Source organism: Mycetomoellerius zeteki, unplaced genomic scaffold (assembly GCF_001594055.1).
Source record: "Mycetomoellerius zeteki isolate Tzet28-1 unplaced genomic scaffold, Tzet1.0 scaffold164, whole genome shotgun sequence".
NCBI classification, from domain to species: Eukaryota; Metazoa; Arthropoda; class Insecta; order Hymenoptera; family Formicidae; genus Mycetomoellerius; species Mycetomoellerius zeteki.
This window is the reverse complement of record NW_017256594.1, coordinates 1,369,442-1,441,530: the sequence shown is the minus strand read 5'-3', so window position 1 is coordinate 1,441,530 and position 72,089 is coordinate 1,369,442. Positions and strand designations below refer to the sequence as shown.

At 39.5% G+C, this 72,089-nt stretch overlaps 2 protein-coding genes across 3 annotated transcripts in view; both read left to right on the top strand.

The window, feature by feature from the left end:
* The window catches only part of LOC108721188 (homeobox protein MOX-2), a 57,646-nt gene extending 53,293 nt beyond the window's left edge, over positions 1-4,353 (top strand). The window contains exon 5 of the mRNA XM_018445595.1: positions 4,146-4,353. Within this exon, the coding sequence (XP_018301097.1) occupies positions 4,146-4,353 (208 nt within the window). The remainder of the gene's footprint in view (positions 1-4,145) is intronic.
* Positions 4,354-34,426: 30,073 nt separating this feature from the next.
* grh (grainy head) lies at positions 34,427-68,247 on the top strand. Of its 2 annotated transcripts, XM_018445739.1 has the most exons (12): positions 34,427-34,704; positions 50,627-50,984; positions 51,604-51,996; positions 56,698-56,954; positions 59,792-59,960; positions 61,536-61,647; positions 61,979-62,073; positions 62,334-62,504; positions 62,644-62,829; positions 64,129-64,353; positions 65,885-65,949; positions 67,254-68,247. In XM_018445739.1, exons 1-12 carry the CDS (start codon positions 34,505-34,507, stop codon positions 67,525-67,527), a joined length of 2,505 nt encoding a protein of 834 aa, XP_018301241.1. In that variant the 5' UTR covers positions 34,427-34,504; the 3' UTR covers positions 67,528-68,247. The 2 variants fall into 2 exon arrangements, with proteins under 2 accessions (XP_018301241.1, XP_018301242.1); XM_018445740.1 differs by lacking the exon at positions 65,885-65,949 and having other exon boundaries at positions 63,895-64,353; positions 67,254-67,352.
* Positions 68,248-72,089: the final 3,842 nt, after the last annotated feature.

The following is a 72,089-nucleotide window of genomic DNA, read 5'->3' as shown; positions in this document are numbered from 1 at the left end:
TATTTTGGACGGAGAAAGATATGTTAATTCATTAAGCTAAAATATCGATGTATAAGAACATGTTTAAGAAGGAACATTGTACGCCAATTTTCTCTCCACCGCCTAGATAGGCGATGAATTCAAGGAAAGGTTCTAAATGAATACATTTTGAAGATAGATCGCGAGTGGTTTCAGTTTTTAGATTTTCGTTTTTTTCTTCGAGACTGTTCAATGTGTAGACTTTGTAAATGATGAGTACATTTAATTAAATGTAAATATATGTACTATGTATTCAATTTATATTTTATAATTACGCAGAATATATTTTTATGAGAAGTATTTCTTTTTTCTTAAGATATGATATCGGCGTATTTTCCAATGTGTTTTTCCTCGTGCGATTTTGAATTATAAACGATGTTTATGAACGATGTTTATAAACGATGAGAAATCATATTTACGCACAATAAATAATAAAAAATTCATTATCGACAGATGTTCTTCATTATTATGTAAGCGCTGGCTGGCCAGCGTCTGCTTTTACTACTTCAAATTGTGCTTGTACTTGTTTGCACGTGACATTTTGCGCATTTAAAGTACAATCTGTTTTACATGATAGTGATTTAATTAATAATTAAATATTAATTTGTTTATCATTTTTGCAAAAATTATAAGAAATAAAGTTACTCCTAATATAACAATCTGTATGAAAGCAGAATTTATATACGTAATATTTTCTATGTTTTGCAAAATAATTAACGTTTTTTAAAAGACTTATATTTCTACAATGAATTGTTCTTATTACGGAAAAAATGAAAAATAGTTTGATTTCACGTTGCGAAGTATTAATACCGATTTATTTCTATGATAGGATTGCAAAATGAGAGAGAGAGAGAGAGAGAGAGAGAGAGAGACATTACATATTTTTAATTTATTTTATCATTAATTATCATTATTTTTATCATTAAATTATTATTTATTTTTAAATATTATCACTTTATATTTTAACTTCTGTGTATTTTTTCTCTCTTATTATTGATACCAGTAAATTAATAAATTTATCAAAAAAACCAGCATTAATAAAAATAACTCAAGTGACCGCGTTTCATAGAATGAAATGGCAGAACGTTCGCGACTTCCAGTTCGATTTTCCAATCGATTATCGGTTTGGATCGTTTTTTCCCCGCGATAGCGCGTCTCGCTATCGGCACGAATCGAGTGCCGCGAATTCGCGCAGGCATAAAATTTCTCGCCTTAATAGATATCATGTCACCGCTTCATTAACGAAACTGGTTCGAACACCGGGATTTCGCTTGATTAACAGAGTAACTATTTACGGCCCTCTCAATCTCTCTCCCTCTGTCGTCGTCTCGTCTTTTCTTATCGAGCATGCGAGCGCGATCGCGCGAATCTCTCGAATCGGGGCGGCGCACTCGATCAGTCTCGTTATAGGTATGAGATCGACACTCGGGATCACTTATGGGCGTAACGCGGACGACCGAAGATGGAAAAATGGACAGCCGACGACGAGCCGGTCGTGAAACTATCCTCTTATTTGCACCTCCATGAACTTCGGGGCGCTCTCTTCGGCATCGTTAAAATAGCCGATGGAGACGCCCGAGGTGAAACTCTCGACGACCGGTTTCGTTACCCCCGTCGTCGATTGAGAGAGTCCGTGAAAAAAAAAGGAAGACGAGGAAAGGCGAGAAAAAGAGAGATAACGAGAAACGGGAACCTGCGTTTTCCTCGCCGGAGGTTCTCTGCTGTAAAATCGGCGATTTAATTAACGTTAAAAATTCACGCTAATACTGACATGAAATTTGCATCCGCTTGCAAAATGCCCGCAGGCCTTTACGTCAATCTCGGTTATTTTTATATGTTAACGCAGACGCGATTAATGATACAATCAGTCGAGACGCGTCGTCAGGAGAGACATACACGATGAAATTTCGATTCGACGATAAATTAAAATTTTTATGAGGCGGACGTATCATATATATTCGGAAGAATAACCTTCTCAGGAAGGACACGCCGGAATCGTTCGTTCCACTCGAAAAGATAGTGATTAAAGATCATAATTTTCAACACGTCCTGCACGTTCATAAAACATCGAGTAAGTAGATGCAGAAAATGTTGAGAATCCATATACTGTCGGAGATCTTTCAATCGGAATACTGGAGCGACATAATGAAGAGTAACCACTGTTGACATCTCGGTGAAACTTTCAACGAGTTTCCACTCGGAGAAAAAAAAAGTCGGGGATCTGTTTTCCACGCCTGCGGTCGTTCTCGGACGAGCGATTTATTCGTGCCAGGGGGGGACAATATTAAAACGTCAAGGGGATTTCTCTTTCTTCATCGCCGGACGTTTATAATGTCCATGCGGGATGCCCCAGAAGGCGTCAGCGGTTTTTGCGTTATAAGCGTTCAAGGATGAAGAGGTTCTGGCAAATTAAGACAACCTTGTTCTCAAGTCACTTTCAAATGAACTTCAACTGGATTTTAATTTTGAATATAGTTACCAAGATAATTAACGTCGAAATTGAAATGTTGTGAAAGAAGATTGCATCTACGTGAAAAAAAAAGATATCAAACTTGAGTCAGTTAATCAAAGGTAATACATGAATGAAAAAGTGACCGTATTGTTCGTGCGTTTCACATATTCTGATACACTCTGATGTATATACAGGTGCACTGTTCTCTTTTAATGATGCAATGTACACATCCAACATGTTACGGAGGATTCAGGTGGTCAATATAAAAATTTTTATTCTGGAAAGTCACAAAACATAAACACGAACTTTCTCTCTTTCATAGGTAACGTACATCTATTTAAGAAAAAAATCGAGAATTTTTTAATTTTCTTAAGATAACTAAAATTTGTTATTTTCTTACGCTATTTTATGAATATGCAAATCCTCGAATGTGACGCTTTCAACGATAGATTTATATTCTCTTATCGCTGTCATCGAAAATATGCTAAACATATTCGGCGAGGAGACAAGTTTATTTAATCCGCAACTTCTCGTTTAACGCGATGCGCAACATGAGATTCAACAGTGATATAACATCATCAAGGGTTCTAAGTCTCGATTTGTACTCAAGCAAATTATCGTCTCTCAAGCTTCACACATTATGTCTCTTAAATTTCTTACACGTTTTAATTAATATGACATAAACATAAAATACTCATAAATCGAGCGAGTATTAAAGATGATATCGTGCGAAACAATACTTTGCTGATCGAAGACCAGAACTACCCCCGAAAGAGATTATTACATGAGCAACTACCCTCGCCTCGGCAACCCTTACGGCGTATCTGATCCTAGGAAGTCCTCATTCGGTCTCTCCTTTTCTCTTTTTCTGTTTCTCTCTCGGAACGTAACTGGTAGGGATAAAACACGATCGCGATACGTTAAATGTCCTCTACGCGCATCGGCAGAGTCACGCACGCACTCACGCGGGAGAACTAAGCGGGAGGAGTAAGAGAGAAGAAAAGAGACAACGCGCGATGGAAAAAAAAACCAATATCAAGGGGGGATGTCTAGAGAGGGAGGAGGACAAGGAGAAGGCGAGAAACGTGAACGGGAGAGAGAAAAAGAAGAACGTCTCTACGCTGGTCTACCTGGAAGCTACCAGTGGTCGTCGTCGTCTACGGGCGACACACGGGGGTAACCCGTACACTCGCGTGCGTCCGCGGCGCGGCAGCCAACACGCACACGCAACAACGTACGCTCTATACGCACATTCGACGAGGGAGCGCATTGCTATCACACTCTCGTATGGCGGCGATCGAGAGCACGCGCGCGCGAGAGAGAGAGAGGCCAGATAGAACCGCGGTATAGAGTGGGGAAAGAGGCGGGTCTGCGGCGCGACACGCATACACGTGTACACGCACACGCAACACGCACGCGAGGCGTACATATGTACACGCGACGCATACACGCGCCACCGCCCCGGGACCGCGCGGGCAAAGCTCACACTTACCTGACAAGATGTAAGTTCAGAAACTGGAAGGTGCCACTTCTGCACAGTCCAATACAAGACACCGAACCGGAAAGTTCGTCCGAAAATTAGTCGACGCGTACAACGGCACCTCCGCTTGCGGCACCGCAGCGGGACCAAGTGGTTATTGGTTGCATTGGTGGTTGTTTGATCGTGCGGGATCAGAGGAAGAAGCGTAGGAAGGAAGAGGAAGAGGAAAGAGGACGGCAGCACGAGTCATCTCCGCTGGTGGAAGGTGGAGAAGCTGGAGGTGGAAAAGGAAGAAACGGAGGCGGAGGAGGAAGGAGGAGGAGGCGGGGGCGGAGGAGGAGAAGAAGGAGAGGACGAGGAAGGACGGAGAATGAGGTGGAAGGCGAAGGCGGAGGCGCGATAACGAAATGACCGGAGATACGTGAAAACGTGTTGAGACACGGAGAGTGACGGTGTCGAGGTAGAGAAAAGTGCAGACACGAGTCAACGTAAAGCGGAACGTAAAGAAGAAGAAGGGACAAGGATTTTTTTTTTATTCACTCATAAAATCAGAAGTGCGCGAAAATTAATTTTCTGCTGTGACAATTTTGCGAATTGAAAAAATAATCGAGCCGAGTTTTCCATTCGCGAGTGATTCCGACGTGCGCGGCGCATTTGTCGCTGTACATTTCATTTCTCGTTTTTCTATTTCGTCTCGTCGATTGCAAACGAAATTGTACGCGAACGCGATCTCGTTCAGATTTATGATGGTGTTTTGCGCGGCGCCGCCGTCGTCGACCACCACGACGACGACGAAGAAGAAGACGATGAAGATGACGGAGACGAGGGCGATCATCGAGAGGCATCGTATACGTATTGGATGATTATCATATTAATGAATACGCGCCACGACTCGACGAGCCAGTCCACAGAATCGCCGACGAGAAGGAGCTTCGAGTCTACTCGCGAGCTCGAAAATCCGTCGCCGATCATCTTGCCGATTCTGCATGAAAGACTTTTCGATTGTGCGAATGCCACGTGAAACACGACTGTGATCCGAAAACGATTAAAAAGAGAGAAAGAAAAGTGAGGGAGGGTAAAAGAGAACACGCGGGTGAATGAAAAACCTTTACGGAGTGCTCCTTTACGAAAGAAACAGGAAAGTGTGTGAGTGCGCGTATCCGAGCTCTGTTTTTTTTATCGGAGTTCTATCAGACTCGTGCTATTCACGCATATATCTCGAGGTATCGTCCACTTGGATATCCACAGCGGGATACATCTCATGATCTCCTTGCTTGCGGCCGGACGTGTCACTTGGACCCGTTGACAGCACTCGCCCGATAAAGCGCACCCGTGAGTCTTTTGCCTTCGATTGAATTGGGATTTCGATGGGCGCGCGCGCGTAGGCGCACCGGATTTGTCTCTCTCGATAGGACCGCGCCGGTATCGGTATCGGGAATAAATTAACAGCTCGCACGAACGAGGGTCTGGAGGAGGGATCGAGAAACCGGTACAATTTCGGTGAGTTTATATATAGACTCCGGGATACTGTAGACACGCGAAAATAATCGCTGCGCGTATCTGCGACGACGGCAACGCGTCAATTGAATTAATTCTGACGTCAGAACAAAAACGCGATAAGTAATATGCTCTTCAGTGGAGAATCAAATAATTGTTACGAACCATTAAGAGTGATGACTTATTTAATGAGATGAAATCATTTGCATTTCTCTCAATTACCCTGACTCACCGTAAGTTCTTCCATATATATAAAAATGGATATCGAACTCATACCGGCGTTATACTTTCAACGCCTAAGACTCGACGTCTGGTGATTTCAACGCGAGTAGGAGGTGTGCGTTTCAATCGGCCTTGAGCTCGCATATATTCTTTTCGGACGGCATTATCAGGACAGCATTCCTTTCGATGTTTTGCGATATGGTCTATAACGTACGGTTGATAATTCATTGATTATTCATGCTGGGAAATGCCCAGCAAACTCGCTAGTAAATTTTGATAAGTTGATAATAACATTCAAAGGCACAAAATGTTGATATTTATAAAATGTCGATTTCACTTGAACATTCAACAAATATTTCAGCGATAAACTTATTTATCAATTTCTTAATTATATAGAAACTACTTAAGAGAATATACCGTCTAATAATAATTATATATAAAATATTCTATTATGATTAGAACGAATTAAGAATTTTGCTACACTAAAAAGAATAGGAAAAGTTTTGATGAAAATATCGTTAAAATCATATTCAATATTATTGTAATACGCAATTGAATCATTAGACTTTGCTATATTAAATTTTAATTTAAACTTTGGGGACATGCATCATAAATCAGTTTTAATCGGAATTGATGTTTCGATAAGATTTTCATCATAAAACATCTTTCATCATAGAGCATCTGACAGATATGCAAATCGCATTCTTACACGTGGACTGACTATTAATGATAATTCTGTGTCATCTTTAACCTTGCAATGCGAAACATCGTTTAGATGATATTTTCTTCAAACAAATCCTGTAATATCGAAGTTAGTGTTTCCCAGGAAAAGTTTTCCATAGATATTCTTTTATTGCTACTATCTGGAATGTAGCCGTGTCTAGCATATTGTTGTGTCCTTAATTTTCTTGTTACATGATCAGCGTTTTTTTTTTCCATAATGTATAATCGTCTTAAAGCGAGTAGTTATCAAGCTATTAAGCAAACAGATCGGCGTGTAACGAGGAACGGTACGTTTCCCAACGACAGTTGATAATGTTCAATTATTAATCCTGCATTCTCTTTGGTATGTCTACATCGCTGTCAGTCTTCTGTGTTCCTCACCGCAATAACGCAGCGTGAGACGTGTTTCATAAAAAACACAACGTAAATGAACGAACGAGGAAACATCGATGAAAGGATTAAGCGTTGTTTTACGTCATCAGACAGACGAGATAGAGTATCTGCGATTTTATTGGCGCCTCTCCATCGTGGCTTAAGCCTTTATTTCGCGCGTGTCATATTTCCCGGTGTTTGACAACTGCTCGTCGACACTCCGCGATTTTTTCTGCTCGCGCGGAGGATGACCCTATCTTTTAATAATGCTTATGCGAAAACGTTCAGACCGACTGGCTAAAACGTCGGAATGGGGTCCGAATTTCCCATGGACTGCGCGCCTAATTATATGTCCATGGGACACTCGTTCCATTATGGCAACGGGCATTGCTAGTTACCCCTTTTATGCTAAGTGAGAGCGAGCCAATGGATGACCCTTCGGAACAGGGTGACCATCCGCTCTCGGACGGCCGCTCCCGGACACACCGGACACTTCCCGCGACCATTCTCGTACCCACAAAGCTTCCTTCGCGCCTCTCACATAGGGTAACCCTCGAAATCGCGTTGGGCAACACGTCGGGCTGTACGGTCGGCTTTGCCGCGTTCTTGGTCGATGATTGTAGAAGAAGTGCAACATATCATTTAATACGCTATTTTATTCATATGATTCGAGATCAGCATTTTTATTACAATTGTTACGAATGTGATTATTATATATAATATTTATAATAATGCTATCGTTATACCTGTTACTTCATCGTCATAATATTCGTAAAAAGACGAAATAATAACGTGTTACCAATTCAAATAAGACTGTTGTTATATCAGTTATAATTAAATGGAATAAAACTGTCGATCTCGAATCATATGAATAAAATAACGCTATTAAATGATATATTACACTTCTGCCGATACGCCGATACTGTCTCATGCATATGAAATCGCATGATATTTGATTTTGCGTTTCTTAATGATGTTTACTTTGCTCGCGAAATACGTGTTATTAGTATTATCTGCTCGCATTATCGGCTTTATCTAGTCGCCGCAATGCAAATGTCGCTAATAATCGAAACGTTGAAATCAACAATGCATCGCAATAGGGAAAATCATGTTTTAAATTATTAATGTGCGATATCCGCGCGCGACGCTCGCAAAAACGTAAATCTTCGGTATATACGCGGCGCGGCTCGCTGAGTTTCAGATTTCATAATTGGCAACCTGCCACACGCGTACATCGATAGGTACGATCCAATTTTCTAAGGATAGAGCGCACGGCGAGCGCCGGCCTCTCGCAAGGCCGACGAACACCGGCGTTGCAAGACCCCGAAAGCCGGGCAGGTCAGTCATGCGGGAAAGTTTAATGACTACTAATGGGGCACCCTGTATGCAGGTAAACGCACAAGGTTCTGCAAGTCGGTGAGCGTCCGTTGAAGCCTCGAGCGATCAACGCCGGTAATTCGTGATTCCATTGCGGCGACACACACGCGGAGATACGACGTTGCGAGAAAAAATCAGATACACAATAAGGAGACGACGAGATATCGGTGAATCGATATATTATCTATAGTGCTTCTTGAAGCTATCTTACCGAGGCTATTTATCGGTTATGCTAGAAAGACGACATTACGTCGCGAGCTCTCTTAATAAAGTTGTAAAATTATCCCGAGATTAACTCCTAACATGGGGTGACGTAATAGTTATAATGCGCAAGATAACTGATCAGCATTAGTGTCGCTAGCTTATAGATATGATACCTAAATGGTATATAAGCTAGAGAAGGGAGAGAGAGAGAGAGAGGGAGGATAAACGAGTCAACCCTGTCCTTCGTTGCGACAATTCGATCGATCGCTTTGATAATCGCTAAGTTCCGTGCCATGAGACACGCGGCAATCTACGTTGATTATTGCGCCGGCCACTGTCAGTGTCCATCGACGGCGACAAGGCGCGCAAATGACACCTGGGATTGGACACGCGTACACCTTATCGCGCCATCAGATCCGTATTTTGTGAAAGCGGTCGCACGAGGGAAAAAAAAGGATTCATAATTAGCGCCTGGCGCGCGTGGATAAGCGTCGCAGCGAGGCCACCGCCGGGTATCGTGTCGTTTATCGCGAATAAGAGTGATAAATAATCGGTCGTGACGTTTGCTCTGTAGCGTGTTAATTTACCGTTCTCGGCGACGGGGATCGAGGCGAGAAAGAAATCCGGCGCCACGACTGTTCGCGAGAGAGTACCGTAAAGCACGAACGTCGAGAGTCCAAAGAGAAGCCGTATTTCACGCCGTAATTAGTGCTAAGCGAGAAGATGGACGCAATTAAAAACAGTCGCGACGCTTTAAGCAGATTTAAAGAGTAAATTCAGCTTAAGCTGATTGTTATTGGGGGTGCATAATAAATAATTTCTGTCACAGCAGCAAATATTTTTCGAAAAACATCAGATGGATTACCTTGGATCAGTGACTTTCGTTTTCCATTATCAAATAAGCATTTCTTATTTTCAAATCAACAAATCAAAACATAATTTTAAAGAAAGTAAAACAAAAAACTTTGACAATTTTTTTAAATAACATTAGTTGAACGAAATTCATGACAAACAACGAAATAATTAACAGAGATGTCAAATATTTGATATAAGAAAGGAAGAGTTAATTATGACTTGACTTAATAGATATTATTGAAAAAGATTTTCTCCGCTGTTAAACAACCGTGACAAACTCCATAAGTTTCATGATAAAACATTAATATATACTCACCCACAAAAAAAGAACCACTGTAACGTTATAGTGTTTTTTTTTATGAGCGAATATATAATTGAAAAATAGAGACTTATAATTAATAATCAATAATAATAGACAGTTGATATATTAGTTGCAATTATAATCAGAAATAAGAAAAAAAAGTGGAGTATAACTGATAGGTGTGCATAATTAATGGTTATTATGTTACTAGTAACACCTATAATAAGAAATAGTGCAGAATTAAATTACATAAAAGTATATTTCTTCTCTCGCACAGAAGCAATAATAATCTAGAGACATTTCTTATTGAGAGTAAGAAGTTCTGTATTGGAGACAGTGTAAACGATCGAAGTGTTACGAAGTGAGTAAGTACCAGTGAGGCTGGAAATCGGGACGATTCCGACTGCGCGTGCGTTCGATTTCGATATGCAAATTAACGCTCGCCGCGAGAGTAAATTGGTCCTTGGTGCGTCTCCTTCCGCCTCTTGGCGGTCTCGCCGTTGTTCCGGCGTGAGACAGTCGCCAATTTGATTTGCGCTAATAACACGATCGTTAGCCCACGGCGAGAGTCAAGCGGCGACGGGAGGGGTTACCGTTCTTCGCGCCTTCGCTTTTCTCGTCGCCACAATGCCAATAATGGCAGGCCATTTTCGTTGAATGGCCAGGAAGGGGAAGGTAAAGAGCCTAGAGGTAAAAGCACACCCGTCGCGCATTGTCGAGAGCGCTCGCTACTTACTGCGAAGCTTACATTCTCCTCTCCTCTCCTTTTCTCTCTCTCTCTCTCTCTCTTCTATTTCCTTGTGTTACGTCAAAGTAATACACTCCGGAGTCCTCCTTGTCAACTCAAGTGTCCCGACAGCGCAAATAATAAATATAATCGCGACGAGTTCGAGCGAATGAGGATCGGTCAATGATCTCGGCGATCTTAACTGAACGATAGAAAGCACATCGAACCGAGGCGAGGGTAAGCTACGAAAGTTCATGCAACACTTTCGCAGGCGATATCCAAGTATCAAATCATAATTTATATTAGTATTAAACAGTAATATCCTATGAAATCGCCAGTAACATCCGCGGATGATCTTAAGTGACGTCTACAGGATTTTCTACTGTATCGTACGTTGCATGATTGGACAAGGGAAATAGACACGTCCGATTCGACGCGTCGAGCATCGGACGCCTCTCGACACGCCGGTTTTACGAGCGAGTTACATCGGCCGTAATTTCTAACGTTGGTCGAACAAAATCGAGCGTGGCCAGAATCAACGGACGCATCAGTCGTTCCATATGCGCGACGCGTTATACTGACGCTGTCACGGTAATTACTTCTTGTCTCTTCTTGCTGCGCGTACGCGGTTACCTAGGAAATTGCGTTAACACCATCGCTCATTCCTTCCCCTATCTTACGCCATTCGTATATTACGTGTTCGCGTCTTTTCCCGCTCGACTCCCTCCGCGTGCGCTTCTTACGCGTCTTTCATGCACAACGAGTAATCGCGCTACCTTTAGTTACACCTTGTCTTACGACGCGGAGTTTCTCTCGCGGTTATCACATCCCGGCGTGGAAAAAGATGGGCGCGGAAGGTGTAGAAGAGACGGGATGAAGGATAAACGCGCGGTGGAGAAAGGGACCGTTAGATGGACGAAGAAATATGGGCGGGAAACGGCAGAAATTGATATTTTTCCCCCTTGTATGAGGGGAAAAAACCGTCTTTAACGAGGAATGATTTGTCGGGACGTTTTGAATGATCACAGGCGCTACGCGTAGCTGATAGCCATGATGTATAACTATCGTCGTGTTTTATGTACGCACCAATCGTCAGGATAAACGGTCGTTTAGAAAATTTTGCGTGTCTTCCTAACAGCAAAAGATATAGCGGGAAAAAGTACCGCTTCGCTCTGCCGCAATAATTGAAGATGAAAAATTAATAAGAATTATGCGCAAACGAAAAGAATAAATTTCTATTTCTTGGAAAGCTTGCGATAAGAATAAATTCCCTGGATGTCGCATCTTATTTTAAAATTTACTTGAGGAAAATCGAGTCGCCGTTCAGCATCAATTGAAAGATTTCGCTTCTCGATTCGTTGCAAAAATTCGTGATTAGATATGTCGTAAAAAATCTGATTACTCCTTCGAACATCTAAGAATTTCCCTCGACGGTATCCCGCTATAAAACTCCCTCTTGCGCGTCTCGGGATTTCCTCGCGGCATTCCGCGTTTCCGCCGGTGGATCGCTCGACAAAGCGATATCATCGCGTAGATATCGAGGAAATGATAATAGGGAAGACTAGGAAAGCCGAGGGAGAAATTCCGCGGGCACGCATAGATCGACGCGGCGGTAAGCTAAGGGACCGTTAGCCTGACGGCCGCATACGGCGAAGGAACGGCACAAATTGATATTTTTTCCCATGATAAAAAGTCCGCGTTAACGAGGAATGATTTGTCGAGTGGCCGGCGTGGTAGTGACGTAGCCGGCGGCTAGACACGAGAGTTATGACTGCGTAACGTATGCGAGCCTGGTGAACGCATCCTTCCCTGCTTCCCGTGGAAGTTCCCGAGCATGTCCTCGCCGCACATTTTTCACGTCAACCCATTGGGCTAGATTGCCGAGAGTCTGGCTGTGTGGAATAAGTTAACCAGTTCACCGATTTATTATTCCTATATACGTTTCGACGTATAATCGAACAGTCTAAAAGATAGCTGTATCTATATAGTTCTTACTGTGTTGGTGTTAATATGAACACCAATATGATGTGGATTTAACATCATGGGTTTTAAAATCCACACTATGATGGTGTTGGGATGAAAAAATGCCAGGATTTAAAATCCACACCCTGCCAGGGTTTAATATTAACACTACAGTGAAAATTACATAGACACCGTATGGATGTTAAATCCACATTGATATTTTTTAGAGTGAGCGATAAGATTCGTATACTCTTACACTCTTAAATTTATAATGTCATATTATACCTAATTTGAGTTATTTTTAACTTTTAGAAAAGGCGGAGGTTTATTTTTACAGAGTTTTTCCTCGAATAAGATTTGTCATAATTCATTATTTCATTGTATTCTTTGGTTCAAAATGTGACACTTTCAGCGTCACTAAATAGTTTCTTTTCCAACTTGTAAAGGTGTTAATCATTTCTATATAGGTCGCCACTGCTCCTATTCACATCAGGATGCTTTCCATTTAGTAACACAAATTGACACAAACGTTTTATTTTTCTTGTCATTCCATAAGTAACAAAGGCAGAGTCACATTTGTGTCGACTTGTGTCACCAAATGAAAAGCATCCAATATGTCATTAATAAAACAATGGAGTTAAACAATTTAACCCAAGAAAATGTATTAAATTTTACTCAAATCTAGCTTATTACTTACAAAATGCGTACGTTAATATGGACGTTGTTTACTTCGAAATTAATCACAGAAATGGATTGATTTACATTTTGATACATTTGGAAATTAAAAATAACAAAGTTTTATTTTCGAAGAGCTGGAAAGTATTTTTCGTTTCTTTGATATCTATCGATGTAAGTAGTTATTCCAGTATCATTTTATTTCAATGATAATAATTTGGATGAGATCGTTCTTTAACTTTTTCTCAGATATCGAATATTTGGAAAACGAGACACCAGTTGAACGCGTTTGAACGTTAAGATAAGAATACAATCTTTTTCAAAAAAACAAGGCTTTGCCATCTACTTACATTCTCGATCTTTAAAGAAACGAGTGCGAGAGATGGACGGCACCGTCGCGCAATGATGTATCGGCCGTGGAATCGGGCTAATGGAAGGTCGCTACAGGGAGATTAGTTAACGGACCGCGGTTGTGTATATATTCGGCATTATAATGCTTCGCTGAACTGGTTTCCGAGGGCCGCAGCCGGTCCAGGTTCCGATCAAGAGGTAGGAATATCCTGACTGGAATCCGGAGCATGTGCGACGTCTTGAAGGATCGGATTCGATCCTCCGAAGCGGATAATGTTACGCACCGTGGAAATCGACCGATAAGAGAATTCGTTTAAATTACGTCACTGTGAACTGACTTGTGAAATTTTAATCCCTGATCTTCAACCATAGAGACACAAAATCCATCAAATTAAAATGTAAAACAAATACAAGACGCGTATCATGTTTGTAAAGATAATCTTAATACTGAAATTTATGTAAAAAAAAAAAACATCTTTACTTTATAATTTTTATTATAATTTTCCAATAAAATGTTGCAAAAAAATGAATTTAATAAATCATTTCAGTCTTAGTATATTCTAATAAATATTTTCTTGTTTAATAAATTTGTTAATTTCATATATTTTAAATTCATTCTGTTTGTTATTCGAGAACTGGCTGCTATTTTCCAGCGAATAAACCTTGAAATAATTTATAAACCACTCGCATTTATATTTCATATTACGGGAGAGACATAATGAGTATAACTGGCGAATCGCGAGTTTCTCCCGCAGTGCACGTGGGCGGTCGCGGATAATAATACCGCCGAAAAATGAAAACGACCGTCACGAGCGGAATAAATCTATCTTAAGAGAGACGAGCGAAAATTACAGACCGTCGCGAGGCATTACGACTGTGGCCCCGATATGAGGCGGATAATTTTCGGGCATCTGAAGTTACGTTTTTCGATGCAGGGCGTATCGCGAAACAAATTGACTGACACTGGCCCATTAAGAGTACCGCGCGAAAACGTTTCAATCTGACAGGCTGACTTTCGATAACGATAGCCTATCGGCCGAGGTGCAGACCCACGAATTACGAGAGAGTGCCTCCCCTCGATCTCTTGCACTGTCTGGTCAGTCTGGTGCGCATCATCGTATGATACGGTACCAATAATTGTTTCGCTCCGTGCGTTACCGTTTCCGACGAAAGTTAACGAGCTTAACGACCTTCGCTCTGAGGCGCGCGAGATTGTGCTCTCCCGATGTATTTACGATGCCCTCGTACGCAGCTCTCGGTACGCACGATTAAAGGTACATACGTAATGCGCGACGTGATAAGTGGCGAGTACCTTCCGTTAACGATCGAGCAATTTTGCAACATCCTGCCGGGCGACGGGCGACGAGATGGTCGCGCCCTCGCAAGCCATAAATCGGGAGAACTCTCCCATTCGCCCCGTACGGGGCGAAAAAGGCGCGGATTCGCGTCATCGTAATGGCCTGGTAATCGCGCTGCACGCTCGAGAAATCGACGCACGTAATTCGGTAATAAGTCGCACGGAACTAAGTATACTGACGTTTCTCGTACGAGAACATTTGCAGCTGCGACCCATTACGCAAAACGCGACGCGACTAACACGGTCGGAATAAATCTACGGGGCGAAAACGAATAACACCCACAAACTTTCAAGAAAGGTAGAGCGCGGATAATGATTCCGAGACAGAGAAACACTTTGTGTCCGTTCTATAAATCCTTTTCATACACTGAGAAAAAAGTTGTTAACTTGAGTAAGTGCGTTTAATTCGTAGTGTGATTATTTAATTCAATTATTTAAGTTAAATTTACGTGAGTTATGTCAACATGCTATTTGTCTAAATTAACAAACATTTGCTTTTGACAATCTATGATCGCTTCATTTAGTTGAATCAACAAATATTTTTTTTAAACAGCAACCTTTTTTCTCAGTGTAGTACATAATAAATGTAGCGTAGCAGTTTTGCAAGCTCGAATCAAACTTAACTTTTTCGAGTTTCTGAATTATTTGACGTTCTCAACTTGTATATCGCGGTATTGAAGCATTCACCTGAGGTGTTATTCAGGAAATGTGCCATCGAAGATTACGGTAACTGCAATTGTGCAGTCCGCCGATTCTACTTGAACTTTCCTTCGGTGGTGAGGATGGGATATAGTCATGTTACGTAATAATCTCAAGTATACTTAAACGATTGACTTTTGCCACGGTGACGACAACGACGACAGAGATGATCTTGCGCGTGTCGGTCGTGTCTGCTATTTCTATCGCGCGAATGAAACCATTAAGCTTTCGCCGATGTGTATTCGAAGACGCGTAAAGCGTAATATATTGGCCAGTAAATTTCATCATGGTGCTAAACAGGCTAATAATTATCGATACATTGCGCAATTAACGAACTGCTTTCCCAAAGCGATTGCAATATCGCACTCTGAGAAATATGCCGAATGTAGATCAAATTGCGAAAAAATGAGAGGCAGGTTTAAATATATGGAAAGTAATTGCTATAAATTGTCTAGTCTAAGATTTACGTGAAACTCAAGTTTATGAAAACTTGCACTGTGCACAAAATAATTTCATTTAGGAAACTATTATCTTATTTAAAACAAAAAACATGTTTATATTTGAAATATTTTGCAATAAATATATTACATGTTAAAGTAAATGTAAATTAACAAGTAAAAAATAAGATAAAGATATTATACTCCATCATAAATTGTATCGTTAAAATATGATGATTTGATTACACAGCTCAATGCAAATCAATGAGCCACATAAAAGAAGCACTTTTCTATTTCTACGATCGTTTTACCATACTTAAATGTTATCGAGGATGTTATAGGTTAATACATATTATATATTTCAATTATATAAATGTTTTTATCCATGAGAATCTCGTGAAAAGTAATCTGCAGGCCGAAGCAAACAAAAGTTGTTTATAAGCAATAATCGATAGAAGAGCGAAGCTGTCACACATTTTATTCTAGACACATCTTAATATATGCAAATTTCGTCGTGGCCTCGGAAATTCGACTCGGTGATATATAAATGTCGCAAGGCGATCATTAAATTTCCGCGACGCGAGATATAAAACGGCCGTAAAACAGGCAATCGTAAAAAGCTCGACGCAGTTTTAGGCCTCTACCTGCCGCTATTAATTGGCTAGACAGATTTTAGCGCGACGCAAATGCTGGAATAATATTCATCACGATTCAATACTGAATTCATAATTGTGAATTCGTAATGCACGCCAGGCGTTAAAAACGCTATCACGAGAAACCATCGTGACAATTGTTATTTAAATAAGACAAAAAAGAGATCGAGTCAATACGAATCCGTATTTCGATTGCCGATCGTTTGTCGAATGTTGCAATGATTATCGCCACCGAATTTACACTTAGATACTATTCGAATTACTTGGTATCCGCAAATTAAAAATATTTATTATCTGATTCTTTTTTAGAAAAACTTTGCTGATCTCTATTATAAATTTCAAAATTGAGAAATTTAACACATTCACTTCTACGACAATGAGATTTCCATTAACGTTATCAATTATCAGTAATTGAAACAGACGTGTATAACATGTAAATGTTTACATTTGTAAGACTACCATTTCAATTAGTGATAGTAAAATATGAAGTGCATTGTTGAACAATAAAATGAATTTATTTATTTATTATATATTATAATTTCATATTTCTTTAACTTTCTCATTAAAAAATAATATGATTATTCCATTTATCCTCTAGAAGATCGACTGTTGCTTTCAAAATTGTCACTGTATTGTAATGCTGTATTGTAATTTTTTCAAAAACGCACAAAAAATGTCATCGAATATTTTCCGTCAGCCGAAGAATCAAATTCATTTAAAAAAACCGAAATCTCTGATCGAAAACAGAACAACCGCGTTTCCGTTGGCCGATTTTCAACATAAGTCCGGTTCCAACAATGTTAGATTAATAGTTAATCTCGGTTCTAATTATCACGTTATAACTCTAATTCTTAGAATTAGAATACAATAAAGGAATAAGTTAAACCAAGTTAAATTACAATTAATGGCTACGTTTACACCGTGCATTTATTTATTATATATTCTAATTCAATTTCATATTTCTTTAACTTTCTCATTAAAAAATAATATGATTATTTTATATGATTAAATATGATTATTCCATTTATCCTCTAGAAAATCGACTGCTTTCAAAATTGTCACTGTATTGTAATGTTGTATTGTATAGGCCGCGGCCTAAATGCACGGTGTAAACGTAGCCAATCTTACATTGACGGAATCAGGTCATATAATCATACATATAATGTATTATCACTGACTTCAGTGCTATACTTATAACTATAATATCAGCGAATATTTACTGTTTTTCAGTAATAATACACTGATTCATTTTGAAAAGTTATGGTTTCTACAGATTGAATCTGCAGAAAATCATAACTCTAAAATGAATCAGTGTATTATTATTGAAAAACAGTAAATATTCGCTGATAACTTCAGCGTTACACTTATAACTGATGTAATCAGTAATAATACACTAAGACAAATTCTACAATGTGCTCTTTGTTTCCTGTTTTTTGCTGTTTGTCTCTTGCCTTTTTGATCAAGAAGGCAAGAGACAAGCAGCAAAAAACAGGAAACAAAGAGCACATTGTAGAATTAGACTAATTCACTTTTAGAGATTAGGTTAGATTAAGAACGAAGATAATTTTCAAATCGCGTCAATTTCCTAGATTCTCTGTGTACTTACGTATATCAGAGGTCGAATTTGGATCGAGCGACGACCCCGGATTATGGATTTGGACGAATCGATTCATTCAGCTACAATGGATCCGTCGGAAATCAGGTCCGGTCTCCCCAGGAACGTCCTCCATACGGCCGACGAGTTTCGAGATACGGGAATCGGGTTTCGTGGCCGAGCGGGGGCCACGGCCGTTCATCGTGGAATCGCGTTCAATCGCGGCCTTGGCGATTCAATCCCGACGCGCACCGTTTCACCGCGATGAGACTCCATTAACTACTGCCCGGTTTCACCGACTCGGAAGATTCTCACATACACAGTGGCGCGGCGTGCCTGGCTGAAGCTCGCTTCTCGCTCGCTTGGAATGCTCGGAAACACACGGACGTACACACAGGTCACATAGAACATGAAATAAAGTATAAACAGATCGCGGCGATGTTCGTTACTTTCATAGACGCGTTCCTCTCGTAAATACACGGTACGCGGGATAAACAAATCGCCTCATCGCGTGCGTCGGAACGAACACGGCCGGAACGGCGTGAAGTTGCCTACGTATATGTTGGGCTCGCGCACGTGTGCGTGCGCAATGGCGACCGATCGTAGACGGAGAGGCCGCGCGCTACAAGTAAACATGCGCTACACTACGTGCACGAACGTACATACATAGCGGGCGCGGTGCCTATAATGGACATGTAAGCGGCGAAGCAGGTTCCATTCATTCATGTTCGGAGCACACTAGTGGCCTACCCGCTTACAATTTCCCACTTGCCATCCTCTCCGAGTGCCGCACGTGGCTGCCGCCCGTCGCTCAATTTCTAATTCTCCGGTCGTCGCAGGTATGATCGTTATAAGACACCCGCGTGTTCCTCCCGACGAGAAAGGGCACGTTCCACTTAACGTCCGCAACGCTCGCGAGTATCATTTCATCCTTATTTCTTAATATTTGAAAATGATAAGGATGAACAAAAAGAAATATGTTTTATTCTTGTCGCTATTTTTTAAAGACTTAAAAATGTTTTAGTTTTATACTTTTTCAATAGACAAAACACTACGTGTTTGGATTTAAAACGCGTATAATAATGTTTTGTCTATTGAAAAAGTTTAAAACTAAAACATCTTTAAGTGTTTAAAAAATGGAGTCAAGAATAAAACATTTTAATATCTTAAAATTAAACACTTCTTTTTTCAGTGAAATGATGCTCGCGAGCGTTAAGTAGAACACACCCAGAGTAATAATCAGAAAGAGAGAAAAAATTACTACTTACTAGCGCTCTAAGACGAAAACTCTCTCTTCAATCGATGAAAACAAGTATATACATAAATATAATATTAAAGTAAATTTTAAACAATGTAACATATTATATGTGAACTGGAAAAAATAATTGTAAATAGAAATAAAATAAGGATAAGAATGAGAAACAAGAAAAATAAGAATGAAAGAGAAAAGGAGAGGGAAAGAAGCAAGGAGAGAGAGAATACTTATTCTGACAATGAGATTACAATTGAAAATCTACTGTACTTTATAAGTAAGTACTCTAAATTATTATATATGAATTTAATTATTTACTAAAAAAATAGCAATACTTGAAAAAAAAAGTCCCGGGAAAAGTGTTATATATATGGACATATTTTATATATAATTAATTAATTATGTATTATATAATTGTATATAAAATATATCAATTTTTTATATGATCTTATATAATTTTATATGAAACTTTTTTCCCGGGAGCGAAAAAGCAAATTTGTACATCTCGCATCATCTAAAATATTGTGTAAAACGCGTCTGAATATTAAAAATACTAGAAAAAAAATTTTTTCGAACATAGCAGCAACCAGATTTCAAAACAATCACAGGTTTACCGTCGTCCTTCCTCCTTTTCTTGCCAAATAATCAAATTCTATGAAACATTATGCAAGAGTTTTCTGTTTGACGTCTGTCGTCATCGTTAAAAATTCAAGATTAAAAGCGATAGATAGACCATAGTGTATTCTGCGTGTGTAAAATATTACCGACGGTCATCCATTTGTATTTGTTGCGTGACGAAAAGGTATAATATTCACGTATCTCGAATTACGAAAAAAAAACAAAAGAAAGAATTCATATGCGTATTTCTCATAAACTCCGACACGAAATATATACTTCCACTACCGCCAATATTTATTCCGATTAGATCGATTTGTATGCCTGGCATTGACGGTTGTATTACGCGGGAGAATATTATTATGCGCGTGACAATACAAAAGGCAAGGTTTTTCCCGCGGGAGAGACGACCGCGTTGATAAGGCAATCCATGATCGTTAGGGTCCATCTGCAAGGCAAGATTAAAGACCTTCGTCAATAGTCGGACACGTACGAGATCTCTAATTTCGATATACTGCTCGCAAGTCTCTAAGCATTTGTCATCTCGACGAGAATGATGTAAAGATAATCCTCCTCGATGCCAGTAGCCGTGGTTGTTAGACTTGGAAATTGAAACACGGCCTGAAATTGCGTAAGCGTGCCTGAAAAACTGCAGAAGGCAATTGCCTGCTGCGACAATCTACGATGTTACATGCTCCCGCGAGGAAAAACATATTAAGAAAAGCTCATATGCGATTCTTTGATGAATGTATGCCTGCGAAAATTACCATATGCATCATAGATTAGTACGTATAAACACAATTAAAAGAAATTTATATCTTCAGCAAGATCCTGTCTTGGGAAGGAACGTATTTTAATGGTCGAGACGTCTGTTAAGTAACTTCAGCTTTCATCTTGACGTATGCAAATGCGCTCCAAATTGCATTCAAATTGAGTCGTCGGATCTTTAAAACCACCTGGCAACGTACACATATACATCAGAATATCTCAGGTTCCTCGCGCTTCCTTTCATTTGCGTATTTTTCGACCATTTTAGATTTGACTTTTTCTCATAATTTACAACTTTGTAAAAGTTGGAAAGAGAGAAAAAAGGAAGAAAGAGAGAGAGAGAGAGAGAGAGAGAGAGAAATGTCGAGACAGAGATGTATGAAATTAAAATAAAAAATTACGAAATTGAGATAAAGAATCTCAAACTTAATAACACTCGATATGGACGTTAAAAGTTTTTTTTTTTTTTTTTTAAATCCTGTCTTGTTGAAATCTTTCTATCGTGGAAATACTGCGAAGCGTTTATCTTAATGCAATTCCGTCCGAGAACCATATCGGGTCGCATTATCAGAGGGGTGATTTTTTTGCGTGGCGGACTTCCTGAAACAAGAGATGGCTTCTTGCATCGGTATCGGCATTACGCGGCACCGACAATACGCGCGCAGAAAGACGGGGGGGGAGGAGGGGGAAACACGCGACGCAATGCACTTCGAGCGATCTTAAATGAACGGTCTCACGTATCGAATCACCTCGGGCAATGCTTCACCGTGCCTATCCCCGGGTTTTTCTCCCTTTTTTTTCTCTCGCCCATCTTTCCGTCGATCGCTACCACTGAGTAGCGCTTCTTTCCTGCCTGCCGAGCCGCAGGATACGCGCGAGTCAGTTCATTGAATTATTTAATACGAGAAGACGAGCGCACAAGAGATACGCGCGCCGAAGCTGATTGATCGCTATAAAGGTACGCACAATGGCCGAACGAATCGTGATTCAACGACCACACTTACGACAGACAGTTTTCAAGCTATTTTTGCACCGATCGTGAGGAAAGGACGCGATCATGACTAAGATCGGAAGCACTCGTTTAGAATTAGCTGTCTAATGCTATACGTTCAAGTTTATGCAGATTTCGCATTTGCGATTTTTCTCATCCAAACACTGAAATAAGAAGTGTTTAATTTTAAGATATTAAAATGTTATATTCTTGTCTCCATTTTTTTAAACACTTAAGGAAGTTTTAGTTTTAAACTTTTTCAATAGACAAAACACTACGTGTTTGGATTTGAAACGCATAGTGTTTTAAATCCAAATACCTAGTTTTGTTTAAATTAAAACAATAAAACATATTATTTTTTACAGTGAAGGCAGGAAATAACTGCCTTATTTGTGAACGAGGAAATTCCTTCGCGCTGTGAAAATGATCGACTTTATTTACATAGATCGCGATTAAAAACGTCTACCGCAGCACTAATTATAATGATCGTTTACGGGCGTGTATAACGATTTATTTATATTTATTTATCTCAACGCGATACCAAGTCCAGCGGCGGTCGTCGTCATTGACATCGTACACGTGAAGACAGATAATTATACTGATGATTATAAACGCACAGAGAGCTTGCGCGTGCACCGACAAATATTACTGCAGCTTAGCATAATTTATCAATATCAGTAAATCACTCGTGCTTATTTATAAGCTATAACATAACCGATAAAAATAATATTACGACGGTAGAGAGTTTACTCGGCTGTCTTGCGGAGCCGAGGACTTCGATCGTCCGTTCACAGCTCGGAGGAGACTCGATGTGCTAATTAGGGTCTACGTCGTGCCCAATTAATACCCCGCTCTTTCGGTCTCGGGAATAATAACTTTTCACAACACGAGCGACTCTCCTGGCAACGCGCGTATCTGCACGAGGCGCACAACAATGAGAGACAATGGACAGCCTCTTGTTGATTGTACCAAGGTTTTTCGCGGCGCATAGAAGTGCAGGGAGGTGTGAAAGAGGATAATAATATAGAGTTACTCTAGCCGCGGCGCGCGCTTTACCCCGCGTCGGGGAATATTTCATATCGGGTACGCTCTTTTCTTCGGCGTCCCTTCCGTCTCTTTCTCTTCCGCGTCTCTTCACTCCTCTCCTCCCTTTTCCGCGCTCACCCTCTCTTCCATCCTTTTTTTCTCTTCGCGATCTCTGCGAGACCTTCTCTTTCCCCGCCTCTTTCTCGGTCCAGCGCCTCGCTGTTTTCGGTTCCGCGCGACGGGGCGTCCCATCCAGCGAGAGAGACTCGGCGGCATTATTCCCAAGTGGCGGGCACACTTTTGCACGCGCGAAAAGTCATCTCCGCGGGAGCCCTCGCAAGGGTCACGCGTCGTCGCATCGCCTTGTATCTTCTTCGTCACTTTCTCTCTCTCTCTCTCTCTTTCGACGCGGAGAAATACGAGAAGAAAATCCACTTCGTATGCAAGGACGGAAGACGCGTGAAGAGATTCGGTTGCGACGAGATGTCGGAATTGCTCGCGGACAATAGCTTATTTGTTGCACAGTCATTGTTCCCCGGAGGAATATAGATTGAAATGCGAATGTCACGACGATCGTATTCGGACGTATGAAAAAAATGATCTTGCAGTTATAGCGAAAAATTAGCTAAAATGGATAAATGACTAACAAGCGATGCGATATTGGATATGTTTTGTATCTAATCAATATAGACGACAGAGACGGAATTTATATTTGAACCATTTGCCAAATTTATCAAGAAAGTCTCTCCGTAACGTTCAATCAGATGATTGTGACTGTGATTCATATTTAGCAGTGATCATATTTGATTGAGATCTAAATTTTCTTGTATACATTGTTAGAATATTGTATTATAAATTTTACGCGCGATACATAATTTCCTACCAGATACAAAAAAACAGCGATATTTTCTAGCTGGAGCAGCAAAATATTTTTTGCTTGATACATTCTATTAATTTTGCTACACGAAAAGGATGGTTCTGTTGAAACATCTAAAAATTTAGTTAGACACAAATATGAAAATAATGTTGGTTGTTAAACCATCAAAATAATTATGTAGATCGCTCAAATTAATTGCTAGAATGTTAAAATTTTTTGTAGCGTTGCTCATTATGCTTGAAATTTTTATGTAATTATTTTGATGATCCATTAAAATTATTTTCAGATTTCTCTATCTAGCTAAATTTTTTAACTTCAACAAAATCATTCTCTTTCCTTGATCTTTTGTTGAATTAATCCGGTATTTCTGTTTAAAGCGGCGTCAAAAACTTGCTTTTAGATATTTCTAAAGGTTCGGTTGCGAAATAGCTGTTTGACAGATTTCTCCCGCTCTTTCAAGAAGGAATCAACGTGTTATATACGTTTTATATACTTCATCACGCGCATACGTTTCAATTAAAACTGCAGTTAATTAATAACTCTCCCGACGTTTATGTTTACCGCTATTTTTAACGACGCACTTCTCTTTCACGCGCCTCATCATGTGCGGATATACTTTACAACTACGGACTCATAGAGAAATTAAAAATTAAAGATTACGGGATTCTTCTCTCTCGTTTCTGCTATATCCTGCATTCTCTCTCTTACTTATTCTATTCTATAACTTCATGTCTATAAATAGGTATTTAAATTAACTTTGAGACAAGTCAGTCGCCATTCATCTGATCGAAGGCGAATCTGTCTTGCGACCTTTGAATTTTTTTGTCACGTCACCACACAAAAGGTCAGAGGCATCTCGATGGCAATAATAATGCCAATATGGAACGCCAGTCATTGCATTCGCGCGAGGAAACGTAACTAAAGTGATGTTTCAAAAGTGATTGATTTTAATGACACATCAATGTGTATAATTTACTAATTTAGAATCAAAGTTACTAAAATTCTTACATAGAAAGAACGAATTTGCCAAAATTTCTAAAATTTTACTGGATATAGATCTGAAAATCATTTTGTTAGATCATCAAAATAATTATTTTGGAAACTAAAAAATGATAAGCAATGCAAAAAGTTTTTCATATTCTACAGTTTGAGTATTCGACAAAATTATTTTGGTCCAACAAAGTTATTTTCTCCGTGTGCAAAAATATCTTGTGTGTGTAGTTTTGTATCTTTTTTTCACTTTATTAATTGTCGGAGTTACAAAAACAGATTGACGGTTTCCTAAAAAAAAATTACGTTACCGTTTATGATATTTTTACGGTGCACTCTTCTGTATTTTCTGTTACACTGTTTAAATTTATTTTCTTAGTTTCGTCTAGTTAAGGACCGATTACGTCAGTACGTACGCATATCGACGAGACGCGATTCGCGACGTGGACAGCGATAAGGGGCTATCTCGTTTCTTCCGCGGGCGTGCGCGTACGTTAGGCAATGCTAATTGTTCTCGTCCTGTAGCGGGTAATTTTAAAGCGATGTAGGAAGTCTAGGGCGTCGCTTATCCTATCGGCGATGGTCATGGTGGGTAAGCACGCTCGTTCGTTCGCTCCTAACCCTCTTTGGCATAGTTCAGACGACGCGGCTCTCCCGAGGGGCCTTTGAAACCAGAACCAGGCGATATGGAGTACATTGAAAGGACAGATAACGGTCTGACATTATATGCGCCTCCGCGCACTATCCGACTCCGATAGCCCGAGTGAACAACTGAGCAAAAATTCCCGGACTCCGTAACGGGAGCCGCCTAAAAAGACATGGAGCGACTAATCGATTATGCAAAGTGTAGTCGCCGTATCATCGACTAATCATTTTCTTATTCGTCGAATAAGTCCTCTGCGTTGTTTCTGCTTTTCAATTAAAATAGCGAAAAGAAGATATATTCTATATAGATTATTTATTTTAATAAATTATCCAGTATACATATCTGTGAAACTGGTCATAAAAACACAAATACTTCATTATTTAAGTAATATAATAAATAGACAAGAGTCGTATTTGAGGTTTTCTTGATTGGAGTGATGTAGAACCTTTATATTATATTAGCTTATGCTCTTTTTATGATATCACCTGAATTTTTTTAACGTTGCTGCTTAAGCCCTTCTTAATATTCGGTATTCAATCATCTCAGTTATCTTAACTACGTACGGCATTAAGGGGTACCCTATTCTGGGGCGACTGCAGCTGCATACCTGCCGCTCGATCTCGCGGCAATTTTGCATCCGAGCGTATCGCGTGCATGCGCGATGTCATCCACCGTGAGAGAATAACCTGTCGGACGCGATATCTTATCCGCGGAAAAACAAAAAACAAACACTGAGCCGGTGCCCGGTGATTCGCGACGAAAAAAAGGCGGATCAAGAGGGATCTTCGATCCATCAAAGTCAACCCGGGAAATGTCACCGTCCCCTTCCTCTCTCACTTCTGTCACCTCCGATCCGGCTGCGGGCCGTACGATCGAATTTTTACAAGCGTGTCGAATGTCCTCGAGGAATATATTATCCATCCTGAAGATTACTGCCAACCGTTGCTCGCGTTACATTCATCCAGCGTTGCATCGACACTCTGAATTCGTCAATGAGTCCTGAGTTAGGCAATCATTCTCTTCCTAGATTATAATCTTATATAATAATACTTCAGCCTTAGTTAATCGAGTATTTTTTCTCAAGTATTATTATTTTCTTAATCATGATAAAAAAATTAATATCCTGATGACAGAATATTAATTCATATAAAGATATCTAAATAAATGTTATTTTTCTTTAGAAATTTAATTAAAAATTATCATATCAAATGCATGCAAAATAAGATTACTTCTGTAATTTAATTCTTGTGAAAGGAATGAATATGGAATGTGCACTCTTTTCGATATTTCTCGTAACTAATACCTATAGATGGAAAAAACTTTAATTGACCAGAATTATTGCATATTAACATCGATGCAAATATTTCAAAGAAACGTGATATTGCAAAGGCCCGTGTTGTGCGTCCAAACAAACTAAACACTTAATTCGCGTGTCGCGCATGTATAACCGCACCCGTACATTAAAAGCCGTCGTAGAGACATTTTGCCCTTTTTATTTTCATATCATTGGATGGTATCGCCGCGGCTACCGCCGGAAATGACCGATTATTCGCGCAGAGTCACTAGAGTGAGGGAATAATGATTACAGAGCAATACACGACAAAAAGACAACGTGAAAAGTTCGAAAGTGCTGTTAGAACATGATATTATCTTCTTGCCCGTAATATATGACTCCATAAAAGGATTGTTGCTTATTACTTAGCCGTGTAAACGCGGGTCTTGTTTTTCGAATAGGCACGCTCGAATCTTTGGCGATTTTTTTATTTTCTTGTTGCAAAAAAAGTACATCTTGAAAATCATTGGAAAAGCTAAGATAACGGAATAATCATAAATTAGAAATTATAACGGAATTTAACTAATTTTCTTGAAGAAGGTATCAGTTGAGGTATCAATTAATTAACATACATAAATATACATAACTTGATCGACTTCCTCTATAAATAATAAACCTAATTTTATAATTGAAGATTTTATCGCGTATTTTAATGATGTTAAATCTCTTCGAGAAGGTAACATTCCCTTGAATGATACGTAAATATGCGCTAATCGTTTAATGAACCGAGAACGAATCCAACGGACGAGAATGTTCAGTAATCTCTTTTACTTTGACTGTTTTCTCCTATCGGAGTTAGAAGACATTTCATGGGGAGATAAGAGTACGCCATACCTATGCAAATATCTAAGAACATTGTTCTCGGATATTTGCATAGTTTCTAACTAACGCAACTGCATCTACTTAACTGCGGCGTCTAAAAAAGGTTACGTAGAGCACTTAGCGTTGAGATATTGTATACGCAGCAAAGTGTCTGCCCTTTTACTTCTCTGCGTAGCTTGAAATGTTGCAATTGATATCGCCGTTCATTATTTTAATTCACGGAATAATCGTACTCCACACGAAGTGCAATGCGCGCCATTGTAGAGCAACCGGTTTACCTTCGTTTCTCAAAAATTTTCCGAGAAATCGATTAACCGCCAGATTTATATATGAATTATTTTCATGAGTAGAGACATAAATCTCATCGTGAACTTAGTATGCATACCGTGCGGCCACCGGTCGAGTAAACGACGGGGACGTGTGATCGGACGAAGGCGATATTACTTCGATGCTTATCAAATTAGATGCGCGCCAGGAGTCTAACATTTTTACAGAGATTCTGCCGCGCCCAAGGAATTTTCCATGATCGCGTGAATCTCGTCGCGTGTGATATTTTAAGACATGATCGTAAGGAGCATTCAATGTCGTTAGCAGTGTTCGTCTCTGTCGCATAAAAGGCCTCTTCAAATAAGAATAAAAAAAAGATGGAAATGAAAGACAAAAATATAGATACTCTAAATTTCTTGGAATGAAATCTCACTCCAAGAGAGTTAAAATATTGTCCCTATTGAAAAAGAGTGAAAAATTTGCACTCTTGAATAAAAGTGGCAGATTTTTACTCTTTTGAAATGAGATTTCACACTTTTGAAGTGAGATTCACTCCAAAAAAGGAGTTTCATTCTTTTGGAACGAATCTCACTCCAAAAGAGTGAAAATCTGCCACTCTTATTCAAGAGTGCAAATTTTTTAATAGTTCTTTTGCAATAGTGGCAGTATTTTAACTATTTTGGAGTGAGATTTCACTCCAAGAAATTTAGAAAATAATTTTATAAATATACATTTTCATCAATGTCTCTTTCTTTGCGTTCAGATTGCGATGAAAAATTTCACGACTCTTCGGACTCCTTTACAAGTCGATTGAACGCGGTCGCGCTTTTGACAGACGCACAACGATAAAGTATGACGCCGACACAACTGGACTTTGTGTCATTCGGTCGGACGTGCGGCCGAGCGGAGGCGGCTTTATTGAAATGCACACGAGGGAGCACACGGGGTGGGTTCTCGGGTCGCGTGGACAACACTCTTGTGGAATATTAAGCGCATTGCCCTCCCTCTCCTTCGCTCGTTCTCCAGCGGGTCGTCTTTATCTTGGTCGAGCCTCGTGCATTCCACCTACCTGCAACTACTCGCGTATTGAGGTAGGTGCATAACGACTGCGTGCGAATCATGCCGACGGGGTCGTCCCGGCGCACGCACCGTAACGTATGCCGACTGCCGACGCATGTCCGAGGAACATGCATAAAAGAATCGATGCGTACACTCGTATGCAAACTGTTTGAGCGAACACGCTCGCCACCATTCAAGACGGATGATCCTAATAATGGAGTAGATCGATCGGCTCAGACGCGGCTATTCAATTGGAAATCTTAACGCTTGTAGCGAATAACGGATTAACTTTTTTTTTTAGAGAATTACGTGCAACAGATACGCAAGCATCGGGCGGTATCGCCGCGATTTGAAGAGTTTTATACATGTTTGTATAAAGATATGTTAATATTGTTTCTTGACATTTGACAACTCGTTTTTCTTTTCTAAATAGCGGTAAGATTATAAAATTATTACATATTTATAATGTCTGAAGATATATATGAAGTAATTTTATTTTTATAAAATATTTCAAAATTACTTAATTTATGTATAATAAACAGGTTTTTATTACTGAAGTTCATCGTAATATGTGTTTCGAAACTTTGCGAAAGTAAAATATTTTAATTAAATAACATCGCGACTAAACCAGGAATATTAATAAGATTTGGTTTCGAGAATTTCGTCGAGAGAAATGTCGATCCCTGATTTCGAGATTGCGGCAAGAGATCAATGTGAGAGCTCAATGTTATCCGCATAACATATATGCTCGTGTTCAGAAGACATTAAAATCTTTGGATGTATCAGTATCAGTCACGTACCAGTGACCACGAAGTGTCAAGAATTATGATAGATAGTTGGTATAACAGTAAGACACATGAGCAGATATTCTCAGGATTATACTCGAAAGATATCAGCTGATAGTCCTTTCTGTCCGTTATATTAATCGATGGGAAGAAATCAATGTGATTTCCTCAAAGATACCTTTCGCTCGTATGCCTCATTGCCGCAATAAAATTTTATCTGTCATAATGCAAACGAACCGTTGTAAAAGAGATTCCTCGCATCGTCCTCTTGCCCTCCATTTATCCGCGGAATACAAATTATCGTCAATCTCTGACCGCCTTAGGGCTATCACATATTTTAGAAATTCCGACGAATCGGAAATTAGTTTTTTTAAACTTTTATTATCACTATTAAATTCATAATCGAATTATATTCAAATCAATCAAATTGTGATTTAGATTATTTTTAATCATTTTTGTAGGTCGCCACTGTTTCTATTAAATATGCCGTTAATTGAACTGAAATAATGGAATTAAACAACTTATATATATATAATTCAAGAAAATGTATTTTTTTAAACTCTAATTTATTATTTACTAAGCGCATACATTAATATGGCCGTTATTTATTTTAAAGTTAATCACAGAAACGAATTGATTTACATTTTGACAAACATGAAAGTTAAAAATAACAAAATGTTATTTAACTCAAGGGATTTAATTACATTTACTTCTTTAACAATACAAAAATTCCATTTTTCGATTAATTTCAAATTAACTTTTGAAATTTGTTTTATTTCCAGACATTTTGAAAAGTTGATATTTAATAGGCTGCAACAAATTATAGTCCTTCGCGGCAGCTGCGACATAATTACACGAGTTTATTACATCGAAGATAAAACGTTATCCGAGATCATTCTCGAAATCATCGGCGTCGTCGAAATTACGCAATGCTTAAGATGCGACAGCGCGATATCCATCGAGACACAAACCTTAATTTCCAAGATATATCGCCGTCTAAACACGGACGTGTTCTCCACCGCGCTAACCGCGCCTGATACACCCCGACAATTACTCATCCCGTGGTTTTAATGAAATCCGCTATGATTTAACATTATAGAAAAGTAGTATGCGCCGCACGAACAAGCATGCGTACGAACTGAAAGGTGGACGGGAGGGAGGACGTGACGTACGGGGACGAAATCAAAGCACACGCGAAAACCGGATGCGCAGGTGAAGTCTCAGTAATAGGGGTACTCGCAATTTACATATGTATCCACCAGCCTAGCATATACGCGAAGCAGTCCTTAGAGTGTATCCCCGTACGAGACGAACGATGTACGTTCTATCTATCCCTCGTTCCTTTTTTCTTCTTTCCCCCATCTCTCTCTTTTCCGCCTTTACAAGTCTCCGTTCCTTTTTTTAACCTTTTACTCGTATTACCTACCTAAGAAGTACACCGATCACGTACAAGCAGCACGCAATGCGACACGACGCATGCTTGTATTATTCCGAAATTCGACCGTCAAGCGTAAGCCTCTCTCGATTCGGTGCCACTTATAGCTCTAATCGATATTCGCCGGTCCAGTGAACTTAGACATTTTTTTCAACCACATTGTGAAAAAATTATTTATAACAAACGTCGTTCACAACGTTATATAATTTTAAGTTACGTAGTTTTATTTCTTGGATTTTGACTTAAATAAAAAAAAAAATCGTTCAATTACGTTTTTTAATTTTAAGCAAAGATTCATTAATTTTTGAAGTACTGGACATCAAGAAAATTTCGGAATATCGATTAACATCATGCGTGCGTTTTCACTTCTTCTCGAAAGCAACGGGCAACACAGCGGAAGTTTCTTTTTGTGAATCCTCAGGGCTCCAACAAGATGAAATTATGTATTCTACAAGTATTATTATGTCGGTTTCGCTCGAAATGCTTTAATGAGAAAACGATATTACGTCGAACATTTTGTTCGATTATTTGCGGCATTACGTATACACGTCGGTTATCAATTATGTCATATATTATAAGTTATTATTATTACAAGCTTCATTTAGCAAGCAGTTTAGAGAGAAATGCCTCGAGTAAGGATACGATAGAAAGAAAGTTGCAAGATTTATTTCAAATTTCAGAAATAAATAATCATTGTGTAAGTACACGTGACATTACTATGAGGTATAAAATTATGACAAGGAGTTGCTGTACAGTTCTAGTGATAATTGACTAAAATTTTTTTATTCACAATTAAAAATTAGACTTAGCGAAATATTATAATGGTTTCAATTTCTGGAGCACTGAACCAAAACTGTACGTAAATACAATAAAATATTCATTGAATTACGAAAAAATAATGAAAATTGGTCCAATGAATTCTCATAATGATTTAGATTATAAAACTATCATTAGAATTCATTGCAAGAATGAATATACGTATAGTTGCATAAATGAATCCAGTTATTGTATCAATGAATTGTATCAATGAATTAACTACATTAAGTCGGACATTAAGACGGACATTGATTAACGATTATTTATTGGATCAAAAATGAACAAAATTTTTTTCAGTGAGGAAACAAAAATTTATTGGAATCTCGGTGATTACAATTAATTCACTTATAAGCTCGTAAACGTAAAAATTTATTGCTAACGTCGAATCATAAAAATTTGACCGAGTCGCAAAGAGAAATATTCGAGACATACTCGAAGAATAGTTTCACGACGCATGTGATCAATGAATACTATTAATACAGCGGAGAGAAAATTCAAGTGAAACGTACACAGGATGATAGTGAACAAGATGAAGATTGCACAGACAAGAAGAATAGCAACACGCTCGCGGCGCGGTATTTCATCGCCGTGAAATCTATGTTTGCATTTCGCCGGGAATGAAGTTTTCGCCCAGATGATCGCGCATAAATTCATTGTCTAGACGGTGCAGGTATGCTAGACGCAGAATTGCGGCTACGGAATCGACTACCACATTCACGCGCTTGAGATTTTTCCGCGCAAAAACTCACGTATATATGCACGTACGTCGGTGGTGCATTGAATGATCAGATCTTCGGTCCGTTCGTGCCTGTGCAAACAGCCGCCGAAGAAAATATTTGCACAGGATAACTCGGGTCCTCATTATCGGGGTGGCTGGTCTTTCTCTCTCAGGGACGACGGTTGTCCAGGTGCGCGAAGAGGAACGTAGAAGGAACACGTAGGTAAAACGAGGACAAGAAAGAGGGAGAAAGAGAGAAAGAGATAGAGACGGAGGAAGAAAGGGTGGAAGGAGGGAGATTGATTCGACATGCATAAATTAGAGAGGATGAGCCTTTATTCCATAGCGCGACTCACGGGATCGGGATCGGGATTGGAATTGGGATGCACGAGAGAGGAGAGTATAAATTGATGACTGCAGGCAACAGGCAGGGGTTTATAATAATTAATCTTCGTGCATGTATACGTATTTACGATGTAACCCTCCCCTCCCCCTCGTCCTTCGTCGCCCGTCTCCTCGTCATCTGCTCCGACCCGGTGGCAATGCGCGAGATTTCTTTCTCGATCCGCGATTAAGTTTATCCCTGACGTGCGCAGACAGGTGATGCGCGTATTGCAAAAAAGCTAAGCGTCAAAATGTAAATTTGGAAATAAAAACCATGCAATGAATAAAATTCTGTAGCTTGGATTTAAAAAAATATATTCGTACGCGCCATGTTAGAACCATAAAGTATACTTAAAGAAAAGATTGGCTGCTGCAGCAAATTAGATGGTAAAATATGGCATAGCATTTTTAATTTGCTGCAACAGCCAATTTTTGGTTGCAGTTGAAGCAGCCAATTTTTGATTGCGTTAGGCTATGTCAGTATAGGATTTCCATAGGCTAATCAAAAATTGGCTGCTGCAACCAATTAAAAATGCTATGCCATATTCAGCCAATTTTTTCCTTCGGTGTAGGAATAGAAATTTTTAAGAATTCCTACTTATCTGCGATTTAACTATTTCAATAATCATAAAAAGTAGCTAAGTGAAATCAGCCTAATTGCCACATGACGCTTAAACATTTTTCATTGAAATGCAAGCTCAAGTATACGTCTCGTACGCGCACTCTTGTGAATCTTGTCGTCATTGATCGTCCCCGCAAAGCAGCCGGAAGGTATTACTTCGGCGGAAAGTAACGACTGGTGACAAATATCCAGGTGGCTAGGCAAAGAGTCGAAAGCGCGTACGTTCTCTCTCCTTTTCTCTCGCACACGCATGGTGCGATTAGATATCACGATGTACGCGACGGCAATAAATTACCGGCATAACCATCCGCCGATGCGCGATGCACTTCCACCGTTGGTGGTCATTGCTAAATTGAGGAATCATCAGTGTGGCTTATGCGCCGCGATTATCGCTAATTGATAAATTCGATGGGTCCGTTGTAATTTATTACATTCTACCGGGCCCGGTTATTTCTAACTGTTATCCTGCGGCACATTCATTACCACAGCCTTCGGGGGAAATCTTTTTCTTTTCTTTTTTATGCGACACGTTGCAGTGTCGCTTATAGTCGTCGCCAACAGCAGAAGAGAGAATTGGCTGCTCGATGAAAATTGTCGGCTGTAGATATACTATATACTTCCTTTTCCTGATAGGTTTATAGAACATGTTGTTCAAGCGACATTGAAAGCATGAGTCTTATATCTTTACTGAAGAGAGACAGTTAGTTATTATATCTTCTATTAACTCACGTTAATTACATTTTATGTCGTACCCTAACATAGTAATTTTAATGGACTTGTAAGTGATAATACAACTTAAACGTCATAGTAATTAAATATTTATGCAATTATGCTCCGTAAGATTATCTGCAGTCGAGTACTTGTGGTTTCAGTAATTAAACGAATCTTTATTTAATTACAGGCGACGCAGTCGCAGCGAGGAGGACACCAACGGTACCGTCGTCAGCGACGACGCACAGCAGCAGCAGCAACAGCAGCAGCAACAAAGTTACGTCTCAGGGCAGCGTGAACCGGAAGAAGAGGAGGAATTGGGAGCGGAGGAGGCGGCGGCCCAGGCAGCGGCGCAAACCCTGCAGAGTGGCGCCGAGGGCGCCGATCCGGAAGTTCACAAGAGGGTCGCGGTGCAGGTGCAGGTTCAGGGTATGGAGGGTGATTGGCGCGCCTACTGTGAGCATCCGCTCTCCGTAGCGACCGCGGCCATGCTAAACCTTCAGCAGCAGCATCAGTCGGCGGTAACTAACCACAATGATGATCCTGCCGCGTCCTATGTCTATGAATACTACAAATTGCCCGAGAAAACGGCGGATGTCAAACTACCGCCCACGCATGAACTATGGTCTACGTAAGTGTTGATTTTGTCATTGTGCAAAATTTAGAATGACTCGAAATGTGGAATCATATAATATACATTATATACAATATATAAGCGCGCGATATAGAGAAAATTTTAAGAGATTTCTGACAACTTTCCGCAACTGTTGAAATTATACATTTTTATTTCTCGTTATATGTACTTCTAAACTTTTTGAAGTCTCACTCTAAAGAGTAAAAATCAGCCATAAAAAAGAGTGGCTCAATTTTCAATCTTTAAGAGAGAGATTTTTTTCTTTACAGTGAGAGAGATTCACTCTAAAAGTTTTAAAGAGCAGTTGATCAGTATCTTCAAATCTTTATTTACTTCTTGTTACACAAATATCTTTTCATTTTTCATAATACCGACTGTTTAATTCTAAAGTAAAATTTTGTCATGTGTGAATTTTATCTCCTATAAAATTCAACCAGAGACAACGGTCGCTATTATGCACGCTTTATGCAACGTTCTCTTGCTACTTTGAAGTTTCGCGGGTACCTCGCTATCTCGCTATTTCAGATTCTCATCCGCACGTGTAAGCTTCGTAATCATACGCGAGGCGAAGGAAAGAAACGCGATTTTCCACGGCTCGATCCACGGAATATAATCACGTTCATGCGAATGCAGGAAGATTTTATACGCTTCTCGCGCATTTAAATAATTCAGGAATATTCGCGTTCTCGAGACTCTCCGTTAAGATTAGCTGAAACTTTTACAGAGTCTGGAACAGAAACAATTTCCTTAAAAATGACTTTGAAATTGAATATTATTACAGTAATAAAGGGCTCTAAATAATGTAAATTAAAAATATATAAAATGACAGGGTATTTAAGACCCAACCGCAGAACTTGTTGCGAACACTGTTAAATCTATAGTGTTAAATTTGACCTAACGTGAGTCGTCACTGCTCCTACTCAATCATATCGTTATTTTATAAAACAATGGTTATATTTGACATTATACAGTGTCAAATTGACACTATATAGTATCAAATTGACACGATATCGTGTTATATTTAACTATTTATAACATTTTGGTAAAAAATAACTATATATTTAGTAGGAGTAGTAGCGACTCACGTTAGATTAAATTTGACACTATGGATTGAACAGTGTAAATTAATTATATATATTCTAATAATAATTACACAGAGTTGTTATTCAAACCTAAACTTGTAAATTCAAACTCTTGACATGTTTCGACTACTTGTTCGAGCCCTCTTTAGAAACGCAATAAATTTACAAATATGACTTCTCAAAGTAGATCACTTTTTAGTAAGTTATTCCCAGAATAATTAAAGCTGCTCACATAATGGAAGACCGTGTGAAGAATCTGAACAAGCGATAGTGGACAATTTATAGTCGTTCAAACATAACGGACGTGTCAATAAGTAAAAAAACTTTAAGTCAGTCAGTGTAATAATAAAAAATATAAAATTAAATACGATAAATATAAAATTAAATAAGAATTGTGTAATAAAAAACTGATAAAAGATCGTATACTAAAATATTACGTCCGTAGTCAGAGGATAAAATTGATTGTAATAACTTAAATAAAATATAATAAATTAAATTAAATTAAATATAAATGTACACAACACACAACGGACAAACACTGACTACTATAGACATAAATACTTATAACGAATGAAGTCTGAATAAGATTGAAAGGCTCATACATTAAAATAAAATAAATTTTTGCAATACTATCATCTTAAAATAATGTGCCAATTAAAATAATAACAATTTATCTATTTTTAAAAATTAAATTATCTCTTGCGTTTTACCTGCGTATTTTTTTATGTAATTTTTTTATACAATTATTACTCTCTATTTCCTTCTCTCTCTCTCTCTCTCTCTCTCTCTCCCCCTTTCATTCATATTATAATAATTTATATAAAAGAGGAACTGAGAGGATAATTATTTTTCTCGATGTTTTTGAAAGTGCATAGCCTTGGTAGAGCAATCTGCAAAAGTACCTTTCGCGCCGCTCTTGCATGTAACGCACGTAATTTTATGCACTTGCGCGGCTCTTCTTCGCTCGATGCACTTAATTTAGAAGCGCGCTGGCCGCGCGCGTGCACGTGGCTCATCCATAAAGACGTGCGTGTGCGTGACGGCTATACGTACCGGGTGCATCGGGAGGACTCGATTAGCGTAGATCCGCAGATAGTCCCGCGTCCCGATGTTACAGCGAACACTCTTAGCGCGTTATTAGCTATTCGTGTTTCGCCGTATCTCGATTAATAGCCTCGGCCACGTAATTGAGCGCTCGCGGTGAGCATAATTCGTTACCGCGACCGATTGCGCGGAACAATCGCGTGTAAAATCGACTAGCGCGGAGAGACGTTTGACGCGTTAATTAGATGATTCGCGTTGTACCAAACGTAGATATATTTCTATTATCTTAATTGCGAGATAAACGCAAAGAAGGGCTATGCATCAGTCCGATACTGATATAATACCTTTGAGTTGTTTTCTCTTTAAATATGTTATTGGATGATGAATAAAATTCTTGTTAATCGAATCGCATGAATATTAAATATCTAATGTTAAGATAAATGTAAAATTGTAAAATTGTAAAATTGTTGATATCGCAAGAAAAAGGCATAAAATGATCCGAACTTTTCACACGAGGTCTATTTACGTAGATTACATTTACGAAGTTCGAGAGAAAATAGCAATCACAATTCTCTCTTCAAGAGTTTATCGATATTCCATAAATCTCTCGTACCTAAATGAGTACGCAGCGTGCCGTCGATAAATAGGCCTTTCTTTCCCTCTCTCCTTTCTCTCTTTTTCTCTTTCTCTCACTCTCACTCTCACTCTTTCTCTCTTTCTTTGCTCATACAGAACCGCGAACGTTCCCCGATTCTCTACATCACTCTCTTCTATATTACTTCGAAGCAATTTAGTGGAGTTTAGTTGGGTAGATATATTGCTCTCCAGTCGAGCCTATTTATATCTCGCGTTCGAGTCTTCCGGTCCATTTGCTCAGTTTGCAAACTGCACCATCGCATCGGCGTTCTACGCCTTGCGTTTCTCCCTTGTTCCCGATTCGTGATAGGGGTCTCTCCTTATATTTTGGGTTCGGTCTACTCACGGAGGATGCGGAGGACCCTTACCCCTTGCACCGTGGAATCCGGGAGACGCAGGCGACGGGTAAAGGACTCTCTCTCTCTCACCCCTCGGGGGACTCGCGCGGGCCCTACTTTTGATTTATATCGGTCGCTTAGCATATTTTGTAATTTACTGTTGAGAATCCTCAACGTACGAATCACGTCAGATACGAGGGCAGCTATGGAGAGCGTGATGGTGCGGCGAAACGCAGCAGCAAGAGCGACTGCGGTGCGGCATCAAGAGCATCACCAACAGCAGTTTCTGTTACCGACCTCGCCGTGGGGAGATGCCGCCCTAATCTTCCCTCGCATCTTCTCCTTTCGCCCCCTTCGCTGCCCTCCCTCCGTGTCTCTCTCTCTCTTTCTCATCTCTCTCGCGTCGTATCATCCTATCTGCTTTTCTTACCCCCGTTCTCTCTCCCCGCTGAGAGATGATAGCATCTCGACAATTTGTACGGCGGTAGATCGTTAAAACTCCTCTCTTACTCTCAAGTCGCGTCGCTGCGGAGAGAGAACGAGCCAGGCGAGAACTAACAAGGGCACGACTTTAATCCAATTTCATTGTGTCGCATTCGCTGAAGGGATCAGACGCTTCTTTGGTCGCGACTGTGAAAATAAAGGAAAAAAAAATGAAATGGTTGACACGAACACGGTTCAGAGGAAATGTATATCTCATCGTGGAGAATGTAGAATGAATTCGCGCGTAAACTGATGTACTTATTTTCATTATATAGCATACGTACAATCGAAACGTACCTAAGTCGTTGATGCATCTTTTTAGTGTCGTTGAAATACATGCAAAAAACGCGCTGAAATTTTCCCACGATTTTTCGAAACAAGACGAATTTGTACAATAAAAGTTCAAACTTCTTTCTCGAAACTTTAAATTAGAAGAAGGCTTTAAATTAGACAAGCTGGTTTATTGCAATTATTGGAGAAATGTAATGAGAATTGTAATGACGTTTTTACGATAACGATTCATGATTTTACGATGACAATTATTAATAACGAGTAAAGTAAGTCTCTAAATCAGAGTCTCAATCAATCGTGTTTCATCAGTTATTCGTAATTAAATTAGAAATTAAAAACTAAGGGATGAACTTTCAGGAATAAGATAACTTTAAAAATTCCACGTATCTTGCTTTCAAGCCGAGTTTGATTCTCTAAAAATACTGAATTTATGATATTGATCCTAGAATATAACATTTATAATAGCTTTTTCGACACGAGAAGCAATGTGGGATCCTTCGAGTGTACTAAATTATAACGTTATCGTGCCCAACATAAGATTCAGAAAAATATGCGGAACTCGGCGCGATCACGCCGAGAAACGGCCATGTCGTAATTCGAATAATGGACCTGCTGTGAAACTAAGCACCAGGAATATTCTGTTCTGTTCAATTAACCATATTGTTGTAACCGCATAAGGATACCATTAGGTGTCCGCGAGTTTTTAAACGTTCGATTCATAGAAGCAGGGCCGCATCTACTGTAAAGTCAATGAGACATCAGTTTTGATTTAATCATTATAGAAATGCCCTCGTTCCTTTCTTTAGTCCGCTTTCCTGGCACGTTTCTTATCCAGCTATATCTATTGTCAGATCATTATCCAAACGCGAGATTGTCATGACGTGTTCTTTTAAGAGAACTTGTCGCAATTTTCATGAGGCTCAATTCCTTGAGTGTGTCAGATCCCGAAGTATATGGAGCCGAGTCTGCAGAGGAGGCGGATTGCTCGCCAGGACTCTTACGGAGTCTGGCGGTCGCTTAAGGTTCGCCACGGGGTTGTAGAATGATGGCGCAAAGCCATCGAGAATCGGCGTACGGTTTCACAGCAAGCCGCCGCCGTAAAAGACGGTCTCCCGGTACTCCGCGAGATCGCCGCCTTAATCTTAACGTCCGCGGGCATAAGCGACATAACCGCGATATCCGCCTTCCAAACGCGGAGAACGCGGAGCAAAGCCGCGGGATAGAGCGAGAAATAAGGGGATACTCGCCGTGTGCAGCTCTCGCGTCCGATAACATTGATTCAATTAGCGGATGAAGAGGCTTCTCGGACGTAAATGACGATGGTAATCAAAATGTAAAAAAATATCTGATGACAGACGTAGACACCGCCGAAGAGAAGCGCGAACGGTTGCACTTATACTCTTTATCTAAATTCATTGGAATCATAAAGACTTGAGTTCTAGATAAGCGTTAATTTAATTGAAACTTAGGACACAGCTCTTTTACAGGTTATCACAAATTCCTCATCCTAAAATACCAACTTTTCCCTGATTTCCAGATAAAATTTCATGATTTTCTCTGATGCTTTAAATAATATTTTGAAATCTTTTTCGTCCTGATTTGGAAACCAACAAACATTTTGTTGAGGGAGAATTTAAATATGTAAATTATTATTAATGTTGATGATACTACTTGCATTTAATTGTTAAATTGGCAGTATTCCAAAACTGCGTAGATGTGATATGCACATATTAAACTTCTTTAAAGCCAAGAATTTTAACTTTTTAGAAAATTTTGTAAAATTCCCTGACTTTTCCCTGATTTCCCTGTTTTCAATTTCCTCGAGATTTTCCCGATTTCCTTGATTTACAGTTTGGTGGCAACTCTTTTTTAATAAGTATTAATATTTATATAATATAATTTAAAGATAAAAATATATAAAAATATATAGATAAAAATAGGAATATTATTATTTATTGTTTCATTTTCGCCAATTGACGCTCGACAATACACGACACAAAAAAATCAACTTGATTGCGTGCGCTGTAACTTGGCAGGAAGTATCCTTTCAAAATCATAGTAATTGTCACAACGATCGAGTATCTTTTTCGTTCAATTGCGGTCGATTGCTTCATCGTTGGTCATGCGATGTACCAAGAAAAGTGACCGCATTTCGCAATAAACGCACACACGCGAATTCTCACATCCGAGATGTTAATGACAACTGTTGCACGTGAATCCCTTCAATCGTATTATCGAGAATTCTTCGAAACTTTGCGACTGTTGCAACCAAATATGTATCGCTCATACTGAATATATACGCAGCGATATTACTGCAGTCTTCAATCTATTTCTTTTTTGCAATTCCATTGGATAACTCGGGAAATGTTTTTGTCTGTTCTTTCTTCCCGGCGCGCAACAGCATGTCATTACATCAGAGACCTTGTGGTACAACATATTAAGCAATGAAATTCAAACACCAACCCGTTGTAGATTCCATCTCGGTGATGCACATTTTCCGCAGGCGGTGGCGATCACGTTCCGAGTTTGAAAGTGAAACTCCCTCCCCGGAGATAACAAATTTTTAATTAATTCATATTAAATTCAGACCCAAGGCCGCGCATGAATAACGTCAATATAATAAATGCTTATCCCGCGGCGAGCAACGTGAATGTTTCAGAGCGTCTAAGGATAAGAGCGGCTTCTTAATTGCCGAGATAAGCACAGGTTATAATTATTTAAAGGTGTCTGGGTGAGATCGTACATTGTGCAAAACGGAGAATAAAATGTTACGACCGATACATAACTGTCTTCGTGAAGTGAAATGAATTTTCGTTCAATCTGAGACGTCTGAGGAAAACGAGAGACACGGGGTCGAGTAAATATAGTGTTAGCCACGCTTCCGTATCATATACGCCGTATTACACATAATACGAGCGGCGGTCGTAATACTCGTGCCACGGACCTTTCTTTACGACCATCTTTTCGTACGTGCGACGGAATGGCGTGGAACATAATGAAGTCTTGCTCACAGAGGCCGGTCTTTAAGGGGCTCAAGAATGAACTCGGCAATGAGCGTCGGCACGCTGCCAACTTCTTATTACGTTTCCTGGTTATCGTCACGCCAAGATCTACTTAGGAACGAGGCGGCAGTGGTCTTTAAGCTCGCCCGAGAGGGTGCATGCTCAGCCAACCGACTTGTCTCTGGGATTAGACAGATAGCCGACGTGAATACGTTCCGCGAAGATTGTCGTCTTTTTGTCGTCTTCTTATTAGCTTAAGAAACAAAGTTATAGAGTCAAGAATGAAAAAGTATGAATTAACCGTGTTTTCAAATCAAACTCTGAATTTTTTACAGTAAACCGGAAAAATTTCAAAGACATTTCTTAATGGCTTAAACAAAGTGTATCGCGGGAAAGAAATTTCGTGACACCGTAATAACGTTAAAAGATCCTAATTAACTGCTCGCGAAACAATCTGAACGGCGCAAAACGGCGAAGTTGTGAATTCCTAATTGCGGCAATTAGGAACTAATTAGCTGTTTGCCGTCGACATACCGCTGAAGACCGTCCGTTCTTTCCTCCCCTCGCACCGTTCTCCACGGCGTACATGCGTGCACAGACATAATGGAACCTTCCGTTTCCGAGATTGCGGACTTTTACGGTGGTCGGTAATCAGCCGGACGACGAATACGAGCGGGTTGTCGCTACTTCTTATTACACGTTTCATTTTTCCCGGTTATCATTACGCGGCGATCTGCTTAAGAGCATAGAGTTGCCACTACGACGAATCCTGGCCACTACCGCGGTGGCCTCTGACCCACCTGACGAGCCGAGGGAATGAGGGGAGGAGCCCGCGTGTGTCACGTCGTAAAATGAAACGGGTCGACCAGTAGGCCGGAATCAGAAACCAGAACCGCGGGACGGCCACGAGTGCCATGCCCCGTTTTCGCCGCCACGCTGCTTTATGCTCGACACGTACCTTCGCGCGAGCATGTTCTCGTTTGTTTGAATTTACGATTATAGAAAAACATAATGGCTCCTCGACGGACCGCGATACGCGAATGGCAACGCCCTCGTTTCGCGCTCCGCGTTCTCCGGTAGCGTTGGATCTTTCCGCGATCGCGAAAATCGCACGCGAGCGAGTCGCGTGCTAAGATCCAAGACATGATGAACTGACTGAAAGGATCATATACCGGAACATACCAAAGTCATTGGACATGTTCGTGTATTCGCAGCTATATTAACAAGCTAAAAAATATGTGAACTATTGATAGAATCTAGAAAATAAAACATTTATTTTGAAAATTTAAAAACTATACCACACAAAGTCAAATCTAATAAAGTAAAATCGGTAGTCTAATGACTTAGGACGCTCGTACGGAATACAAGAGATCCGGGTTCGACTCCCGGTCGAGATAATATTTTTCGCAATAAATTCATTTACAGTTTTTCAACACATTAACATCTTGTTAATATGATGCCTGATTGTACATAAAAAATTATTAAGAATTGCTTGTCAATTTTAATTTAATTCGTGATATTATTCCAGTTTAATTGCGTTTATAAGTCCGGAAAAGCAATTCGGCGCGCAGTTTGAAGGACTACAAATATGGTATATATGCAAGTACATGTATAGTATATATATATATATAATTCACATTGAATTATTTAAAGTATTAAAAGATCTAGCTTCGACCGGTATAGACCTCTAGTTTATCGATTGTGTTGTCATATGTACGGTCCAAAAATGAGATTCTTATTGTTAAAATTTAATAGTTTGTATAGATGAACAAAAACTTTTCAATCAATCTTAATTTTTTACACGGAAATTAAAGGCTTTATTTTTAGGAATTAATTGTTAAAAATTTATAATTTGCAATTTGTGAGAAATTTTTGCTGCAATGAAGTTGATTTTAGATTTTTCATAAAATTATATATATATACATCGGTTGGACTTTTCTATTAGCAATTAAATTACGTACTATATATATATATATATATATATTCAGCTTGTACATTTTCTTTCTCACGAAATATGATCTCAATAAACGGAAAAGGGAAGCGAATAGTCCGCCAATTACGTGCGCTGCGATGTAACAGTGTCGACAACGCTGCGGTATTATGAGGTCTCGATTACCAGGCAAGAACTGGATCGGTCGATTGAGGTAGCCAGCTTGCGGCGATATTATCTCGTTAACTCGAATTTACGATTAGAAAATACCGTAGCGCGCCGTCTGTTTTGTATCACCTTACTGGTTTCTGCTTAGAATCATTGGTTCGACGACCGAGGGAATGCTTGTCGCACTGTTCTCATGGAGAACAGCGCGAAATCCTGGACTTGGCGGGGTCACGAGAAACACTTAAAATCTGACCGTCACTCCGACTGTCAACGATCTCGATCGTCGTAACGAAGTCAAGGAGTCATTAAACGGACGTGTTTCTCGCAGAGGGTTGATTCACTGACTCGAACGAACCAGATCCGAAAACCGGATCACGTAGTGTCTCATTAGCAAAACAGGAAGGCGTGTATGACTTCGAGGACACGCAAAGGTCTGAGAACCGGGGCGAATTCGTAGCCTGTTCCGTAACATCGGCGATCGCGGTAAACCAAACGAAAGTCGAGGAGTCGACCTCGGAGAAGTAACAAGCCGGTGTCGAGTTTCGCGGGTATGCGATTATTCGGCGACATTTCGCGGTTTACGATGCACGAGCAACCTCGACATCGAATCCCGCAAATCGTTACGCAAGAGCGAAAATCGCCACGACTCCGGCATAAGATTACCATCAACATTTGATAGGATATTCATTGGCACTCTTCGGCACGAAAGCACGAAGGAGCATTCAAGATATTTGCGATAATTCGAATCTGAAGAAACTATTGGGTCGTTGATTTTAAGAGAGACATGAATCTCCAATTATTCTGAAAATCTTGCGGAACTCAATGCGCATCGTTTTACATTCGCTTCTCATTAAAATTTCCGACTATATATTTATATATATATATAACTGTCTTCATAAAATAAATTTTAAAATAAGTATAATTCTATTATATCATTAAATTACGTTAAAATTTTTATACATTTGAATCTGTTTTCTACGAGATGAGAATTGTAATCTTTGTACTAAAAATATTTAACAAAATTTCGAAAGACACACTGTAAAAAGAAATGTGTTTTATTCTTGTCCCTATTTTTTAAACACTTAAAGATGTTAAACACTTAAAAAGTTTAAAACTAAAACATCTTTAAGTTTTAAAAAATGGAATCAAGAATAAAACATTTTGATATCTTAAAATTAAACACTTCTTTTTGCAGTATGAAATACATAATCTCTCTTCTTTGAAGTGGAATCTCATTCTAAAGGGTGTGAAAATTGGGTCAGTCTTGAAAAAGAGTTCACTCTTTAGAGTGACAATTCACTAAAAGTTTTAGAGAGTATATAAACGGGAATACTTTTACAAAAATATATAGATGAACCCATGCGATATTAAGATCAGGGTAAAAGGACGTTTCGTAATTCTCGAAAGCCACCGACAGTAAAGTGTTCCAGGAAACGCGCGATAATCCTAGGAAGTAAAGCACTAGGAAAGCCGCGCGGCGGTCATCGTGAGTAGTGGCAGACGTCGTTGGCCACGCCGCACGCATCTAAATTTCCTCTCCGACCGTCCATCGCGTACGTATATGTATGTACGTTGACATTACCGCGACACGGCGGCACGTGCTATAAGCACAGGTGCCGACGTGCGTGCATGCGTGAGCTCGTAAAGGCACAAAAAGTCGTGGACGCGCGCGAGCGAGCGGCAGACGCGAGATGGAAAAAAAAAGCAAACCGGCAATAATAATCAAAGGAGTGACCCGAGCGAGCAGCCGGTAGAGCGCCACTTTGTCGGACCTGTCTTTCGAGTTTCGTCTCGTGCCACATACAGACAGGTCCGTCGCTTATGATATACGTACACGCGTTCGCAGCGGGTACCCCGCGATACGCCCGATTTCCGGTTTAAGAAATGCCTGATTCCGGTTCCGAAGCGGGGTTTACTGCGAGGCTGATCCGCAGCCTCGGTACCGCAAGTCGGCCGCGTCCCGACGCCATAGATCGCTCGACGAAGACTGCGTTCGTGTGCGCGTATTCGCGTACTTACGTACAAATGGCCATGCATGTCGCGACCTGCGGTAACCTCGGCGACCTGCAGGTTCACATGTCGGGCCGCCGTTGCCGCCGCGTCGGAGTGAAAGCCTTGTCGTCGATAATACTGCACCGTAAGCACATAATTGCCTCTTGCACTCGTACTTGCGCACGGTACGCGCGAGTTGCGCGGTCACCGCGTGCGATGGACAGCGCAGACGCGATGTAGTGAAAAAAACTACGATGGAATGCAGTAGACTGTATAACGTGACGTGGTAATTTACTCGTTTGCAACGCGAACAACTCGCAAGAAGCACAAAGGACTATGACCAATTTGGGTCCCGGCTGAACAGTATTGAGACCTGGCTAGGATTGTAGAGCATCAAAAAAGAATTAAAAAGTTCCATGCACAACTTTGTAAAATGAGTCCCTTGAGTGCTACAGCTGTTCAAAGTTCGCTATTATGATCATGTATTGTGTATCATGTAGGACTGGTTTTATTCGATTTCTCGAATCATCTACACTGAAAAAAATTTCTGGTTGAAAATGGACGAATCAGAATTTTCTGATTAAATTTATTAGAATTCTAGTTGAAATAACAGGAATTCTGGTTGATACAATATTTCTGGTAAAATCTACTAGAATTCTCATTTTTACCAGAATAATTATATCAATCAGAATTCTAATTATCTCAACTAGAATTCTAATAGATTTAACCAGAAAATTCTGATTCGTCCATTTTCCACCAGAATTACTATTTAATCCAACCAGATCATTTTTCTCAGTGTAGTATCTGGAATATGTCCAATCTTGACGAAGACAACTAAAACCTTTTTTGGATCCCAAATGAATAGTTATAAGTGATATATTAATCGATGAAGAGGGGAGAGAGACACTCAAAGTATGAAACGAAAGGTTTTAATTGCCTAATTGAAATGTGGTCAATATACTAGTATGTTCTAGGAGCACTCAGGAAACCTCTCCTATAAAGTTAGGCTTATGGAATTTTTGATTTTCTTTTGATACTTTAAAATTTCAGGCATGTCTCAAAATTGTTCATCCGGGGCCCAAATTCCCCTATAAAACTGGGCATAATCTTTTGTGCGCAGCGCGTATTGAGCCTCCAGAAAGAGACATAGAGCTCTAGATGTATCAAAGTAGCATAAAGCTCCTTCATGTTTGCCCTAATACTATATTAAATTCAAGAATTAACTAAGTCCTTATTGGACGATAGGCTATCAGATAAAAGATAGCGGTCGAAGTACCCGATAAGAAAGTTGTCAGCATTTAGCTCAGATAAAAGGTTTGCGTTACTCTGGTAGATTTAAAGCTCTAAGGAATTAGGAGACAACACACTACAGATAATTAATGCCGGTGTAATTAACAACATTTTCCACACGCACGGAAAAAGAATGCAATCCTTTAATCTTCTTTAGTCTCCTCTGCTGGTCGCCAAAGACTCCCGTTTCCTGGGAAGTGCAGAGGTAAAACGATAAGAAACGGTATACGCACGTCGACATCGTCGGAACTTTTTGTAAACGCGTTTCTCTCCCTTTTGTCGTGTTGATATTTTACTCAAGATTCCTAGGAATATTTCACGTGATTGGTCGATGTCAGTTACTGCGATTGATTTTTTTGCGACAATTTAGGCAAAAAGCGACGCATCACTATAAACATTTGTCATGAAACTTCAAAGTTTCAAATGATTTTTAGATTTTTTGCTTGTGCCATATTTCTATATTTTCCAATTGCCGGAAAAAAGAACACTTTGAATTAAAAAGATAGTTGCTTGGTAGTTTTCTAACTACATCTACACGTATGTAAAACCACAAGTCATTACACAGCGATAACAACGCCAATAACAATAACAATAACGAGGAAAAGAACTTGACGAGTATATAATATTCTCGTAAGTCATAAATTACAAATTGCGCAGGTGCACATCAAAGTTAACAATTTTCTAGTCAGAAGTTTTTATAGCCATGATAACATATCTCCAATTGTTTTCCGAGACGTTGTCTTATCAAACAGTTGTAACATTGATTATTTATCACGCTTCTGATCTAATATATGTACTTCGACATACGAATATCTGCTTGAATATTATATATTGAACAATATATTTATCGACATTATCGATCTTTTTCGCATGAATTAGACGCATGGATAAAGATAAAATTGATGGCATATGCATAGTTCTACGAAATAAGTGATCTAAAACGAATATTGAACTTTTTCTCCTTCGTTTTACATTAAACTTCTTCCTTTTTTTCGTATGTTTTTTTCTCGTCTAATCACTGCTCATCATTCAGTACTTATCTCTTCGACAGCTATGAAGAAAAGAAAAAAATACTCCGTTCCGTACATCGTTTAATGTTACTACGACGAAAGATTGTGCCAAGATTTATTCTGAACAAAGTGTACTGCGGATTACGGATCCAATACAGATTTAATGTTTATTCTTGATATGAAATGGAATCAAGAATGTAAAGAGACCCCAGAAGAATATCTCCAAAATTTTTCACAAGGTAAGAAAAAAAAACGCTTTAAATTACGATACTTTTTTAATTCAAATACATGTAATTGCCTTAAAAGCCAGATACAAGATATTGATGTGTTTAATATTAATTTATTTGATTATTTGATAATTAGACAAACGTTTCGATCCATGTTTGGGATCCTTTTCAATGCAATGTAGTACAGTCCAATGGGTTGATGATCCACATCGTGCGGTATCAAAGTCGAGTGCGCGAAAATATTCCAACAAGAATCATTAAACTTCCAGGTACGATAATCGTTATTGGGCACATTATTAGAAATGATAACCGTTTGCGTGTTACAAGTCATTTAATACTTTTTTAAATAATGAAAAACTTTCATTGTAGATGCAAAGCAGCTCTGATGATGATGTGTTGATGACAGTTGCACAGAACTACTTACGTTCCCGAGAGCTTAAAACGCCAGTCAGACGCGGTCTGCAATCTGATACCTCGCACCTAGCGATCCCACATTTCCAGGGGTGCGTATCGGGTTCCCAAGGTGTGCGCACGCGAATCCTGTTTCGCATCGCGCGTCCTCGGATTAGCATCGCATTATCGGGAAACGCTCTCGCGAGAGGCGTCGCGAATGGAGAGCGCGCAAACGGATCCATTTCACGTAAGCCGAATTCATGAGGCTCAGGTTTTGCCGCTATGGCCCCGGGTGATGGCGGCGCATTCTCTTTACTTTGCCGAAAGAACGTGCCCGATCTCGCCACGACCGGGGTTTACCCGCCGTCTTTTCTCCGGTCTCGGCCACGATCTTCGGAGCCTATCCGCACCTCTTCAGGCACAAGTGTGCCGAGGACGCACTACGCGGGATAGTCGAGAGACTTCTCATCCTCTCGCCGTCACCCTTCGTATTGCGAGACAGACGAGAAAAGGCAGGATAGAGAAACAGGAGAGAAAGTAGACGAGAGATCAGGTATCAAGTGTAAAAAAAGATCATTGTACGGAAGCATCTGACCGTAGGGTAGGAACTACGGTGATGGTGCGAAAGGATGGAGTGAGATGGAAAGGAATATTCTTTTTAGAAGGAAAAGGGTTAAGAGGAGACAGAGATGAAGAGAGAGCAGGAACGTGAGGGAACGATCCTTCGTGATGGAAAAGACGAAGAGACGATAGGAAGAGGGTGAAAGGAAGAGAGGGAAATGCACCAAAAGCGTTGGCAGTTTATAAGGGTCCCCGGTATTGTGGATACGTATTATCATGCTAAATATAACATGTTAACTACTTCGCATAATATAGCGATCCTCTCGATTCTTCTCCCGTACGGTCGATCGGTGAATCGCGCTTCTTCGCGCGCGCGCGCGCGCCACGCATCGAAAATTTTATTGCCGAATTCGGCAGATGCAGCGTGCGACGCGCAGCGGAAATGTAGCGCTGGTTTTCCTCGCTGATTTTATCCGTCGACAGGGCACGAAGAAAGGAGAAAGAAAGTACGACCCGTCTCTTCTGTTTCTTTGAAGATACCAATTTAATTATCATTTCAATGAATACGTAGAATTTAAATAACATTAGTTATTCCTAATTATATAAAGATAAAAACTACTACAATACTCATATTATATTAATAAAGTGATATCTATTATTAAAATTATATTATTATTTTTAATATATTATTATTTTTTTTTTACATTTAATGGACTGTTTAAGGATCTGATCTTTTTAAGTTAATGGATCAATTCTAAACAGAATCTAAGACTCGTAACGTATTCTCGTAAAACTTGTAAGAACTTATGACTTAGTATTTTAATTTTATGTGTATGTATCGTATAATTATATTCGTAAATATCTACGATTTCTTGTAAATTTTATGGTTAGTAAGAAGCTGTCAGTAAAAATATTAATAAAGGTATAAGTACTTAAAAATTCTTACAAGTCTTACAGGAATATGTTACGAGCCTTACGATTCTGCTTAGAATTTAGGCATAAGTCTCATAGTAAATTCGATGCTTACATCCATTAATTTTTTAATAAGATTAAAAAAATAATGAAAACATGTATCTACTAGGTATTGCAATTAACTTTATATTATATTTAATATTTAAGACTTTGTAAAAGAATTTTTGTTATCATTGAAATTTTGAAAAAGTTTCAATTCTGAAGTTAGACATATAAAAAAGAAATGCAATCCTCCTTCACTCGTCGTAACATTTGTGAATGCGAAAAATTCAATCTTTTTTATTGAGCGGCCAATGTCAATCAAAAATGCTCAGATGGCCCAGATGGCGGATCCCATAAAAAGCAAACGGAAGCAACGCGAATGGGCCTGAATCGATCTCGATATACATAGCGCGAATTCGTCACGCGTTCTTAGGGCGCGATGCGGATCGATGCCGATGTCGGTGATGATCGGTAAAAGGAGCTATAACTTAAGGTCAATTTTTCACGGACTGTTGAAGGGGTGTGATGGGCCAGAAGTTGCTGGTGCAAGAGGCGCCTGGCTCTGGTTCCGGTTCGACGAATCGCATGGAAGGCGGCGAAGGTGCCGGAGGAGGGGAGCTACACCACTTCCTCCAGTACAACCAGCAATCTCACAGTCCTAGCCAGAGCCTGCAGGGTGGCCTTCCGCTTCCGCTAAGCCCACAACCCCTGCGACACGACGGTGCTTCGAGCGCCGGCATCGTCGGGGTCAAGAGGGAACCAGAAGATCTGAGCTCGTCACGCGGAGGCCAACAACCCAGCAAACGACACAAACAGGCGCAACCCGACAGTCCCACACCACCGGGAATGTACCATCATCATCCGCATCAGTTGCAGGTAAATTTCAGACGATCATTGCCAAGTGCAATCACGAGTTCTCCCCCGTGTCGCGATTATTTACGTTTATAAGTCTTCGATTTACTCCGACCTTTCAAAAGTTCGACGCTTTTTATACAATATGTGTTATGTTTAAATATTAATTTAATGATTCATTTCTACAAGAATTCTCAATTCTTCGCGTTACAAAGTTATTCCCATAATCACATGCGGTGAGAATTGAATTTGTAATCAATTCTCAAATAACTGCAAACGTTATGTGCTTATTTATTTGGCGTAAAATTTCTAAAGATTGCTAAAGATTTGCAAGTTCTATACGATCCTCGCCGAAACGTCATGTCACGTATAGCCTAATGCAACATTTGCACATCGCAAGATAATATTTGAGAAAATAACATCGCTCAAATTCTTCTAACGTCGCTTCCCGCGCATCTCGAAAATTGCACAATTGCATATCTCGCGAGTTCCACATCATCGCGCGGTCTTTTTTTCTCCATAAAAAGATGTGTGAATGCGGCGGTGGAAACGCGGGAAATCGCGATCTCCTCGAGGTGCGCCAATCGCGGCGAATCGTGCGAACGTGGAGGAAAATCAATCGCAATTGATGATGGGTGTACAGGTGCAGCAGTACGGCAGTCCTTACGACCCCTACACGTCGTGCAGTCCGAGGTTGCAGTCGACTGCCTATACGTCTACGTCAGCGACCGGGACGGGAAATGCAACGGCGAATCCGGGTGGCGGCCTCCATCAGGAGGCGACGACGGTCTACGTCGCTGGTGACGCATTGCCGCCACTTGCGTCGTCGAGCTCCACTTCCTCGCTGTCCACCACGACTGCTTCGTACACGAGGTACGAGGTTGTGCCGAGCTCATACGCTACGACACACGCGATACGCTCGTCGTCGAGTAGCAGCAAAGTCCTGACCGTTGATCTCCCCAGCCCCGATTCTGGCATAGGCGCCGACGCAGTGACGCCCAGACAGGATCATCATCCAACCACGGCCCTTCATCAGGTAAGCACGATTTCATTCCTTTTATCGTTTGATGAATTCCTAACCCGCGTGGTGCATCCAGCTTTAACTTTTAGAGGGTCTATTTTTAAAGTCTTACAGCTTTTCTTTGGGTAAAATTTTTTTATAATTTGTTATCTCATTGTATTGCTTCAAAATATTGATAATGTTTCAACAGTACTATAATGGCTTTCTCGTTCTATAGAGATTAAAAGTGAGATTCTCTTGTACGTCGTTAGCGTGTGTTTTCGAGCACAAGTAGGCGTGGATGCGTTTACGAGTTATATGTCGTTAACGATCGAATCGAATAAAGATCTCTCGTTTTTTCTGATACGATAAAGTCACTAAAGGTCGGATGCTAGTATAAGTCCAAGGTGAAAATTACCATGATTAAACGGACAAACGAGTATGAGTTGGACAAGAAATTCCACAGAAGAAATTTGCTGACATCTCATAATATAAGCAGCTAACGTAAAGCTCGGAACACTGAACGTAGAGAGCTAAAAAGCTTCCAAAATGGAATAAAACGATTCCCTCGCGTGTAACATATTGCTCTGCCACGTAATATTAACACTGCCCAGGCGTAAGATGATGACACTGGAGTTAGCCGACAGGGACGATCGTAAATGGCTCGCGTCTATATAAATTGCAATCAGCAGGCGACGTAACCAAGAGCAAGCCATGATCGGAGCGGGATCCTGCGGCTGTCTCGTCAGCGGGGATCGAAGTTAACGGATTGCAGGGGGGATACATGAAGAAATATTTACTACTCGGAGGTGCTCGCTACTGAATTACGCGGATAGCGTGCCGGCAGCGTCATTAATTGCCCGGGAAAAATGCTCCGGAGCGTTTGGCCGAGACAGAATCGCTGTGCCCCGAGACGCGGAATGATCGTAACTCAATCGAGAGCTGCCGTATAGAGGCAGCGATGGGAAACGATGGCATCATCTGCAGCCGCTCCCGCGCGCTATCGTTTTCAATTCGATCAACCACGGTACAAATGACTTCGCCCACGGCGCCATAAGCGATCGCGATGCAATTAATCTCACGGCGCGATATCGTAAATATCGTTCGTTAACGCTCGGCCGGCTCTTCCCGGCTTCAAAAGACACCTTCGGTACATTAATATATGCGGGTATCAACCGTTATCCTATTGCGAGCATATTCGCACGCGGATATCGCGGATATGCGTGTCGGTATTGCTGCGTTATGCTATCGTTTTCAATGCGATTTGTCAAGTAAGTGCTTTCGCCCACGACGATGCCTCACCCGCGAGAGAGAGAGCCGGACTCTCTCACGCGATTAATTCCCCGTGTCTCTTGCAATGCACGCCGGGCACGGTATTACGCGTAAAGCGTTCTAAATACTGACAGATCGAATGCGTATGCACGATCGCCGCTCTCGAAGCAATTTGTCAAGCAAGTTTTTCCGTCTTAACGTCGCGTACAGTTAACTTACTACGACGCAATAAATTTGGAGACGCTAATTCTATACGCTAATATTATATCGCGTGTAATACACTAAAGGAGCAATTATAGTATCTTAGATTACGGTAAATCGCAAAACTCAGCCGTATCGAAAAAGCGAACCTGTTCCTCCGGTTCTTAAAACTTAATATCTGCTAAAGATTTTTCGTAATAGACATGTTTTGCTAAAGCGACCCTCTTATCAGCCCCTCATTTAAAGATCAATAAATAACACCGTAATAGTCGCAAAGTCCATTACGGTAAGATGTGTACTTAATATTAGAACTTTATTACATAATCGGACGGCCCGACACACACACACACACACACACACACACATCCACAAATTTCTTAAGGAAATAACATTAATTTCAATAAAACTGTAATCGTATCGTGTTTTCATGAAAAAAAGACTTTGGAAGTCTTTCTGAATTTATCAATTTTATGTTAGGCGTATCTGATTCTTTCTATACGAATCTCGTTCAATTAAACGGTAATATAGTCGCTCGTATCATTTCGTTTAGTTCTTGATCGGCAGTTCTTGACACAGGCAATTCGTCATTCTCATGTACTGTTGCATATCTCGTCCACTTCCGGAAGCATTAATCGTGTCGCGCGCGTTACACGCGAGAGTAAGTCATTAGCATTGCAGTCGACATTACGAATTAGAAAGCACGCGTTCGTTCTGCTCCGCTTGTGCGCACGGCAGACGTTGAAATAAAACCCGAAGCCCCGGGTCGGGCGGATTAGGTATCGGATGTAAGTGCTACTGAAAACCGATCCGCTCGCCTGATCGGCACGCTTGTGTTATGCACGCAATTAAAACGTTGATATTCAAAGTGGGTAACACATTAAATTTTCCCGTCCGCGCGCGCTCGTTTTATCTCGCGATTAATACGCCTTCCACCGACAATTTTCTTAATATTTGAGAAGCGGTGCCGCTCTGAATCGCACCGAGATAACGTAACACGGCCAATTATGACCACACGACGCAAATGATATGTCTATCTAATGAATTCGATGTCATGCCAGCAAAAAAGGATCTCGTTTAATTAATCGTAAATTTCCGATACACGTAGAGTGACGTCTTGTTTTAGTACGGGTCTAATATCATGCAAATTACATGTATTATATTTTAACCGGACCCGCGGATTTTTAGCTGGTTGTTACTTGGCTTATAAGATTAAGCCTGTTTAAGATATTAAATATTTATGCGCGTTTTCTCATCCGGGGCAGTCTTCGCATTTGCGTCAGTAATACACTGCGACTTAGACTTTGCATGAAACGTTGATTCAATTACTGCCTTTGACGTCTCAATTAGAACAGTACACCTCGACGATGAAATACGATAAGTAGATAAATCATCGGTAAATTGCGCATGTCGCGCATGAAATTTGCTTAATCACGCAATATGATAAAAATGGCGATCTATTAAATCCTTATATGTAGGTGTATTATAATAAATAAATTTATTTATCACAGAAAAAAAGATTTTATTGAAAGATCTAAAAATTTGCTGAATACAGAAAATAATTTTGTTAGATCATCAAAATAATTATGTTGAAAATTAAAAAATGAAGAGCAATGATACTGCAAAAAATTTTGATATTTCAACAACCAGTTTGAGTTTCTAACAAAACTATTTTAGTAGTCCAATAAAATTATTTCTGGATGTATCCAGAAAAATTTTAGATCTGTCAGTAAAATCGTTCTTTTCATGAAAAATTCAAATTTTTCTCGCATAATAAAAAATCTAAGGATTTCGATATGTTGTATTTTAAGTGTTAATCACGAAAATACGTTGAAAATATGTTGAATGTTAATTGAAAAATATATGACATGCGATTAAATTTTTGTTAACGAAACGTCGCGTCTCAAAACTGTTGTTGAAAGAAAATATGCGACTTTCATGCTTATTGCATCTCATACATTTAATGCATAAAGCATTTGAAAAATTCTGGAACGACGAATAGCTTTGTGCCGATGTGCGGTGGATTCAGTGGTTAGAGAATTTAGCAAGAAAGAAGCTGCCGTGATTTTTTTTCGGGATGACAGAGAGTTGAGGTAACGAGCTGCGGTAACCGCGTTGCATTGAAAAATAACTGCAGGCGACGCGCAATCGCATGAAGATGTATGAGGGAATAGGTCGTTTGGCAAGCCGCTTATTAACAGCTACGGTTGGAAGCGGGTGTGCGGATTGTGCGGTTGATTTTACGAGACCACAAAGCTCCTCTATTCTTTCTTCGTTCGCGCTGCCTTCGGCAGCAGTATACGCGTAGTGCGCAACGGAGTGCACGATCGAAAATGCATGAAAAAGAGCATATTAATGATAAATGGAAAAAAACCACTGTTCTTTCACTGCAATCCATTTGCGATATTTATATATCGAAATTTGCGATATTTATATATCGAAATTTTTTACAGTGTTATGTGTACCATAATCAACGAGAAAAAAAAGAGACACGAGACGGACGCATCGGGATAGTCACGTGAAATCGCGTGTTTGTGAGCTGTTAATCATTTATCGGTCCAGTGATCCCTTTAATCGGCGTAGTTTGAAATTTATCGAGGGATACTTGTGAGATACAGAAAAATCTAATGAAATGCATTGATATGCAAAATAAGACGCGAACGTGTGCAGATATTGAATCGCGATAATACTGCTATACGAAACGAATGACGTCGATAAATAATTAAGTTCTTATAAGATTTTTAAATACTAATTACACCGTAATCAGGGAGTATTTAAATTAAATGAGATTTAGTATACTCGTGCATGCGAACGCGTTTTATCTATGCTACGAGAACATGATCGGAAAAAATTGCAACTATCATTATTTTTACACGCTGTATCTCTTCTACATATATTAATGTTACGATACTATCATTATATTCGATTTGTTTTTTTTTCTTTCAAAAGAAATTAAAAATAAATTATTAGTTTTTGTCACGAGAAAGACGATAAAGCATCCGTTATCTCATTTATTATTTAAAATAATTTAAATCATTACTTCAATATAATTATATATTTTTCAATATTTTTATATATATAATTTACGGCAGATTTTCAAATTAAACAAGATTAAAAAAGAATTTAAAAATTCAGAATGCTTAAATGGAAGTTAAAATAATTTAAATTTATTAACTGGATTTCTGTATGTTTTATATATTATCCAATATGGTTCTTATTTTTTGTAAATTTTTCATAAATTTTTAATAAATTACATTTTTTTTCTAGTCGTCATTCGACTACACAGAATTATGCCCTGGCGGAACAACAGCCGGAGCAGCGGTAGTTCTCGAAAGTGGAGCGGTGATACACCAACCCCTGCAATTACAGCTGCAGCAGAACCACGCACAAGCGCAGGTGCAACGCAGCAACTTAGTGTCCACTGGTGCGACAAATCCGAATCCAAATCCAAATCCGCAGAGATCGCGGCCTTGGCACGATTTCGGCAGACAGAACGACGCCGATAAGATCCAGATACCGAAAATGTAAGTAGGCTCTGAAAACTACAGTTATCAAAAAATCGATGATCGAAATATGTATGTAATTCTTGAAGTGCTCTTTTCTAGCAATCCAAAAATATTTAATACGATATTTAATACAAGCGTTGATCTCTTTGGAATATATGAGAAGCTTAAGAAGCATCTTATTTTAATAGCTTCGTTTTGATTAAAAGTAGATATGCTTTTAGATTAAGAGCAAAGAAAACTTAATAGAATTACTTCTTGACATGATTTGTCCGATTAGGGATTGCACGGTAGTACAGGAATTATAATAAATATGCGTTATAATAATGATGTGCAAAGGCGAATGCTCAATTTGCTCGATCGAACAGTTAGATAAATAAGTAAACGGATATTGAGATTGATATATAGATATTTATCTATCAATTTATCTTATCACATGGAAGGTATGGAAGAGCAACGATAAAAGTTAATAACTTGTGCCACTCAGGACAAGCAATTGCGAATCCATACGGAAAGATTTTATTAAAGTATCTAAAAGTTTAGGTAGATATAGATACTGCAAATAATTGTATTTGGCCATCAAAATAATTATAACGTAGGAAACTCAAGTATGATGAGCAATACTATAAAAAGTTTTGACATTCTAGTAACCAGTTAAGCGTCTTACATAATTTTCAGATCTATATCTAGCTAAACTTGTAAACATTTCAGCAAAACCGTTCTTTCCATGCACGTAACAAAGAAAGTACTTCGTGATTGCAGATGAACGAACATTTCATTCTTAGCTCGTTCAGTCTTTATTCGCGAAATTTATATTCGTACTTCGTTTTATGAACACAAATGTTTGTAAGAAAATTATTAATAGTCCTAAGAATCAATTAATTCATACAAATGAAATATTATTATACGAGCAATTAATAATTTAATTAATATAACTTCTTATCGCGCATAATCGGTTCAACTAATGACAAAGATGGAGTTTAAAATACTTGCATAGTTGTGTAATATTTTCGCTTATACGTTGAGGCGTAATTTAACATGCTTTATTTCTTCTATAACTGAGAACTAATGGCGCCTCTAAAAACCGAGTCATAAATGTCATTTCTGTTTCACGAGAAACTAATATCTTCACTAACTGCCCGCTAGAAGAACTTTCCTGCGCCTCATACTCTGCGTACCCTTCATTTCCTTCGCGGTTCATCATATCCGCTTGCCAACTCATTTGATCTTCTTCTCCCATATCCATCCTTCCTAGCGATCTTTCTACTTCCCGTTTCGCTCCATCCGTCTTTTGTAATTTGTTGTCTTCCATTGTTAGAGCCGACCGCGTACGATCAGCGCTGCTGAATATTTCTTGCTCCATCTCTCTGAATACTCACCGGCGCGAGATGAACAATGATGTTAAAGTTATTAAGTCGCAGCCAGCTCCGAAGTCGACTCTGTTCGGGGTCGCGCCCGATCCGGGTCTGAAAAATCGCAGAGTTCGCCGACCACTCGCAGCGTGAAATCGAAATGTCAAGAGGGGTAGCCTCTCTCTTTTCGACCGGGTTCTTTTTCGCGTACAGAAGCGATAAAGTCAGACGGGCAGATGAGAAAGAGAGAGAGACTCGGTAGTCATGCGTAACCCACACAGGGAGTTGTAACAAGGTATACACATCGGGTAGGCGGCTGTGCAACGGTAGCGAGCAGCAAAGGCGCAGAGGAGGGCGTTCACCCGCCACGGTCAGTTATCGCCTCGCTCGCTACGCACGCTGCCCCCTGGTTCGTCCCCTCGGTTCCACAATGAAAAAAGAAAGAGAGAAGAACAGAGAGACAAAAGGAAAAAAAAGAGGATAAGAGGACCGCGCCACGAATACGAAAGCGTGTGTGCGCTTCGAAGACAATAAGGCTCTCTCTCTCTCTCTCTCTCTCTCTCTCTCTCTCGCGAGAATACGATAATAAATATATTCGTAAAGTTCGCCGAGGTAGCGATGGAGACCGGTATCGATAAATCGAGTTCGAGACGAGAAGTGGCAGCTTAACGATTACAGATTTTCCTCGATCGCGGCGGTCGATCGTTTTGCTCTCGTTTTTTCCATCTCGCGTCCACCTTCCTTCAACCATGCGCGTCGTTTTGTCGTCTCGTGTTTTATATATATATATATATATATATCACGGTCTCTCCCCTCAATCTCTCGAGTTATGGGCGTTCATTTTTCATAAGTTATCGGTCGCCCGCCTACCTGCGTGTCTTAGTCGCGGTCGGCGCGGAGATAAGCTCGATTAGAAGTCGCGATTTTCTCTTCCCCCCCTCCCTCCCCCTGGCAAGGTTGATGCGTGTCTGTCGACATCGTTCTTTTTTCAATTCGCGCGAACTCTGCGTTGCCAGCTTCCCAGGCTCCGAGGCCCTTCATTATCGTTTTGCCGCTATTAACGATTGGAATATTCATACTCGATTGCGGCCGCTTTTTTTTTCCGCGCGATGACGAACGTTCTAATTAGCAAAGATTTTGCGCGGTCTTGTTTGCCTCGCGCACGCATCGGTTGTTTTCCACGCGAAACGGCTTTAGGTATGTTTGTCTTGATGGCGAAGTAGGAATATGTTGGCGGAGAATTAGCCGATAATGACACGATAATCACTCATATTGCATCGCGCATTAATCAGCTAATTGAGCATTCGTTTGCAAGCTCGTAACCGTCTATTAAGTAAACGCGATTCAATCTTGACCGAGTGTGAAACAGCCAGCTGCATAATGACACATACACACACACCACGGAGATTGCTTCTTAAACGTGTGCTTTTTTTTTTTACGCGCGCACATATGTCGGAGCTGCGTATCCACGCTTCATTTGGGAAATCTTATTTGTCTGCTCTTTAGTTTCTCGAACTACGGATTCAAGTACCACTTGGAGTCACCGATCAGTACGTCGCAACGCCGCGAGGACGATAGAATAACGTATATCAACAAGGGCCAATTCTACGGAATCACGTTGGAATATGTGTCCGATCCGGACAAGCCGCTCCTCAAGGCAGGGCAGACAGTCAAGGTAAGAGCAAAAAGGATAATTGCACTGTTTGAATAACGACATTTGTATGATGATATATGTAGGTAGATATATAGTTTCGAAGATAGAGATGAATACACTGTTGAATTCACAAATTATACTCGATTTGAATTATTTTTAATCATTTTTACACTGAGATAAAAATGTGCTAAATGTTAATAAATATTTATTTAAATATTATCGATTAAACATTTACTTACAGTAAATAAATAAATTTAATTTACTTAATAAAAAAGTGATAATTAAATTAAATTAATAATTCTTGTATCAAATAAATATATCTTTACATTTGGTAAATATTTAGTCGGTATTATTTAAATAAATATTTATGGTTTATTAAAATTTAGTACATTTTTTCAGTGTATAGGTCGCCACTGCGGCTACTCAATATGTCGTTAATTTAACTAAAATAATGGAGTTAAACAATTTACTTAAGAAAATAGCAGTCCAACTCAAGAAAATATATTAAATTTAATTCAAATTTAGTTTATTATTTACTAATTGTAAGTGCATACGTTAATATGGACGTTGTTTACTTTAAAACTAATCACGGAAATGAATTGATTTACATTTTGACACACAAGGTTAAAACTAATAAAATGTTACTGTTTAACTCAAGGGGTTGGGTCATCATTGCTCCTTTAATATCTAATAGTGTAGCTGTTAATCAATGTCTAACTGTAACAATAAGCATTTGCACGGTATCGTTCCGTTCGCGTGACTGGAGAGGTAAAATTCGCGGAGACGATCGGCGTGCGAGCGGCGTGTCGAAAGAAGAAGTCAGACGGGATCGTTTGTTCTCGCGACTCTAATTGGCAGCCGCGGTGCGCACGCACCGTTAGCAATTTCCATTCTGATAAAGGTGGCGGATTCTTTTTCCGTCGTGTGCGCCGCGACGAGTTACGGCTTCCTCGTTAATTGCTAATCGAGCGTCGAGAGCGAGGCGTGTGGCGATTCGAACGGTATATCCGCGTCTCTCGCGGCGCGAGCCTCAAGGGAGATCGGTTAAGTAAGTGTAACCGCGTAACGCGAACCTCTTATTCACGGGCCTCTCTTTCCTTTCCGATCGTGCGCGCCCATATTTCCTCCGGTACGTCGGAGAGCGCGGTTCTTCGCCCATTCACCCGAATCACGAAAAATCCTTCCTCCGTCTCGGCGCTCTCTCGCCGAGTCGCCGCTCGCGGCGAAAACGTTCACGCCCGCGTGTACCCGGTCGAGCATGCGTCTGTCGCGATCGATGTACGTCTCCGCGTGTATCGCCGATCCGGGTGAAACCCGAAAGTTAACTTTGTGTAGACACAAGATATTTATTTATACTACTTCGCACATGCCAGGTTGATTATAAAATACGAGAAATCTCAAGCGATAATTATAAAATACATAAGGATCTTGAAACACATCGTGAAAAATATTTTACATGCGCGCATGTAAAATGTCTCTCACGATGTGTTTCCCTTGTCTTATCTTGTCGCTAGGAATAATGAATAGATAAACGATGACTCTCGATTTGTGCTCAATCTGTCATGTGATTAATAATTATTTACATGTGCTGCATAGAGCGTAGTAATGTTGATGTTCCGAGAGGAGAAGAGTCCGGAGGACGAAATCAAATCCTGGCAGTTTTGGCACGGGAGGCAACATTCTGTCAAACAACGGATTCTTGACGCTGGTACTTGAAATTTAAATAAAATAATATAAATATAAGTATTTAGTCTAGAAATAAATAAATAAGTAGAAATTATGTAAAATAGATAACAGTGATAGTTTTTCTTCATAAATTAATAAATCTTAATAAATACTCGATCGATTAAATCTCTAATTATAAATCTCTTGTACTTTGCGCAAGCCTACCTAATCTATAACGGACAAGCGGTAAGATTTTATCGCGGACGTATGCCCCGTTATTTTAATATTCTATCTAAAAGTCCCGAGAGTAGCACTAGCTATTTCATATTCCCCTGCATGATCCGCGAGTTTCAGAGTCACGTCCGTTGTTACAGACACAAAGAATAGCGTTGGCTTGGTGGGCTGCATAGAGGAAGTCGCGCACAATGCGATTGCCGTTTACTGGAACCCACTCGAATCGTCGGCAAAGGTAAGGAACGCCGGAAATGTCGATTCACGTTACCTTCTTAACGACATGTACATGCCTCTCCGCCCCTCTTTCCCGTATATATACAATATATATACATATATATATATATCTCGTTTATCGCCGTGCAATCTTGCGCTACGCGCAAATATCGTGTCGCTCGCGCATTCGATTGCATGGCCATTTAGCGGAAACGTTAATAAAGCAATTCCCGTGTCGCCGCCGCTGCCGCCGTTGCTACCTGTCCGATTTCTGATCCACAGATAAACGTGGCGGTGCAATGTCTCAGTACCGATTTCTCGAGTCAGAAAGGCGTGAAGGGTTTGCCACTGCATATCCAGGTCGACACGTACGAGGAACCACCGCCCCACACGCACACGTATACACCGCCTTCCCATCGTGGCTACTGTCAAATTAAGGTCTTTTGCGATAAGGTAACTGCTCTTCTGCATTTCCATACGTTTATCTCCCCCTCTTTTCTCTCTTCATTTGCGATGTAAATAACGCGTGATCGCTTCCTGGTCGCAATGTGATCGCTGAAATTAAGTTGAGAGATGATGTTGCTTATCGTAGGGAGCTGAGAGAAAGACCCGGGATGAAGAGAGACGCGCGGCTAAGAGGAAGATGACAGCGACTGGCAGAAAAAAGCTCGATGAGCTTTATCACCCTGTTACGGAGCGCAGTGAGTTTTACTCCATGGTCGATCTGCACAAACCGCCTGTGCTGTTCTCTCCACCGGCCGAACACGCCATCGATAAGGTAATCACATCGTTTTCTTATATGTTACGAACAAGTAGTAGTATCGATCAATAAGAATTTGCTGTGTTCTCACAAAAACATTGATTGCGAACATATTTAATTGCAATATTAATCCTCCATCGGCAATGTGAAATTTTCTTCGCATTGGCAACCTGGGTCTTTGAACTTCAGTACAAATTTTTATATCGTTTCGAGTTGTATAAAAATACGTGACAAAATTCCTATACATATATTTGTAAAAATTTTAACAAGTTTTTATCATAATAGAAGTCGGATTTAATTTTATTTGTATTTTACAGATTTAAATTTGTCTACTAAAATCACAACTAAAAAATCGAATATATCTTTAAAATCCAACATTGTCGGAGAGTTAATAATTCTATAAAAGAGATTGTCTCTCTTTACAAAAATATAATGAATTATAGATAAGGAAAACTTTTTTAATACGCTACATTAATATGCATAAAACTTGATATGAGACATCTACATTATTAATTTGTCTTTGATCAAATATGAGTGTGTTACGTCATCGTAGCATGTATCTAAATTAATTAATTGATTTAAAAACGAACTTAGAAAAATCGTATGGCATTCACAATCCTCTGCTCTCACCCCCGCCGAAACCCTGCACTATCCGCAACTCTTGCATCGTAAAGTAGTAACGTGGACTTTCTCGAGACAGCCTTTTGAATGTTATATCAATTCAGTTTAACGAACCGGAGTAGCAGCCTTTCACAGTATTTACTTTTATGTTTTTAGTTTTATTGCAATGAATATGTGAGTTGTCGTAATTAGTTATTACATTATGACTAACAGCATTATTATATGTAGCATTATTTTTTATTATCAAAACAGAGGAGTTGTTATATTTATATCTATTTTGCCGCCATTGACTTTCAAATTGTTCGCAAGTCGTCAATCTCTTTAACATTACATTAAGAAAAGAAATTAACGTCGCTTTAAAGTTACTCCTCGTTTTTTAATGTGAAATTTGAACGGGTCGTCTTGTGAAGAAAAGAAAAAGACGCAGAGTAAAAAATAAACCTTGTTCTTCTTCCACGACAGTTCTCGACGATGGAGTTGTCGGGCTTCTACGGTGGTGGCGGCGGCGGGGGAGGGGGTGACACCGACACCTCGTCCCTCAGTAACGGTGAAGGTGGAGGATTGAAGGCGGGGGGTAGCAGCCCCTATCCACCGCCATGCGCCCGGCCGAGTCTGCCGGCCCTCAAGTTCCACAACCATTTTCCGCCCGACAATCTCAGTAGCCTGCACGACAAGAAGGACTCGTTGCTGATGCAGGTGCAGGAGCTGCAGGGTTCGGTGCTGCAGGGGGTGCAACAGACCGGCCTGGCGGGCGCGGTGGTGTCCAATGTCGGTAATCGGCTGCACCTACAACAGCAGCCGCCGCATCTACGCCCAACGGACGCCGAGGAACGCGTCATGCTCTACGTGCGTCAGGAATCGGAAGATGTCTACACACCACTGCACGTCACACCACCGACGGTCCAGGGGCTACTCAACGCTGTAAGAAATATCCTAAGGCTCTTTTCTTTTATATCGCCTACACACATCGACATCTCACAACAAACATTCCCACGCAAACATTCGCGTAGAGAGGGATCTCAGAGACCTTTGCAGATCTGTGACGATTCGCACGATCCGCATGTATCTGCACCGTTCTCAGAGATACTTTCCAACGAAATATAGCGGAAGTTATAGAGCTGGTACATTAAGGCATCCGTTCTGCGTCGTGAACTATTAACGTCCGCAGTGTAGAGAAAATTATTGATCTTTACTATGAACCGTACACGAGCGTAACGTCAATTTTAGAGCAGGGGATAAATGTCAGTAATACAAAGTGAATATGCATAATCGAGGGGAGATATTGCAAATTTTGTATTAACTGAATGTTGATACTTGTCATTCGGTAGTAAAGTAGGCAAAATAACAAGCCCACTCGTAGAAATGGGAACGGGAAATGGAAATTCTCACCATTTTCATACCGCAACTGATAAACATACGGTAGCAGTGATGTGTTTTATGCAAAACACATTGCGCACCGTCGAATATACGCGACCGTGGGTGTTAATTCGTGATTACGCTGTCGTTCGTCGGTGAGGCCTGCTCTGGAAACAGAACGAGAAGCGAGACAATAATAATGCAACGTGCTATCGCTACCATCGATCGAGATACGCTTACCCGATAAACAACTTCCAGGCTTAATAAAGTCGCACGGCCGGAAAATAACTAATGCCTATTTCGATCGATACCAGAGTTTAGTTTCGCTTATCCAATACGCGTATATGATTTGATGAGCGCGGAAATTGTACACGCATACATACATATATATATATGTGCACATATATTTTACGTGCACATATACAAGCTCCACGAGAGAGTATGTATTACTCATGCATGTGAAAGCATATACTGCGCCATTATTAATACTCGTTCGCACTGGTCCACTCGCTAATTAATATTAATGCGCATGCATCACTGTCCACTGTGTCCAAGATCCTCATTAATACATTATCGATAATGCAAGACATACGATCATATTTATCCCTCCTCCTCCGCGGATGTGCGAGACTGTCGGCGGCTTTTTAACGATCACAAGATATGGACGTAAGAGACGCGTTATACCGATCAAAAGTAACGGAAGAAAAAAGTGGAAGGAAAAACATTCTTTCTTTCTCTCAAACGATTTCTCTTCTCTCGTCACGTTTCTACACGACCCACGAAAGAATGATCTAATTGATCCACGCGTGATCTCCTATCTTGGACCGCGCTCTAACCGATCCTGAACTGCCTCCGCGTTCTTGTGAGACGCGCGATATATATCTCTTCATCATTATGTCTTCCCGTTTCGATCTGTCTTGTCTACTCTTATCTCGCTCTATCCTTCTGTCTTTCTCTCTTGCTGTCATTCTCGCGGTAATGTTGCGTCTACCTACGCGCGTCTCGCGACCACTTTCTCGAGTGCGTGCGCGAAACGAAACGACGGTCCGCAAGCCACTATCGAAATTCTAATGTTCTACTTTTTTCTATTTTGCAGATTGAGTCAAAGTACAAAATTGCATCCTCGAGTATTAATAACCTCTATCGCAAAAACACAAAGGGGTAAGTTTAGTAGAGTGTCATCTTTACTTGCATGCACGCCTACGCGATGCATGCCATAACGGTGACATTGCCTGACTCTCTCCGCCTGGTTTGGTAGTCTTTTTCTCTCTTTAATTTCTCTATCTCACTCTCTCTCTCTCTCTCTTCTCTCTTTCTCTTTCTCTTTCTCTTTCGCTCTCCCTCTCGCCTATGATCGTGCCTCTTTCAAATGTCGGATACACGTTTCTCTGCGACATATGTATTTAAATGTATACGCCATTCTCGTGTACTATCTCGTTAAAAATGTCCTCTCTTTGTCGATCACCTTAACGCGAATGTAGTTGCACGCTGACTGCATCTCGCTACCGCTACGCACAATCACGCCTGATTAATCCACTAATCCTTCACGCTTCTCGTCTTCTGCCTTCCGTCACAAACGCACTCATGCACGCCTTGCCTGCCTCGCCTAATGTCGTCATGCGTCTCGTTCAACTGATTATTTATTCTGCCGGTATTTTTTCCAACATATATGTATATGTTGGTTACGCACTGCGTATTTCTGCAGGAACCTTTCCTTCGAACAGATATTCTTCGTTACTCGACATGTACATCTCACGTCATTCAAGCAAATCCTATCTTACGCTCTCTCTTTCTTTCTCTCAAGCTACGTATAATGCGGTGCGAACTCCACTTTTTTCATTTTGAGGAGATCTTGAAGATCCATCGCAAAACAGTATAGACATTTTGCTGTTATGATACTGTGATAATTCGATAACGATGCCATAACTCGTGAACTGTATGCAATAATTTCATTTTAATATCGTGAAATTATATTAAAGGAAAAAAATTATTATAAAAATATTAAATGTTATAGGCTACGTTCAACAAAAAAAGAAAACTAATCAGCGCTTAGTTATTCTTTAATATGATTGGTTCTTGCCTTTAGGTCTTGGTTGGATCTAAATGTAGGAAACAATCATATTAAAGAATTACTAAGCGCTAACTGATTAGTTTTCTCTGCTGAACGCAGCCATAGAAAGATTCATTGCAATACGAGAGCTTTTCTTATAAAACTTATTGTTGCAAAAAATTTTAAGCCATAAAATTTTAACATTTATTGATATCAAGAGATTTTGTTAATCATGTGCAATGAAAATTGTATGAAACACAATTCGTTCATCAAGTGTCACAATATTGTAGTGGCCAAAGTTACCGCGTTTGCATGCCAACTCGAACGATCACGTTCTCCGGAACGAGATTCGCTGCTTTCATTCGCGAGTTGAACCGAGAAGATTTAACGAGAATTTCATCGTACCCTGTTGCAGAATTACAGCGAAAATTGACGATGACATGATTCGATATTACGTCGACGAGGACCTGTTTCTGCTGGAGGTGAGCCACTCGCGGATCAATCCGGACAGCGAACGCAATCCGAACAATCCGGGTTCGCCGGGTGATCCTGGCGATCCGAGTGATTCTCCCGCCGGATATGACGTCACTCTCATCGAACTACCTTCATCGCCTCCACATCTACCACACTCACCCCTCACCAATTCCACACATGCACATGTGCATATTCACGACAACAGTAACACGTGAACCTGAACGAACCAGAAACGTGTAAATACGCCACGCAAGCTCGACGAGAACTGATCATTTGGATGAATGAAGGATCAGCAACCTCTTGCGTTGAATAATAACAATTACTAAATGAGTAGCGAATTTTTTCGCACCACGTTGAAGATTCTTGTACAGTTTACTCGATGATGTGCCTACCAAAAATGATCATCGAGAAAGATCCAAGTAGCAACGTGTTAATTATTTTCCAGCAAGAACAATCAAGAAGAGAATCAAGAGAGGATACATTTCTGAAGATCACTGAATTTTCAACGTGATAGTTCAAAGAAGAATCGATGCCACGTTATTTTAATCGTAATGTAACAGAGATTTAATTGCACATTTCGGGCAGATTTCGTTGTCGATGTTTTAGGGCTATAAAAAATTTAAATAGTAAAACATAAGCAGTAAAGGAAATTAACATGTTTGCTTACGTTTCACTGTTTAAGTTTTTATGTGCCATGGTCCTTATTACTGTTCTCCTCTTGCCCCTCGTATTTAAACAATGAGTTAATGGATACTTAATGAAGACGTCGACAACGAAATAAGCCGAAAATGTGCAACTAAATCTCAGCTTTGTAGTATAATATCACAGTCGAAGCCTATATTTGAACAGACACATTTTGAACAATTATCGATACAATAATTATTAGCGAAACGTTTACCAAAAAACTAATAAGCATGCGCTAAGAAATATTTTTAGGACCCTTTTACATCCAGTAGAAAATATATATTTTAAAACGTTTAAAAATATATCTCTGGTAAATATTCAGTCATTAACTTCAAATGGAGCTCATATTAAAGAACATTGCTTAAGCTTTAATAAAAAATATTATAATTAATATTTTATTATATACTTCTGCATAAGGATTACATATATATATATATATAATTTGACAAGATAAAACGTTATGTAAATATAAATGAAATAAGAACTCTGGAAATTTATTTTCGAAACGAGTTATTTATATACGTTATTTTATATTCCTTCATTCATAATTTTCAATTCTTTAATCAATTTTTTATAAAAGCCGAAGGATGAGAATCGCGATTGAACTTAAAATATAAAAATATGGAAAGTTATTTGTGTGATCTGGAAGTTTTCGGACTAATTAGGTAGCGTTACCTTTCATAAGGATTATGAACTGAAATATCAAATAATACGTAGACTCCGATGATACTAATTTTTCTGGTAATATTTATATTATGTGTATATAAGGAGTAACATTAGAACATTTAAAAATTTTTTGTATTGCAATGATAGAGATATATAATATGGTGCTATTGGTTGTAACTTGTACGTTATAGATTAGACCGAAAACTTTTGGACTTTATTCTTATCAATATATTTTGTTATTTCTTATTTTATTTTATGAACTGAATCCACATTTCGCGGTCACGAAAACGACAATACAAATATTGTCAGTACAAATTTTTATTAAATTTGAATATATTTTATCTTTTACGTTTACGTTTGTTATTGAATCCGCTATTTTAAACTGTTACATTATTATACCTTTATTATATTTAACAACATCAACAAAAGTGGCTAAACTATAAAAATGACTAAATTAGACCTTCTCCTCTAAAAGAAAATCAGATGTAAAAGGGTTAATTAAATCTTTTTCGCTCACAGATGTATGGGCTTCGACTCGACTGGAGGAAAATTGAATGTGCAAGAATGTCGTACGTCGCGGGTACGAAAAGCGTACGTTATTACTTTGTTTTGCATTCCATGAACATTTTATATTGACGGTTGTTAGTTTAGAATGCCGAAGCGTCACGTTGAAAACGCGAACGCCATGTAAATCAATCAAAATTGATTTAAGGATCCCGGTATATGATAAGCATACGTATATTGTAGATGCATATGAAACCACTCGTCTCTGTTAATTTCTATTTTAATTCGCACGCTGACGTTTAGATTCCAAATTTGCCCACCCATTTAAGAAATGCATCGCATTGCGTTGGTTTTAACGTGAATTATTATTTTCGAAAGCCGATGAATTCGTATAAATCGTAACGCACGTGCCGTTATTTCTCATTAAATAAATGATTTCGAATGTTTGTGTTAGTCAATGTCAGAAGCGATTGCTTCTTTCTCTTCGCATTTCGATTTCGGTTATATCGATAATCGGAAATGGACACGCAATTTAAAACGCTATATTTATTACAAAATTAGAAAATTTATGTTAAATTTAATATATATCATATATCAATAAGCACACAATGAAATGTACTGTCAATAGGATATTGCTCTCTTTCGTATCGTTTTAAATAATATCGAATCTGCGCAAGACGTTGTAAAACATACGCGAAACAAAAACAAAAAAAATTGATCTCTTATCTTTCAACGACCCATAAAAAGCTAATCAACACTTTCTTCTCATCTGGCCCGCTGTCGCTAACGAGACTTTTATAACTTCACATTTACGAGCACCGACGTTTTTACGCGCGTGCATGAAGACGTCGCGTGATTTCGTAATATCGCTGTCGCAAACCGTTCATCACGCGCGAAGAAACATCGGCTCGAAGCGGAAATTTTACCGTGTATATGAAAAAAAAGTTTAAAAGGAAATCGCCTCCCTGTGCCGCATACTCTGCCACGCGTCGCGCTCGAGATAGCATCGAGAAGCCACGACTTTTTCTAAGTCTTAAGACTAATAAGAGTAATATAATCACGCTGTATCCATAATGTAATCTCTTTACATGCACGTAAGCATATAAGAACTGAGTCCAGACGTTGGAGGATAAGATGACGATTCAATATCTCGGAACTAAAGTAGTTAGTGTTGTTTCCTCTAACAGAAAAATAAAGTATCATTTGTGTTTATTCTTTTATCTCCGAGGCATAGAATGACAAATGAAATTATCTTTCTAGTAGTCTTTGTTTCGAATTTTATCAGCAGTAAAGCTACATATTTAATATACGATCGGGCACACTTAGGATAGTACGGGGCTTTTTCGTCCATTTCTCGCGATAATGTTTCTGAACAGCACATATTGATTATTTAAAGGTTGTGCTTGTGCTCTCAAGGAGCAATCATGATTGGATAATTAATGTAATAAGCACATCTCTTTCAAAGAGATATTGTTTGCTATCGTAAATTTTCGTACTACTTTAAAGTTGAAACTGACAGAATAGCCCCCCCTCTACCCTATATATTGTTGATAGAAAATATTAAAGTTTGTACCAACAAAATAGGATGACAAATTAGTGGTAAAAATCAAGCAGACTAACGTACTTGTTACACGGTTTGACGTAGATTGGCAATAAAAATAGAATATAATTTGGATTCTCCAGTTTCTTCCTATCTATCAAGTTATATCAGCAAATAATGCCGACACCCTATAAGACACAATATTCTTAGAATGTTATATAAATATTAAAAAGCATAAATAACAAGGTTGGTAAAAAACATGTTTTAAATGTGTTTTAAACAGTATAAAAACATGCTTAGTTTTTAATAGGTTTTAAATATGTTTTTTTATAGTACTGTTTAAAGCATATTTGAAGCATTAAAAACATATTTAAGAAGAAACACAATATGTTTTATTCTTACAAAAAAACATTAGTTTTTACCAACCCTGATAAGGCTATGTTCCAAAATTGAATACCTCTACTGAAAATCTATAGTGCACGTAAATGTCGCATTTTCAGTGTTGGCAGTAAATTTGGAACACAGTCTAAATAATATTTATACAGTATGCGCTAAAAAAATGCGACTCTCACAACTAACACTTCAGTTATCGGCTTAGTTAAAAAAGTGAGTGAATGGGGGCAAATTTGATTATAACACAAATATTTTGTTCTTTTACCAAATATTTATTCGATATGATTTCCTTTAATTGCAATCACTGCGTTACTATGCCACACTCAGCAAACATAATAGTACTTAAAAGAGAGTCGCATTTTTTTTGGCGCATACTGTATAACATTCTAAAAATATTATGTGTTTATAGAATATGAATAACTGTATAAATATTATGAACTTAACGCGGACACAGTTGATACTAATTGATTAGCAATTTTTTATTTGTTGTCAATCAGCATACTGCGGACAGTTTATTTACTAGGATTGTTATATTATTTTTATACTATTTTTACGAATGTATCTTAAGTTCTCCCACTTTCGAGATATTGATTCGTAATCTGTGCGAGATCAGAACTCGTACCAATCATGGCGAAGATGATTACGTTTTACTCGAATTGTCATGAGGTCCATGACATCATCGAAACTGGTACCAATAATCCGTGGTTATGTAGTTCGTAAGGTTAAATTTGAAGTAACTTTAATGTGCCACCGGTGAAAGCGGAGCCGCTTGCCAACTTATGTCGCGCATTTGATGGCGCGCATATGTCTACATGCGTGATGAGACAATACGAATACCTATTCATTCGCATACACGTACATATACAGAAATAAGACACATATACACGTATCTGTTGCCAATTATATTAGAGCCGTTAGATTAGAATAGGACAATCACGATCACGACATTTTGCTCGTTTGATGTTAATCATATTATGTACGTCGATACAT

Coding starts and splice junctions, on each gene's coding strand:
- grh (XM_018445739.1), top strand. CDS start 34,505: ATGGAGGGTGATTGGCGCGCCTACTGTGAGCATCCGCTCTCCGTAGCG. Junction 62,505..62,643: donor TTAAGGTCTTTTGCGATAAG/GTAACTGCTCTT, acceptor TGCTTATCGTAG/GGAGCTGAGAGAAAGACCCG. Junction 62,830..64,128: donor CCGAACACGCCATCGATAAG/GTAATCACATCG, acceptor TTGCTGATGCAG/GTGCAGGAGCTGCAGGGTTC.